General features: G+C 36.1%; 1 protein-coding gene across 1 annotated transcript; it reads right to left on the bottom strand.

Annotated features, from left to right (window-relative positions):
* Window positions 1–16,852: 16,852 nt before the first annotated feature.
* Window positions 16,853–68,849, bottom strand: LOC149804425 (isthmin-like). The gene is made up of 7 exons (XM_089932642.1): window positions 68,351–68,849; window positions 67,246–67,665; window positions 27,751–28,306; window positions 26,612–26,743; window positions 21,615–21,725; window positions 20,376–20,778; window positions 16,853–19,920 (listed from the first exon to the last, which is right to left on the bottom strand). The coding sequence occupies exons 2-7, from the start codon at window positions 67,516–67,518 to the stop codon at window positions 19,821–19,823; spliced, it is 1,575 nt and encodes a 524-aa protein (XP_089788768.1). The 5' UTR covers window positions 67,519–67,665; window positions 68,351–68,849; the 3' UTR covers window positions 16,853–19,820.
* Between the last annotated feature and the right edge of the window lie 3,240 nt (window positions 68,850–72,089).

Below are 72,089 nucleotides of genomic sequence, written 5' to 3'. Positions count from 1 at the left end.
TTATATTTTACAGGTCTCGCGGTTCTCTTGGTGATTTCATGTCGCAGCTGTTGTTCCGTTTTAATTGTTTTCTCGCGTCCGTAACATTGATTATCTATCAAAGTTCTTCTACTTATAATGTAATCGTGTAGTATAGTTCCTCTAAATCTTGCCTGGTTCAGATGCAACAAACACACGCACTTCTAACCAATTATTAATACAATTATAAAAGGAATATTTATATATCCTGTGATTGCTCGTTCTAGGGACCAGACATTACGTTCTTATAGAGCCGTACGGACAGTACCATTTAATAACATATGAAGCGATCGTTCTCGTCATCGCTAATAGTCAAGACCATTCTTATCTTAACTGAGTCAATGTTTTTAACATAGTCAACGAGGAATGCAACCGGGGTGGATTTGTCTGTGAATTCCACTTCATCTATGTAGAAACATTCCTTGAGTGCTTTCATGCCTAGTTGTGCAGACAGCGACCATGCTTACTGCTCTCCGGTCCAAGCACAATCGAATACATTTTAGAACGCAATCCCACATATTCTTCCAATGGATTGCTGACATAATCGTCTTTGAATTTGTTGGTGTTACTAAACAATGAATAATGATCTTTTGGATACTCGCCTTGCTGGTGTCAAATTTATTTACTAAAATTGTTCAGCCATGAGTATACGTGCCCACTTGCGATACACAAAAAAGCATTGTATGTGTCTGTGTATAGCATCTTCATTGTGCCATCGTACTGAGTTTTGACAATGTAAAAACCATACATAAGCAGTTTGAATAAGTAAAACACAGTCGCGCCAACATAGATGTGCTTTTTTTTAACTTCAGTTCGGCTTTCTTGCTGTCAAAAATTCTAAGTCCGCCGTCATATACATTGCATGACTAAAATGCCGGGTCCACAATTGATCGGTTGGGTTTCTCATGTTCGCTATCATGATCAAGATCAAAACATTAGTTTCCAGAGGTATTCATTATATATATGGCGCCTGCTAGTCACGCTTGCGAAATCCAAGTACCCGGTGGAATTTGCTTACACGCATTCGTTATCGTAAATACGACTGCAGGCTCCATAGTTGCTTTTGTCGTCATTTTTGAGGTTTATGAATGATTACGGCGGAACATACTTTATAAAATATTCATTCAAATTATAGACTGAAATTCATACTCTGTTCCTACATGCATTTTGACGTAACTTTATAAAAGTTTTTTACTCATTTTTATATTTTTTTGGTGTATATCAAAATTTCATACCTTTCTTTTCGTTTGGTTGGACTAAGTACTCCTTAAGATTTTTTTCAAATGTATATAAGGCACTTCTGAGCTGTAAGCTCTAGCTTTGGCCATCACTCTCTCTAGAAGTCTCTTTTAAAATAATTCCTCCTCTGCTTTATATTTCAAAAGCACATTTGTAGCCGTATGCACTACATATATACATTAGAGTTGATAATGATAGTTCGGGAATCTAACAACTTATACTTTCTCTGGCATGTATATTATGTTTCCCACGTTGAAACACGCCTTTCTGTGTTGTAGAGTTATAGAGCTGATACAGTCTTTGTAATTGGGGTTCGGCCCGTGAAACGAGCAAAGTATACGTCTATATTATTTCCACCTCAGAAAGTGTTCAATTTGCCTTTCTGAGTTCAAGCGGTTATAATTCTGATTTTAATGTCTGATCCTGAACTCTTTCTTATATAACCTTTGCCGTTTTTCTCTCTTGATTTTGTAATTCTTTTACTGTTAATATTCAGCATCTATTAGCATTCATTTTCCTCGTCGCCTTTGTTTTTCTCTGATTTCTTCCCTCCCTTGTAACCTTTTTTTTACCACTATTAGTAAAAACGTTCATACATTTCTTTTTATTTTCTTTTTTCTTTTTCACTCCAGTTGCGAACAAAGAAAGTTGGTTAGTTATCATGGAATAAGATGTATAATTTTTTATCTGCATTTTCTATCTTGAACTAATATGTTTACATGGCAAACATTGCTTTAATATTCGCAAGAAAGAAAACATTGCCTTTTTTACCCATATTTTCAACCGTTGATGTTTGCTCATTTTCCATCGAATTATATTGTTCATTAATGTACTCGAGACTGCGTTAATATTCGCATGGAAGAAAGCACTTACCGTTTTTTATGTATCTTCCATCGCTAATTTGACCGTATCTTCGATTGCTAATTTTACCCGTATCTTCCATCGCTAATTGTTTTTAATACCTTCAATTTTGATAGTGCGATTTGAATTTGTTCTATCAGATATTTTGTGGTCTATTGTTTATGGTGGAGCCTCGTCTGTCTAACTATTGTGCATTTTATTCTCTCCAGATTTGAAATTCGTCTGTAAATTGCAGTTCTATGTATTTCCTACATTTAATTTATAATATCTTACATAAAGGAAACTGAAACATATGGAAGACAGAATACATTACCATCTGCCATATTAAGTGTCGCGTTTATTATCCAAAAATGGCTTCAATCTTTATTTGTGTGCAGTATAGAAAATAGATATTTTATTTTAAGGAAATAATGTTCCTTCACTCTTTTACAATTTTTGGTTTCTGTTACTCGATATATTTCTGAGTTGTGTTTGGTACCCTTTACCTACTGTTAGTGCAATAAGTCCTTCATCCCCTCACCCCATCCCCGATATAAAAAACATGAACCAATCAATCCTGCGCTCGTCTTTTATGTGCTAGTTACATATAATGGTTGCCCGAGCTGGTCGTTCTAGCTATGGTGAATCACTAACTAGTCTTGAAAAATCGAATGTTTGTGCATTCTTACAGATAATTCTCTTTTCATCATACATATAGAACAGAATGAAATACATTCAGAACGATAACGAAAGCTGCCCAAAGATCACAGTGAAATAACACGCGCAGGCAAGTCGCTAGCAAAAGTAGCTCAGGGGAACCATTTCAGATATAGAATCATCAAAGCGCGATTTAATCAAGCACGGGTCTGAAGGTTAGAAAGAAGTATGAGGCGCCGTAGCGGACAAAGGATGGTCCAATCAGAAAGTTGCCGTTGAAATTTTAATGTCATATATCCAGAATTCCAGTTTCATGTGTTGTATCAAAAATGCTTGTCCTTAAAGTTCCATTTTTAGGTCGAGATTTTAGATTGTATCTGTTGAATTAAACGGTAGTGGTTGAAAGTTATATTTTCTATGTCGAGGTTTTAGATTGTTTCGTTTCAATTACACGGCGGTGGTTGAAATTTCAATATCATACGTCGAAAATTCCTAATTTTCGTATTGGTCAAAGAGTTTATGTTGAAAGTTCCATTTCATATGTTGCGTATTTAGATTTCATATGTTGAATTACACAGCACTGGTTGAAAATTCGATGTCTAATGTCGAGTTTTTTAAATTTTATATTTTGAATTAACGGCGGTTGTTGAAATTTTAATGTAATATGTTGAGAGTTTCAATTTAACATGTTGAATTACATTAATTGTGCTGAAAGTTCCATTTCGTATGCTGAGTTTTCATATTGTATCTGTTGAATTGACAGCGGTGGTTGGACATTTTATTGTGCTTGTCAGAATTGCTATTATTGTATGGTGAAATGATGTGTTGGTGTTAAAAGTAACTTTACACAATGTCCACTATAACAATTCAAAATAATATCGAGTATTAAGATACATCATTCGTGTATTCAATTATGAGACGCCATTACATTTCATGCATTTACAGTTTGAAAGTTACCATTCACAGGTCGAGAATTACTATGAATGTCTTTGCTAAAGTTCGCTCTCGTGAACGGACCGCGTTATTTTTAAATAAGGAGGCTGCTTCTCGTTGCTGTGAAATTCAACAGATGAAATCTAAATTCTCGCCATATGAAAAGGAACTTTCATCACAAACAGTTACATTCAAAGTGTGAATTAGGGATTCTCGACATATGATATTGAAATTTCAACCGCCGTTGTGTAATTCAAAATATACACTGTAAAACGTCTACATACTAAATAGAACTTTAAACCACAACTGTATAATTCAACATATAAAATCTAAAATCTCGATCTAGGAAATGGAACTTTAAGGACATGCAATTTGATCCAACACGTGGTACTGGATTTCTCGACATACGACATCGAAATTTAAACTGCAACTTTCTCATTGGACCAGCTTTTGTCCGCTACGGCGCCGCATAAAGAACCTGTCGTATTTGTGTTTTTTGAGGTAGACGACTTTAGGGCATACATTAAATCTACGAGAACAAAGGTCAGCTGAAATAACACACGTTCGCCGATTGTGTTTAATGAGAGAACGCTTCTTAGCGACGGAGGCAGCTGATGCTGATGAATTCATTGATTAACGCTGAAAAGAAGGCTGAACAGAAGGCAATCCTGCTGTCTTGACAAAAGTACTAATTAGTCGTACTCTAATTGGTCATGCTAATTAGATTTACACTAGCATAGAGTGAGTATATTGCTTTTTGTGTTAAAAAAGGAATAATCCTAACAACAAATGTTAAAGAAGTTTTTAAAAACTGAATCTAAAGTATTTGTGTGTATATCATGCAAATGGGTATATTAGCATTCCCTTTAGCTTAACACACTATAGAGCACTATACATAGTGTATAATGCAACTGGGTATATGTTGTTGTTGTTGTTATAGGGTTTGACGCCATTTTTCAGCACAAGATAGGCTATACATGGCGGCCAGTATTAATGGTGGAGGAAGAACCCGGGAAAACCCCGGAAAGAACCACCGACCCACGAGAAGCTACCGGCAAGCTTTCTCACATATCCACATTGGCCGAGCCCTAGACTCGAACACACGCAGACAGAGGTGAGATGGCAGTGATCCTTGACGGAGAGCGCTTTAGACCACTCGGCCACTCGGGGCCCCAACTGGGTATATGAGCATTCCCTTTAGCTTAACTCACTATAGAGCTCTATATATAGTATATCATGCAAATGGGTATATGAGCATTCCCTTTAGCTTAACACTTTAGAGCATCATATATATATATATATATATATATATATATATATATATATATATATATATATATATATATATATATATATATATATATATAGTGACTGCAGATAACTCATCTACCACTTATAAATATTACATTGGTCCAAAATTGTGACCGTTTTTGTCAGTGAAAGTATTATTAACATTCGTCACAGTAGATGTAAAATATTTCAAAACGAAACTGGTTTCTAGTTTGTGAGTTTATGAAGATGTATTAGTATAGTTTCGTGTAACTTTATTGTTTTATGGCCATTTTTGTTGTACATAATAATCGTCTTATATCCATACAATAGTACATTTAATGCCGATCGATAGACAAAATAACGTTCTCCAAAATGAAATGTTCTACAGTGGCACTCATGACACCCGCCGATATATGTATGTGACATAACATATGTACTGTATATATTCGCTTATTAGATGAGTCACATATTGCGCCGACAGATCTGGTTCTGTGTAGTTTGTTAGGAGTAATCAGTATAACAAACAACATATACCCTGCTCTGCAGGTTCGTAATGCTACGGCAGACCAGGGTCTTTGTTGTTTGCAGTTTGAATAGACTTATAAGCGAGTACAGACGATAAATGGCAGTCACCTAGAACTGTGAAAAAGAAAATATGATACTTGTATGAGAGATCTACTATTTATTATGCTGAGGATGATAATGATAGAGAGAAAAAAAAACTAATAAAGGAGAAAAGCTGATACTTGATACCACTGATTAACCATTGATGATGATGATGATGATGATGTGTGTGTGTGTGTGTGTGAGAGAGAGAGAGAGACAGATGAGGCATGTAACACAATACTAAATTTATCAGGATTAATGTGTATACTATGCGAGGACAGTATGAACGCTTTTAGCAACTGTATGTATGTTTGTATGCATGCATGTATGTATGTATGTATGTATGTATGTATGTATGTGCAGAGTGAGAGCATTTTTTTACGACTTTTGAAAATAGTTGTAATACAATGCTGTCAGTAACATTTAATGATGCATTCATTATTCTGAGCAAATTCAACTAATCATTTCGATTCCATATTATTAAATTTCTCTAGTATTAAAAGATAACAGATTCTGCGCCGTGTTCGGTACGATTTTTCGACCCTAAGGCATATTTACTGCAGGGTAGAAACGGGTAGAATGGGCTACTTCCGTCTGATGGAATCTGCTAGAAAGGGCTTGTCAACGTAATCGTGAAAATAAAGGTTAATTCGCCGGATTGGATTCATGCGATGGCCATCCGAGAGTTATGCGTCGGTACGATACTTTCTTTTGAATGGATACGTGTAGTTTTTCAGTCTTATTGCGATTCTGAAGCGATAAAAGACGCGTGAGAAAAGTCAAATCGAGCGGAGGGTTGGGTTCACGCTTGTACTCCTTATGTTAATGTATAGCACTGATAAAGTGATTTCATGTTGTCAGAGATTTCGTCGTACTTTATTGATAATACGTCATACTCCTGTGCTGTTAAAAAAGGAAGGGTATACTGTAAAGTCAGTGAGCTGGCAAAGTACGAGCAACTGATATCAATACATGCTTTGACAAAGTTCTATGATGTAATTCTCAATCGTAACCGACAATTCTGAGGTGTGTTCATCGTTTAAAGATGCTGGCGAATCCACGGAAGACGAAACACGTTCTGGACGACGATTGTTTGCGATTGGTGAGCGGGAAGTGGCTGCTGTGAAGGAAGTGATGAAGATGCTACACACACACACACACACACACACACACACACACACACATATATATATATATATATATATATATATATATATATATATATATATATATATATATATATATATATATATATATATATATATATATATATATATATATATATATATATATATATATATTATTACGGAGACTGATTCCTCTGACAGCTGTTTTTAATAAAATGTAGAATCATTCAAAGCTCAGAAACGTTTGTCTGAGATGAGTCCAGCATTTGACGACGGCTTACCAAAACCAGATAGATTGAAAGAGTCAAGCAGCTACTCACCAAATAGGAAAAGAGTGATCAAAGACGTTTGACTGAGAGTGTCATAAGTGATGAGTGTTCGTGTATGTATGTATGTATGTATGTATGTATGTATATATGTATGTGAGTGCGTGCGTGCGTGCGTGTGTGTGATTTGGATTTGCTCGTTCTTCAAAATTTTCTTCAGTTTAAATAGTACGGCCCTTACAAAGTTAAGAAGAAAATGAATGAGTTAAATTATAATATTAGCGCTTCTGAGGTCTAAATAAATTATAGGAGTATCAGTATATTGAAAGAGATAGCCAGGTTAAACATGCAATCAATTTAGTTGTACCTGTCCCACTCAGTGAAGGTTAAAGTGAAGGAATATCATCTGATTATACTGATATTGGAGTGACGAATCTTCGAAATTCAGAAATTATGAAAGATCTGGACCAGAAACCTTCACATTTCCAAGAGCAAAAAAGAAATGAACTTAAACAGTTATTATTTGAATATGAGCACTTATTTCCAGATGTTCCTACAAGAATGAACAAAAATTACCATGACGTTGAAATTGTAAATTCCAAACCTGTGAAACAACACCCATACAGCATGAACCCTCTCAAACTGGAATACTTGAAAAAAGAAATTCAGTATTTGCTGGAGAATGATTTTATAGAGCCCAGTAAAAGTGACTGGAGTTCACCATGCATACTTGTTCCAAAACCAGATAAAACTTTCCGTATGTGCACTGATTATAGAAAGGTGAATAGTGTGGCAAAAACAGATTCATTTCCATTATCAAGAATTGATGACTGTATTGATAAGATCGGAAATGCCAAGTATGTCACCAAATATGACCTTCTGAAAGGATTTTGGCAAATTCCACTAACGGAAAGAGCAAAGGAAATTTCGGCATTCGTGACTCCAGATGGACTTTATGAATATAATGTAATGCCGTTTGGGATGAAAGGGTCGCCAAGTACTTTTCAACGACTCATGAACAGTGGCGTCACTCGGGTTGGTGTCACCCAGTGCGGTAGCTCATGGTGTCCCCCCCCCCCCATGGTCCTCCTTCCGTAACAGACCATACAGAATCCTTAGTAATGTTATTTTGGTGTCACCCCCTCTGATGGTGTCACCCGGTGCAGTCCGCACCCCCCGCATCCCTCTAGCGACGCCACTGCTCTGCCTGCTAGTCATGTATTTAACTATGATCGGTTATCCGCTTATGAAATCCGACTAGACCGAGCAGTGTGTGCTCTGTAAAATTTGCAATTTTTCATTTTGGTGTCACCCCTCTGAGATGGTGTCACCCGGTGCGGTCCGCACCCCCCGCACCCCCCTAGCGACGCCATTGCTCATGAATATGATTACCTCTGGTCTGGATAATCACGATGCTTACATTGATGATGTCATCATCTACAACGACACCTGGAAAGAACATTTAGCAACAATTCGGAAATTCTTTGACAGACTCACTGATGCAAGTTTGACAATTAATTTATCGAAAAGTGAGTTCTGCCGCGCTAGTGTAAGTTTTCTGTGACATAGCGTGGGACATGGACAAGTTAAACCTATAGATGCTAAGGTCAAGGCTATCTCTGAATTCCCTGTGCCTGTTAATAAATGAAACTAATGCGATTTTTAGGTGTGGCCGGATACTATCGAACATTTTGTTCCAAATTTTCTATAATTGCTGAACCCCTGACAAATTATTGAGTAAGAAAAACAAGTTCTTTTGGACCGAAAAATGTCAGGATGCTTTTGACAAGTTAAAAGCCATACTTAAAAGCGCGCCAGTTCTTACAGCTCCATATTTACGGGAATATGATGTTGACATCAGGCACATGAAGGGGTAAGCTAATTTAATATCAGATGTACTTTCCCGTGTATTACAATGTATTATTTCATGTACACTTGATATAATTTATTAGAGTTCTTTTTAACCTCATGTATATTTGATGTATGTTAAAAAGAAAGCTTTATCATATACATCTTTCTTTTTTATGGGGGATGTGTTATGTATATTTGATTTAATTTATATTTGATTTAATTTAATAGTCTGTTTGCAAGTTTTAATTTTTTTATAACTTGATTACATGTCAATGTAATGTAATTTTGTTTGCTGGGAATTTGATATTTTCCAGAAAATTTAGTTTGACATGAATCTTTTCATAACTTCCATGAGACTGGTGGTGCAGTTCTCTAGTGTATGAACAACACACCAAAAAGCGAACACAAAATGGCATTTAATAATTGGATTATCAGATTGAGAAAATGCGTAGAGGTACATGGGGAATACTTTCAGAGGATACACTGACATCCTGTTGACAGCTGGCATGCGCAGTAGACTAATGGCAGGCTGTTGACTACAATGCCGCCTAAGCAAGCAAGTGGGAGCTAAACAAGGTCTTATACTCCTGCTTGAGAAACACAGTCTGTTGTTCTATCGTCTGAAATGGCAAGGACAAAGCAAACAGATTAGAGGTGCTGCCCCCCTACTCGGGACTATCTTTTCTGTCCATTACAGATTGCCAGCAACGAAAAGAGGTAATATAAAAGCAAATAAATATCTAAAAAAAAGAAACGGTATTTACATATCATGGAAAATCAAGAAACTGAAGGTCAACTAAGTGAAACCAGAGCACGAGGAAACATTGCGACCAGGAGAAAAATGAATCAAATGAGTAAATTTTTCAAGCTAAGAAGAATTGAGACGCATGGCGGGAGCTACATGGAATGCGATTACAGAGAAGGGACACAAGAACTAGACACGAAAAACATTCCAAGAGAGAATATACCAACCATAACAAGTGTAATGATTGGAATGAAGATATCAAATCCCGAGTGCGAAAATAGAGTTTATTATATGCTCATTTTTTTCCCCGTTAACTTTACATTGTCAGAATCGTTTAATATTCCCCGATACTGAACGCGTGCGACAATACACATATAGCATGCACGTGAATAAAGGAACTACTTTCTATTGTAAACAAAGAATGACGCAGACACAAGCACTTTTGATTTGTAAACAAATCATATACACTCGCGTAAGAGGCTCTTTACGTTGTGGTTATTTAAATTTGTTTCTGAATGAACTAAAACATGTTTCGTGCACTGCAAAAAAACCTCAGCTGTTTTGGCACATTCCGCGTTGATACAATGTTACGGATTTAAGCTAGCTACATTATATAAAAGACGGACGATTATGTCCTTACAAATAACATGCAAGTGACAAGGCATATACTATCTTCTTTATCTGGTGATAAGAATGGCAAAATAAAATATACTTACAGTTTTACATCCTGAATTTCCTCAAAATGTTTTTTCTTAATTCTGCAAATCCGAATTACATGAGCCATGTCATAGGTTTTCAGTCTGGATTACACGTTTCGAAAGTGTGCTGTAATTTCGATGATAAGTGCAATTGCATCCTCCTTACTGCACTCAAAATGAAATTCACATTAAATTCCATAGCGTCTTTTTTGAAAATTCATATTTTTCCCACGTTATGATTTCAAACATTCATTGACAGAAACAGAAACACATTTGCAGACGTAAACACGCTTCTCCCACGCCACTTCAATCCGATGTATTTCATGTATAATTTGCACAGATGAATCCAGTCCAAAATCACAAACTTTCGTCGAATCGAAACAAAATACCAAAATACATTCACTCCAGATCAAATGGAAAAGTCGTTGCAATGCACATTCATTCACAATACGACTGCACATTTCAGTTTTAACTAGACACGCCATTTTCTTTCGAAAGTTATGTCGACCGCGCGACTAAGTTCAAATTTATCTGGGCGGAGCTATGTGCGCATTAATAATGATGTCATTTTGTAATGTTAAATCTGCGCTTGTGTATTTAGTTTGGAATACGGCATTCATTCATTTACGTTGTTTCTTGTAGTGTATTTTGTTTATATAATTAAACCTGAGGTAGAATAAAAAAAAATGAGCATATAATAAAAAGGTTACTGCATTTGTATGGGAAAATATGAACTCGTTTTGTCGGAAGGATATACTGCACTCACAAGTTCGTGCAGTATCCACCCGAAAACTCGTTCATATTTTCCCATATAAATGCAGTAACCTATAAATACTCCATTAACCCCAACGGATATAAAGGTTACGTCATACTACCGAAAGGAAAAAAACCGATTTCACCATACGGAGAAATGTACGTTGGAAAAGAGAAAGTCATAGTAAAGAAACCAACACCTATCCTACGGAAAATAAAAAAACAAACCAGACAGGAGACCTGCATGTGACGGATATCCCTTTAGAAATTCCAATAGAGGAACTAGTCAAAAAGTTTGAAAATAAATTTCAAATTCCAGTGATATCATCGCGAATGGGAATGATTGAGTCAACAACGATACTTAACGGGACAAGAATATTAGAGATTGAAAAAGGGAAATTAAAAGGCATCAAGAGAGCCTTCTACATATTTGTATTTGTTGCCAAAACTTGGTATAAAGGATGCATTTTTGATAGAAAATGCAATAGATGTGGAAAAACGGGACACACACCTTTTAAGTGTCCACAAAATCAAGCAACAGTAACTGAAGATAGAACAAACCGACGACAACAACAACAACAACAAGCATCAGCCACAGAACAACTACAGAAAACTCAGCCAAAACAACAGCAACATTCACAAGTCCTGACTGAAGTAAATAAGCAACAACAACAACAACAACAACCACAAGACAAAAGTCCGCAGATAAACTTAGGAAACATGGACACACAGACGGAAGCAGAGAATATACAACAAGAACATAAGCAACAACAACCACAGAACCAACAACAACAACAAAACCCACGAAGACAACAAGGACAAATACAACTACAACAGCAACAAGAAATTACAAATTCAAAGCAATTACAGAAAACTCAACAACAGCGACAAGTACTAAAGCAACAACATCCGCACCAGATGCAAGTACAGATCCCAGTAGAAATCAGACAACAAGTACAGACACAAATGATGGACCCAAAGCAACAACAAAAAGAACCACCAGGACAACAAAAACAACAACAACAGCAACAATCACAAGTCCAGACTGAATTAGAAAACAGTAAGCTACAACAACAACCACAAGACGCACAGAACAGACAACAACAAAATCCACAAAGACAAATACAACTACAACAGCAACAAGAAATCATAAATCCAAAAACAACTGCAGAAAACTCTACAACAACGACAAGATCACAAACAACAACAACCACAACAGATACAAGTACAGATTCCAGCAAGACAACAAGTACAGACACAAATAATGGACCAAAAGAAACAACAACAGCAACAACCACTAGGAATTAGTCAACAGCAACAACAAGAACCTTTACAACTACAACAACAAGGTACCAAGCCAATACAGCAAGAAAGTACAGATCCCAAATTAACACAGCAAAAATCAACAAGAATCGTCATGGAAACCAGACGAGACACACCCATTTTGGAGGAAAATACGACGAAAAGAAGAAAAAGCAAAAATGAGAATGCAACAGCAACAAAAACAACAACTAAATAAAAAGAGAACAAAGAAGCGCCATCAAATGCGGAGAAAAGTCAAATAAAAACAACAAGCCCAACACGTGAAGCACTCAAAGAAATAGACAAGGAAAGAAGGAAGGAAAAAAGAAGAAGACTAAAAGAGGATGAAGAACGAAGGATGGAAGTAGAAAGCTGGTTTAACAAAGATGAATACTTAGAATGAAGAAAAAAATTTTTTAAAAAAATGCTATTCAAAAAAACATTAACACGATAGCAAAACATACAAAATAGCAATCCAAAACATGCAGGGCAGGAGGGCCTCCCTAACTGGTCTGGAAAGATCAAAAAGGAGAGAGACCCCCCCCAAAAAAAAAAAAAAAAAAAAAAAATTAAAAAATTGACTACTGGTATGCTGTAGACTACTAAAGAAATGTGTTGTACAGTATGCAAAAGTTTTAAATTCCCCTCATATTTACATATCATGCTAGTTGAATTTTACAATCCAGTCAATCTGATTCTGTGTTTTCTCGAGTCCACCTGTGGTATGTAAAACAGTCTCGCTTGAGTGTAATAGAAATTTATCACGTGAAGCCATAAATATCACAATAGGGTTTTGCCTTTACTGATTCTAAGACCAATATAGATGGTTTGATGGGTGGGTTTCTGCCTAGGTGACGGGCGAATGGATGGATGGGTGGACAGAAATAGAAATTGCTGGTAGGTATGGTTCATTAAGGTGCTCAAATACTTACAAAGGTTTGTTTGTACTTTGAATAATAAAACCTATTATTGAACCACACAAATAACTGAGTATCAAGACTAGCGGAGTGACTTAAGTCTAGCAGATGCAGAGTTTTATTTTACTACTAATATTACACATCACATAAAACGTATTTCATTTCGACCTTGTCGTTCGAGGACACAAAGGTCGTCTTTGGTAAGACCTAGGTATCATTAATCTGCAATATGACTACAGTTATTAAGACACCCTGTCACATAAGATTTATTACACTGCAAATAACCTTCGGCTTGGACTGTATATTAAAGCCACTATGAACATTTTTAATGTTTAATCATTTATTGTAATGTAAAAATCATTTGAAAACGATGCTAGTAAACTTTATATCAGTTTTGTATTTGTGTGACAGTATCTATATGCTATCGGCGACAAGATGAGATCTTGCATTCGGAATTGGTTTTGGACCGTTTGTTGCTCCTTGGATCCAACATGTAAAGATTTTTTTCTGAATCGTCTGGAGAAACGAGTTCGATAAGACGAGTGCATATTTCGAGGCAGGCAGTATTCCCCTACGTATCAAATGAGTATTTTCGACTTGGTGTAAAACGCTAACGTGTTTTCTTTTATATTTTTATTACGACCGTCTAAGTAGTATTTCTATATATTTATAATCGACCATCAAATTGTTACTTCTGTATTTATTACCGACCATTAAAGTGTGATTCTGTATATATATTACTGACCATTAAAATATTATTTCTGTATGTTTTAAGTTATTCAACTTGCATATAATTCCATGCATATTTTGAATTTATTACAGTTCAATTGATGATAACTTGAAATTAAAAACATCCATCCGCTGACGTTAATGAAAAAACCATAATATTTGCAATTTACTATCCTGAAATATTCATTGTACATCGGCACTGACCAATCAAAGATATAAGCTAAAATGGATTTCAATAAAACGTGTTAAATTATCTGTTTGGTTAAATTTTCTGGCCGATATTATAGTGGACTTAACACTATTCATATATCCTTGCATGTCTTCATCCTATTTTCCATTTTGACACATTAAGTATGTAAGAGAGAGAGAATAGAGTATGGTAAAATTTATAATTGAAAACAGCGATTCGTAAATTTGTATACTAAATTCTAATTTTTTCTTTCCGGAATCACACCATAAGTGTATGTTCATATCTTGTACCATCGGAACGTTTATTCAAATGAATGACCAAGTTATTCTTAATTGTCAGCTGCTATAAATTTTAAATTATTCAAAAAAGGTCACGTTTGTAACTTTACGAAATACAGTAATAATGGGTGCAAATGGTCGCCCATGCCTCTGGGGATAATGGGAGAGTAAGTAATGACGAGGTTATATGCATTAGGCGGCATCCAGGCCGAGAAATCTGACTTAGTTGAGTTGGACAACGATATTTTGGACAGAATCATTGACAATGAGTTCTCAGATGAAGCTGTTGTGCACAGTGAAATCAAACATGAGAGACAGAGAGAGTATTTTGCCCCTGAAATCTTGTACTTAATTTTTTTTTTTTACAAATCCAGAAGTAGTAAGAAAGACTCAGGGAAGCATGCCAAGATTCAATGCATGTGTGTGTGTGTGTGTGTGTGTGTGTGTGTGTGTGTGTGATTTGGATTTTCAATGTAGCTTTAGCAATTTTTCAGTCATATCGCTACGATGTCCGCAGTGTGGAAGCTTATAGTGATGTCTAGCAATGGGTCATCATGATGCAGACATGTAGCATCATGTCCCACACAGTCACATTATCCTGACACCAGGCCGACCAGTCATAACACTGTCCTCCTGATGTCGATCGTCAAGCGAGGCAGCTGCTTGGACCACTTTAATAAGTCGTTGGTTTGACTCGGCGGACGCTCTAACCACTTGGCCACCGGATCGGTCATTACCCCCATCTTTTATTCCCAAATTCCATAAATTGTTAATCATCTAAAATACCAAACAGGGCTAAAATCCATTTCAGTTTCAGAGTTTCAAAAACATAGTATGCCGATTTATAGTTTTAAGGCGTAAGTTTAAGTGGAGGGACTTTCATGTTGTCTATTAAAATTAGCGTGGAGTCGAATTTGTTTCGTAAATCTTAGGTTAAAACTGACAGACATTGCAACATTAAGGTAGACGTATCAAAGAAGGCATCAGCTATGTTGATTTTGACGCAAATTTAGAAGAATTACATCTTGTTACAATGTCGTTGATACTTTTTCAGTACTTGGGCACATGAAACGAACTGTATGTTTACATTGTAAATTCTTGCGACTGTTCAGGTAGAAAATAAAGAGAAGAAAACAGAATAATGCAATATTGCGCAGAATTGTCTTTTTAAAACATATCCAAATGAATAATAAAAATCTAGTCCGCATGTTAGAAAGAGACCGAATCATTGATTTCTTAATAATACATGCTTAAATTATCACTTTAGGTGGGGTTTAACGCCATTTTTCAGCACACGATAGGCTATACATGGTTGCTAGTATTAATGGTGGAGGAAGAACCAGGGGAAACCCCCGGAAAGAACCACCGACCCACGAGAAGCTACTGGCAAGCTTTCTCACATACCCACATTGGCTGAATCTGAGACTCGAATCGGGGCCCCTCACTTTAGGTTCAACGCCTCAATAATTTCTTGTATTAAATGAAAACATAACATTAGAGAGCTTAAATGCAATGTAAATTAATGAGCTTTCTGTATAAAACTGAACGTATTTAGTTAATGTTAGTCTGTGAAATTTGCCCTGAAATTTGCTTGGAAGATGAGTGTTTATTCATTAAGTAGAGTGAAAGAAAGAGGGCCACTTGCTGGTCCAAAACGATTGTTCTGTTTGAGAAGTAAGGACAAAATCCACTTTCCTGTGACTGCTGATTAAATCCATTCATATAGTCCCATAAAGCATTTTAAAAATTAAAAGCTAAATAGTAAATGTCTGGAATGCGGATAGACAAATGACGCAGCTGTACAGCATATATCTACGCCTAGCCCCAATATGTATATAAGGATTGTACAATATGTTTCATAAAAACGCCAGATGCTAATTGATTTTTTTAAAGTATACAATACAAAAATTTAAACGCATGTATGAATAAAAAGGGGATATGTATTAAATACAAAACCACGTAAGTGCTTTGTTCAGAGTAGGGAGAAGAACTCTTTTGATACGCCATAGGAATGTACGTTTCGGACTAACGGCCTTGACATTCCAACTCGTGTATTACCCCCATTCGGAGCAAAGCACGTGTAGTGTTGTCTATATGCTGCATATTTTGAACTTGTTGCATTCGAATGAACTGACTGGAATTTGGTGTGCACTCGATCGTTCTGGAAACGGCTAAATCACACCTGTTTGGTATCTCTTCCTATGCCGTAGCAACAAAAAAAAAAAAAAAAAAAAAATCAAAGCACATTTTATTTTCGGTTTATGCTTTATAATGCTGCTTAATATCCACTGCAAGCAACGATATTCACTAATTAACAAATCTGCAGAAACATTCTGAGGAAAAAAAAACACAAAACAATAACGATTGTCTTAGAAAGTCCAAAAAGGATGCAATAACAGCTACTTGGTTCAAATAATGTAGTGATATCAGAAGTGAGTTTGTGCATCATATTAGTATGAGAAGATGAACGTTTCAATATCCAGTCAATTACGTCGAGGATCTGATCCAACCAGTCATAGTTACGTTCAGGATCTGATCCAACCAGTCATAGTTACGTTCAGGATCTGATCCAACCAATCATACTTACGTTCAGATCTGATCCAACCAATCATAGTTACGTTCAGATCTGATCCAACCAATCATACTTACGTTCATGATCTGATCCAACCAATCATAGTTACGTTCAGATCTGATCCAACCAATAACAGCTACGTTGAGGATCTGATATTATATCGAGCTAACAATTTATGTGTTCGTACATTTAGCAGAGCAACCTTACTTGCCTTATATCTTGGACGAAATTATTTCATAAGGCACGGCTTAGTAGTGAAAAAGACTTGCAATGGAGACGAAATTGCTAACAAACGACTTCTTACAGACAGCATACCACATAATTATTCTTACATGCATACAGTTTTCCCTTCAGATATTCGGTCCTTACTTCAGGAGGTGTACAAGAAAGAGTATATATAATATTCATGCTGAAAATATAACTTTTATTTGAAATTTCTAATATTATTTCAAAGTATACGAAGTAACAAAAAACCGTTTACTTATATTTACTCTTTCTGCATCTTGCTCAAGTTTGAACTTCTCTATTTTGCATGTTTATATGCGAATATTGTCATTGATGTGACTGAAAGGACACCAGCAAAAAATACATGTTTCATCACACTAGTATCGCTACAACTGTTGAAAGAGGCATTTTTATCCATGAAAATCTGTGACTTCAAGCTATAAATCTGCTCATTAAACCAAGATATCTTATTCCATAGGACTCGTTGATATGGAAAATACATTTACCATCCAATACACTCGTTTAGGTACAATTAATTTTAGCGACCAGCTTATTAGGTAAATATAGAACGTATTATACTCCATTGATTTTAAACCAATCATAGGTGTTAAATTCGACATAGCGTGCTATTTTCATGCAACAGAAGTAAAACCAGATGAACAATTGTCTGTACCCATCTGTAGTTATATTTTTATAATGGCAAATGCTTGATAATCCGCAAAGTTTCTGTTTGTGTATTTAAGAAAAGACAGTTTAACTGGAAGACAATTAAAAATGTGAGAAATGAATGACAATATAGAACCGCATAACTATTGCTAATTACAGCAAATGAAATAAATTAAGCGACAAAAGAATAACAGAAGTTAAGGCAGCATATGAAAAAATAGATCAGAGTTGAACTAACTGAACATTTAACAAAAACCTCAAACGAAATGCTATAAAATGGAGCCAGCAGATATGCCTGTGTGTAATTGTAATGCTTTTTATAGGCAACTCTACAGAAAACACAGAACAGCTGAACATAACGGAATTTTGAATACTGGAAAGAGGGGTATGTAACTGAAGAAGAAAAAAACACAACAACATTTGAATTAATACATGTAATATTTAAAGTTGTCTGCCAAATTATTACAAGAATCCACTGTAGTAAGCACATTTAAAACATAATATATTTCCAGCATGATAATATCCGACGTACGTCGACTTGAAGAGAAATGGAATGGGAACCAATCATTACACTGAATAAGGCGATGAAAATGGAAGGAGAAAAATGAATTTAACGTTATGGCATTAATTACATATGATTGTAGTTTCGAATAGAACAAATATATGACAACTACGAAACCAGAATAAATGTATCACAACATTGTAACCTGAATACATGCATCACTAAAAGCACTCAGAATAAAAGTTGCATTTATGTACATTCTTAAATATGAAACGCATTTGAATGACCAACTCACTCTTCATCAGCCGCTATCATGTATACATGAAACCAATAGAAACTCTTTGATCATTGGAAAACTATTCAGATTACAATTAGAGAGGAAATAAATAGTATTTACAACAATGAGAAATGAGCCGTTCCAGACATAAACAGTATTTGTAACAATAATAATGGAGCCTTTCCAAGTATAAATAGCATTTGTGACAATGAGAAATGAGTCGTCTAAAGCACAAATAAATAGTATTTACAACAATGAATCGAGTACGATTTCGATAATAAACTTGAACAGTTAAATCAAGGCCCGCCGCAATGACTTACATTAGCAGTTGGATACTATAAACATATTTGGTTTTGCAGCATCACGTGTACCAGCGGAACATCTTATTGTCGCACATTGTGAATATCCAATATTCTGCGCAACGAGGTGTCGTACACTTTAACTGGCAACATGTCTTCTTGATGTAGCTGAGGCTTTTGAAGTTATCTACTTTCAAGGAGCGTGAATTATTTCGCATGATACATTGCATACGATCAACTGAGTCTTCGAGAAAGATATCGTAAGTTGGCATTTACGTTACGAAAAGGAACTTTAAAATAGTACGCTTTGTTTAATTCCATTTCGAAAGCGCAACAAACATCGTCCCTTACAAATGCCATATCAAATACATTTGTGAAATTACTTAGCTATTCGAAGTTGGTGAGTGTTTATGGTATATAAATTATGGTCTGTGGATGGGTATATATTCAATCGTATTGCATCTTAGTGTCCGTCCCTTTAAAGGTAGTGAAATCTCGTACAGTCAGCCATTTGTTGGTTAAGCATATTTGAAACAGACTGGCATACTCAGTTTCAACAGAACACAACGTTAGTGATAAAGCATCGTACACTGTCAGTTATGTTATATATATATATATATATATATATATATATATATATATATATATATATATATATATATATATATATATATATATATATATATATATATATCAGAATAGAATTAATCTCGTTTATTTTCCCCACGATCAATGTGTGTTGTAATGACTGAAAAGAATGGGAAAGCTCATGGATCAGTAGATTATTATTCGAACCATTATGATGACCTCCCTGGTCTCCACTTGGAATATAAACTGTGAAACTAATAGACCACAGCCTTAGTACTGCATGGCCTCCTCCGCCTGACGATGTAGTTCTGCCTCTTCAGGATTTACTTCACATTTGAGGTTATTATTCGTTGGAAGGACTTGGTTGTATCTAAAGAAAAGTATACATAGAATCAGTTGCCGATTTAAAGTAAAAAGAAAGCATTTTGCAATTTCCTGGATAAAATATACACATATTAAAATATGTTGGAATGTATGTTTTTCAGCATACGTTTGCTATTTAATGTGTCAATGCCTAAAACAACTAGTATAAAAAGCCTGATGGGTATCACTCGCTTCACAATTTTCCATAGTAGGTACATAATGCTCGCATTATTTATCTATACTTCAATAAACGGTAGAAGCTTTTTTAAGGATCTTAAAATTAGCAGTTGAATTAACGTTTGTGCAAAACCCTTTCCATTTACTTTCTTATTTATCAGAAACGTTTCTGATTAGATTTAACTGCAATTTCAAACGAAAAATTCTAACTTATGGCTGAATACATAAATAGTCTGAAATGATACTCTATACAAGAGTCAACTTTCATTTAAAAATAGTTCTCACCTCGTCCAGTCTCCCTTACATATAACCCAAGGCAGAAGATCCACTTTCCAATGTAGCTCTTCAGAGATGTCCGGACTTATTAAGATAGGGGTACCTGCTGCCTTACCACCAGTTACAAGCTTTAGTGAGTCGTCATAGCAACACTGCTGTACTGCCAATGTCTTTGTGCCCTGTCCTAGTTTGGACACAATACAGTACTTTGCCCCTGGTTTGTAGATCAACATATTAGGGGCGCTGAAGTCAATCCAGTTAAACTCTTTCCGCTGACCGGAATCCCATAGATTCCTGTTCTTTACGTGCTGAAGAGGGTAAAAACACGGGCATGCCGGCAGTTCAGATTTCAACAAGTACTGTGCCACGTGCTTTTTGTTGCAGTCAATCCATTTACCACAATTATCCACTTCTGAAGCGAAAAAGATGAGTTTCTTTCTTCAGGAAAATTGTTTATACCAGAAAATCGTTTTGCAGTTATCGTAAATTGTTACTTATTAGTCCGATAAATCAACCCCTTAAATCTGTGTTGATACTGATGGACGATATATGGGTCTGATGTCACCTGTTAATTAAAACGTGCAATTTTGCTGCATGCGAATCTTTCCGGAACAAACATGCTTACACTTTAGACACATACCGGTAATTGGTAACAGCCATATCCAGCGCGAAATTCAAAATGGCCACAGGTCTGAGTGTTGTCTATTCCACGTGAATTTACAAGTCACCAAACATTTGATTTATTCCGGAAATATACTGTACATGTCACAAAAGGAACCCTTCAGCCTACTGTAGTCCACAGCCATGAAAAATACCGGTCAGTGTATGAAATGTACACGGTTCTGATTAGCCAAATTTGGCTGCAGAATTTTGCAGGTTTTAATGAGTAAGCTATATCAACCTCTAAACCGCCAATCAATATCATCACGGGTGAGGGGCTAATTTATCGGCCATGTTACTTGTATATCACGTGATCCGAATCAGCATTTAAATTATGTTCCACTACACAGATCTGACAACAATTCTTTTACAGATTCAAATATAGTTAGCAGAACTTTTAGGCTGTATACAATATAAAATAAATGTTTCATTCTTTGAAAAGAAACGCAAATTACAAAGAATGCGTGTTGACATCTGGAGGAATGAATGGGACCTATTCAGAATCTTTCTTTTTCTTTTAATCAACGCTAATATTTGTACAGCCTGGCTAAGTCTAAAGATTTTACATCTAAGTATCATTTGAATTACCCGGATCGAGATAATCCTCCTCTATATCTTGAATAGGTGGGACAAATCCGTCTCCTTCCCCCAAGTAGAACTCACTCAGGGAGCTGGTGTCTATAGGGCTTTGAGAACCATCTGTAAGGAATGACGAGTAAATGGTTATCAGAACGACTTTTTACAGAACTAACACCCTTAAGCTATGAAGTAATATTAGGGTCTTATAAGTAAGAAATTCCAACAAAGTATCCGTGTGTGTGTGTGTGTGTGTGTGTGTGTGTGTGTGTGTGTGTGTGTGTGATTTGGACATTTAACATAGCTTTAACAATTTTACAGTCATATCGCTACGATGTCTGCAATGTGGCAGTTTATAGTGATGTCTATCACTGGGGCATCATGCTGCAGACATGTAGCATCATGTCCCATCCAGTCACATTATCCTGACACCAGGCCGACCAGTCCTAACACTAACTTCTTAATGCTGAGCGCCTAGTGAGGCAGCTGCTTGGACCATTTTTATAAGTCTTTGATATGACATGGCCGGGATTTGAACGCACGACCTTCCGCATCCGAGGAGGACGATCTAACCACTAGACCACCGGAGCGGTCAAGAAAGTATATGATGTTATCCTTTAAGGAATGCAGCTAGATATGTAATCAATTAAAAAATGCAATTAGATATGTAATCAATTCACCTGAATATGTCAAGAAGCTAGAACAAACTGTAAATAGGTTAACTTCTTTGTTAGATTTTTCAAAGCATTTACAGTTTTAATGAATGTTTGTTGCACTTTTGTGTCCTCTTTGAAAAAAAATTTTTGTTGTTTGTTTTGCATTTTGTTTTCTTAAAGAAAACTCAATATCTGGACATATGAGCAAAGAATATTCGTAATGACTTGTGAGGGTCAATTTTTGCTATCAATAGTACAACCATTCTGCTGGTTATGCTATTCAAAGGTGATGTTTAACGAAACGTGCGTTTTGAACCCACATTTTGTTCATTGTTTATACTTAACAAGGGCTAAACAATCTAACTTATCAGAATAATTCTAATTATACAGTAGTAGTATTGCAGAAGAGCTTGTATTGAGAATATAGTCGTCACAATGCAGACTAATCGTGAATTGCTTTTCGTTTACCCGGAGGAGGATCCAATGATAAAAGTGTTGCAATAATAACCTGGTTGTAAAGACTGAATGCGGATCTTCATTTTCAATAATAACCGGGATGTAAAGAATGAATGCGGATCTTCATTTTCAATAATAGCTGCTTGTAAAGAATGAATGCGGATCTTCATTTTCAATCATAACCGGGATGTAAAGAAAGAATACGGATCTACATTTTCAATCATAACCTTGTTGTAAAGAATGAATGCAGATTGTCATTTTGAATCATAACCTCGTTGTAAAGAATGAATGGGGCTTCTTCATTTTCAACAATAACCTTGTTGTAAAGAAAGAATGCGGATCTTAATTTTCAATCGTAACCTTGTCGTAAAGAATTAATGAGGATCTTCAGTTTCAGTAATAACCTATTTGTAAAGAATGAATGCGGATCTTTAACTTTTTCCCCAGTGATTTAATTAAAGAGTATGACGTGTTTTACTTTCATATTACCGAAAAAGAAAGACGTGTAACGGGAATAATATCGGTCAAACGAGATGCATTTTTCATTATATCTGTCCTTTTTTTAAATATATAGCATACAAAAAATGTATAATACCTATTATGTGGGGTTTCAAAAATGTAGGTGTCTCTAGTCGGGTTGCTTAAATTAGTGTAACCTTCATTATGCGTGTAGTGACCACATCCTTGAAATACTGAGTTTTAACAATCGCTCACGTTAGAGAAACAGTGTCATACAAGGTAATCAGTCAGTTATTAACTATTTAACTGATAAGTTGGATTTGTTATCTCTTGTTCGGCATCAACCAAAGCAATTTATATTCGGGTGATTAAAATCATATCGAAGCACTGGCTGAAAGTTACATGACCAGCGTTCATTTTGGACGACCTCTCATCGAATCCTCATCGTTGAGCTTCATTGTACAGATTGATTTTAAAACAGCGTTGTGAATTGATAACGTTGTTTTAAGTGCTGTATTTCACGTAAATATCCTAAACTTACCCTGCCAATAGACTGTGAGACTTTCATGGACCAAAAATTGAATTCATATATATTCCCAAAAACCACAGATCATAATTAAGTTATTGACTACTTCGACATTCGTAAATTTTTTTGAGAACTTAAGAATTCCTAACGGTTCACGAAATTTCATCTCTTCATAGCTCCAAATTAAAAACCGTTCGCATTTTAAAGGTTTTAAAACGTCCACATAAATCCGACATTGTTGGTTTTCCAGGGATGCGCTGCCTGGCAGAAACTATTGCATCTATATGCGTATAATGCTTGTCTTGTTTACTCATCTATCATTGGTCATTTGATGATTAATATATAAATTTGGCGATAACTTTACTAGCTACAAGGCTTATCAATTACATATAAATAATATAAAAAATCTGTTCTGGTTCAGAACAGATACGATCACCAATTCTATCTTCTGTCCACACGTTTTAACTTGTTCTCCTAAAGCGTTTTGGTTAACCTAATGTACTGATCCATTAACTCCAAGTTTCTTTCTCGGCAGGAGAGTAGATAATGCGAAGTGCTCCAAGTGCGGTGAATGCCATGTGTTTTTCTTTTCTAATTCGGTCCCACTGGGATAAAATGCGACCCCCACCCTGTAAGTCAATAATGACAACCATACTATACATTTACTCTGCATTTTGCATGCCTAATTTCAAATCAGTCATATTCTCAGTTCTTCCACTGCATTGTGTTGCTTGTAAAGGGAAACCCATTTGCCATTTTAATGCAATCCCCAAAGTTTTAAGTTTCAGTTGGAGATTGAAATTTTCCTCCAACATTCTTCAACTTAAAATGTAAATTCTCAAACCTTCCATTTTGTTCTCTTACTATTTCTGTAATGCACATACGCAATGTACCTAGTTGGTCAATTTGTCAACAAAAATTCTGTTTATTATATCCATATATGCATTTTTGTTGCTGTTGTTGTTATTTTTATTATTAAATTTATCCACATAATTTTGCTCTTATTCAAGATATCTGTCTAAAAAGAAGTCCTATAAGACTTAAAATGTAAATAGAATATATATATATATATATATATATATATATATATATATATATATATATATATATATATATATATATATATATATACATACAACGTAGCTTTAACAAATTTTCAGTCATAGCGCTACAATGTCTGCAGTGTGACAGTTTAAAGTGATACCTAGCACTGGGGCATCATGCCACAGACAGGTAGCATGTCAATAGTACAAGTATGTAGCGATGTCAATAGTACAAGTGTATAGGATGCTATCTGTAGTATATTTTTTGGATCAGTGTTAACATTGTGTATAATAGTTTTTATCATTTATTGTAGAGCCTAATCTGTTGTTACTGTGTCCCACATGTGGAATTGAACAAAGAAGAGGGTTTTTCTTTTAAACATTTCATTCAATATGAAGTTTTCTTTGTTCTATATACTTACTGACTGACTCTCTGGACTATTTGATTAATTGATTTTAAATTTAAAACGTGTACGCCATTCGGCCATGTACGTTGGGTTGATGTCCGTATAGCGCACTATTTAGGGCACCCACTGGATATTTTAATGTGTTGTTGTTTTTGTTGTTGTTGTTGCTGTTGTAGGGTTTAAGGCCATTATTCGGCACAAGATAGGCTATGCATGGCGGCCAGTATAAATGGTGGAGGAAGAACCCGGAAAACCATTGAAAGAACCACCGAACCATTAGAAGCTACTGGCAAGCTTTCTCACATACACACATTAGCCGAACCTGAGACTCGAACCCACGCAGACAGAGGTGAGATGCGAATGATCCGTAACGGCGAGCGCTTTAGACCACTCGGCCACTCGGGGTCCCATTTAATGTGTGCACGGCACGCTTCTCAATTATTCATGTCTATGAGAGGCAAATGCGGGGTCGGAAAGGGCGTAGGAGTTTTCGCATTGACGTCTCTGTAGGGCTCTAAGTGATTCAGGGTTAAAATTTTGATTTTAATTGGCAAAGATACATTGTGTCGTCTCTGTGCACTATGGCTGACCCTGACGTATCATAATCCCCTCGGACCTCAAAGAAAGCATTTCCCATGAGACATTTCTAGACTAATGATGAGCGAACTTAGAGTCAGATTGTGTTAACTGCAAACATTTCTCTAACTCTTCCATGCAAACCAAAATACATAAAACCTAATGTCTGTAATCAAATTATAGCCCTATATCCGCTTTCCATTCACTCTCCTTGGTAAGATTTTCTGTGTGCTAGAATTTCCGAAAACGATATATTAAGTGGAAATTACATTGAAAATATTTCGTATAGAGCTGGTTAATTCCAAATTACAATGTAACTACTTAACTTTTAATTACTTTACACCTAATTAAAGAGCTACAAAGTTTCCAACAAATGGCCACATATCTAAAAGGTTTGCTTTAAAGGGAAACTTGCTACCAGTAGTTTATTGTGAGTCTAGAATTACACCATTCCTACCAATAATAGGTTTATTTGTTTCAGTTGCTTGCCAGACTGAACTGATGGATGTAACATCTCCCACTGAGCAAGTTAACACCATATTTAACAAGGGTTGCCGCTACAAAATTTATCAGCAAATAAAGAGTATACCCTCTCTATCATAACCAAGCAATAATAAAATGTATCAAAGATTTATATACAAATGTATCTAAGACTGAGATAACTACAATACCACCTAAAATATATCAATATAATATCTTTCCGTACTGCATTAATATCTGAGGGTTTAAGTTATATTAGGTTCAGAAAGTGATAAACCAGTTTTTTTTTTAATGTAGCTTTCTTTTCAATTTTAGAAAGGCATTTTTACTTGGTGTAGAAAGAAACAACACACTTATTGTCAATTTTTTTTTATATGTCTGTCCATTTAAAGATGATGCCCTTTACCTTTACATAGCTTCATGCAGATCATGGACTCGACTTCTTTACAAGAGGGTCCACACATGCGCACTCGCTCTTGTTGGCCTGACCCGCAAGTAACGCTGCATGGGCTCCACTCAGACCAGGGACCAACTTCATCTGTCGGAGGAAAGTTACAAATGAGATTTTTTGCCTTGATTTTCATTTTAACGGAATGTTTTATTCGCAATTCTCATTCGAATGAGCGTGTGTTTTAAGCGAGGAAATTATAACAAATTGACCACACTAAAGGACGCAAGGGAATGTAAAATTTAAAGTGAATACAAAACCTTTTCAAATCCCGTACTTTCATGATGTTCTTTTTAAAAAAAAATTTCAATTACTTTTTCTTTCTTTGAAGTTGACTACGTGGTTTGTGGAAGAGTAATCTATAAATCTTGAAATTTTTGCGTAGTTGTCCATATAGATCTCATTTTAGTTGTCAATATAGATGACAATATAGATCTCACTATAGTTGTCAACATAGATGACAATATAGATCTCACTATAGTTGTCAATATAGATGACAATATAGATCTCACTATAGTTGTCAACATAGATGACAATATAGATCTCACTATAGTTGTCAACATAGATGACAATATAGATCTCACTATAGTTGTCAACATAGATGACAATATAGATCTCACTATAGTTGTCAACATAGATGACAATATAGATCTCACTATAGTTGTCAATATAGATGACAATACAGATTTCACTAGTGTTGTCAATGTAGATGACAATATAGATTTCACTATAATTGTCAGTTTAGATGACAATATAGATTTCATTATAGTTGTCATTGTAGATGTCGGTAAACTATATTCTTAACTGAGACTCAGTAAAACCTTGAGAGACAAATGTTACAAATTTACGACACGAAAATAAAATCCTTTTGAAAGCAAAAATCACAAATAATAACGTGTTCCACTGAATCAATGTTATATATATTCAACTTTGAATGTTAAAATAGAGAACCTGCTACTTTGAAGATGTGAATTGTTTGATCATGTATCCTAAGGAAAATGTCCTAAGGAAAATGTTATACAGATATGACACAATTATTTCTATGCCTGCTTGTATGAATGGGAGAGACAGAGTCACAGACAGAAATATAGCTTTACCATTTGAGTATATATTTTTTTCCGATTCTTCATTCACCCATGGTCTTCTCTTTTGAACATCAGTGTTACCAGGACCTCCCGATAATTTGTTCTTCCCATCTTTTCCGGGGAGATCGTTCGTTTTATGGTGACCATGATGACGCTTGGAATTCTGGGAGCCTTCGCTGTAGAGGCTGTTCCACGTACCTCCCCCAGAAAGTGCATTGTCGGCTACAGTTTCAAATATCTTTCTTAGTGTTGAAAGACTGATGTTATTTACACCTGGCTCAAATATATACTGATTCCTTCCCTTTCTCTTCCGAATTTTACAGTCCTTGCACTGAGAATATATGTCAATATCTTCATCACTATTTACCTTAAAGACACCATGCCCTGATGCATGGTCTTCTTTGGAATTTTGACGGTTCTTTTTTCTTGTTCTTTGCTTTTTCCGCCTTTTTTTGTTCTTTTGTCTGTGTGAGGGAAGAATGACATTTGTCTCCTTAGTTGGCTCTGGGAATGTTGGTTCTATGTCGTACTGTGGAGTCCACGTGTATGTTGTATTCATGGATTCAATCTGAGTTTGAAGAAAGAAGTTGCTATCAATACTTTGAAGCACATGAAAAGGAGATGATGATGATGATGATGATGATGAAAGGAAGATATAACAGCGAATACTTGACACAAGAAAAAGATCTGAAAGTGCATGTTCTCTCTCTCTCTCTCTCTCTCTCTCAACCACTCCGGTGGCCTAGTGGTTAGAGCGTCCGCCTCGGATGCGGGAGGTCGTGGGTTCGACCCCCGGCCGAATCATACCAACGACTTACAAAAATGGTACTAACAGCTGCCTCGCTTGGCGCACAGCATTAAGAGGTTAGTGTTATGACTGGTCGGCCTGGTGTCAGGAAGATGTGACTGGGTGGGGCATCATGCTACATGTCTGCGGCATGATGCTCCATTGCTAGACGCCACTATAAACTGCCACACTGCAGACATCGTAGCGATATGACTGAAAAATTGTTAAAGCTACGTTAAATATCCAGATCACCACACACACACTCTCTCTTTATATATAACGACTGTTGGGAATTTGGTGGTATTTAAAACAAGGACAGCGGTACATTTGATAGTACAAAAGACAAGGTCAGTGGGGCATTTGACGGTAAGAAGACAAGGACAGTGAGGCATTTTATGGTACATAAGGCAAGGACAATAGGGCATTTTATGGTGCATAAGACTAGGGTAGTGGGGCATTTGATGGTACATAAGACAAAGACTGTAGGGCATTTGTTGGTACAAAAGACAAGGAAACTGTGGCATTTTACAGTACATAAAACAAGTACAGTGGGACATTTTATGGTACAAAAGACAAGGACAGTGGGGGCATTTTATGGTACAAAAGACAAGGACAGTGGGGCCTTTTATGGTACAAAAGACAAGGAAACTGTGGCATTTTAGAGTACAGAAGACAAGTACAGTGGGACATTTTATGGTACAAAAGACAAACACATTGAGGCATTTTATGGTACAAAAGACAAGGACAGTGGGGGCATTTTATGATACATAAGACAAGGACAGTGGGGCATTTTTAGGAACATAAAACAAGGACAGTGGGGGCATTTTACGGTACATAAGACAAGGACAGTGGGGCATTTTATGGTACTTAAGACAAGGACAGTGGGGCATTTTATGGTACTTAAGACAAGGACAGTGGGGCATTTTATGATACAAAAAACAAGGACAGTGGGGGCATTTTACGGTACATAAGACAAGGACAGTGGGGCATTTTATGGTACTTAAGTCAAGGACAGTGGGGCATTTTATGGTACAAAAGACAAGGACAGTGGAGGCATTTTATGGTAATTAAGTCAAGGACAGTGGGGCATTTTATGGTACTTAAGTCAAGGACAGTGGGGCATTTTATGGTACTTAAGTCAAGGACAGTGGGGCATTTTATGGTACTTAAGAAAAGGAAAGTGGGGCATTTTATGGTAAAAAAAAGACAAGGACAGTGGAGCATTTTATGGTACTTAAGACAAGGAAAGAGGGGCATTTTATGGTAAAAAAAGACAAGGACAGTGGGGCATTTTATGGTATATAAGCTAAGGAAAGTGGGGCATGTTATGGTACATAAGACAAGGACAGTGGGGCATTTTATGATACTTAAGACAAGGACAGTGGGGTATTTTATGGTACAAAAGACAAGGACAGTGGGGGCATTTTATGATACATAGGACAAGGACAGTGGGGCATTTTTAGGAACATAAAACAAGGACAGTGGGGGCATTTTACGGTACATAAGACAAGGACAGTGGGGCATTTTATGGTACTTAAGACAAGGACAGTGGGGCATTTTATGGTACTTAAGACAAGGACAGTGGGGCATTTTATGATACAAAAAACAAGGACAGTGGGGGCATTTTACGGTACATAAGACAAGGACAGTGGGGCATTTTATGGTACTTAAGACAAGGACAGTGGGGCATTTTATGGTACAAAAGACAAGGACAGTGGAGGCATTTTATGGTACTTAAGTCAAGGACAGTGGGCATTTTATGGTATTTAAGTCAAGGACAGTGGGACATTTTATGGTACTTAAGTCAAGGACAGTGGGGCATTTTATGGTACTTAAGAAAAGGAAAGTGGGGCATTTTATGGTAAAAAAAAGACAAGGACAGTGGAGCATTTTATGGTACTTAAGACAAGGAAAGAGGGGCATTTTATGGTAAAAAAAAGACAAGGACAGTGGGGCATTTTATGGTATATAAGCTAAGGAAAGTGGGGTATGTTATGGTACATAAGACAAGGACAGTGGGGCATTTTATGATACTTAAGACAAGGACAGTGGGGCATTTTATGGTACAAAAGACAAGGACAGTGGGGCATTTTATGGTACTTACGACAAAGACAGTGGGGCATTTTATGGTACATAAGACAAAGACAGTGGGGCATTTTATGGTACTTAAGTCAAGGACAGTGGGGCATTTTTAGGTACAAAAGACAAGGACAGTGGAGGCATTTTATGGTACAAAAGACAAAGACAGTGGGGCATTTTATGGTACTTAAGTCAAGGACAGTGGGGTATTTTATGGTACAAAAGACAAGGACAGTGGAGGCATTTTATGGTACATAAGACAAAGACAGTGGGGCATTTTATGGTACTTAAGTCAAGGACAGTGGGGCATTTCATGGTACTTAAGTCAAGGACAGTGGGGCATTTTATGGTACTTAAGTCAAGGACAGTGGGGTATTTTATGGTACAAAAGACAAGGACAGTGGAGGCATTTTATGGTACAAAAGACAAGGACAGTAGGGCATTTTATGGTACTTAAGTCAAGGACAGTGGAGGCATTTTATGGTACAAAAGACAAGGACAGTGGGGCATTTTATGGAACTTAAGACAAAGACAGTGGGGCATTTTATGGTACATAAGACAAAGACAGTGGGGCATTTCATGGTACATAAGACAAGGACAGTGGGGCATTTTTAGGTGCATAAGACAAGGACAGTGGGGCATTTTTAGGTACATAAGACAAGGACAATAGGGCATTTTATGGCACATAAGACAAAGACTGTATTGCATTTGATGGCACATAGACAAAGAGAGTGACGCAATTAACCATACATAAGATAAGGACAGTGGGGCATTTAATGGTACAAAGTCAAGGACATGAGGCATTTTAAGGCACATATGACAAGGACAATATGGCATTGTATATTACATAAGACAAGGACAATATGGCATTGTATATTACATAAGACAAGGACAATATGGCATTTGATGGTACATAAGACAAGGACAATATGGCATTTGATGGTACATAAGACAAGGACAATATGGCATTTGATGGTACATAAGACAAGGACAATATGGCATTGTATATTACATAAGACAAGGACAATATGGCATTGTATATTACATAAGACAAGGACAATATGGCATTTGATGGTACATAAGACAAGGACAATATGGCATTTGATGGTACATAAGACAAGGACAATATGGCATTGTATATTACATAAGACAAGGACAATATGGCATTGTATATTACATAAGACAAGGACAATATGGCATTGTATATTACATAAGACAAGGACAATATGGCATTTAATGGTACATAAGACATGGACAATATGGCATTGTATATTAATAAGACAAGGACAATATGGCATTTGATGGTACATAAGACAAGGACAATATGGCATTTGATGGTACATAAGACAAGGACAATATGGCATTGTATATTACATAAGACAAGGACAATATGGCATTTGATGGTACATATGACAAGGACAATATGGCATTGTATAGTACATAAGACAAGGACAATATGGCATTTGATGGTACATAAGACAAGGACAGAATGGCAGCTGCATATCTAAAACAATTTACCACGGATTGTTGAGGTTTTAATTCTTGGGACATCTCAAATCTTAGAATATGTAATAAGGCAAGGTAAAACAACAATTCAACATAAGCTCTAATGAGCTTTTATCCGACATTACATTAAATAAATTAGGCATTACAACAACAAACATGATTTGAAGGACATATCAGCAAATCGTAAAACATAAATGCAAATTGGAGATAATACAAAACGCATGGCTTGAGCAATGAGCAACGAAAACACTTTAAGTCGGTGAGTAAAAGTGAATTAATCTGGATAAATTAAAAAACACAATTTAGGTCTTAATGTGAACAAAATAACATTATTGGTGATAATTAAAATTTAAATTAAATACAGAGAACCAAAACATTAGGACTTCTAAAAAAAAAAGAGTTAACAGCAGGGTACTTGATTCGTGCATAAAATAAGGACAGATATAAGACAAACGCTAACAAAAAATTAGCTGTCATCATGACGGGCAGGGTAATTATTTACAGATAATAAATTTACAGTCTTTACCATTCCAGGATAGAATAAATAATCTAAATGAATTAAAGTTATATTGCTCTCTACTGTGTTTACAAAACATATAAAATGATCGAAACATTTGAGGCACACTTCTAATTTCAAAAGTCTCTGGAGGTATTTCCAAAGTCCAAAGCCTTCGGGGTTTGCATTTTTACCCTAAGTAAGACTTTATGTTAACTGCTTGTGAAATCACCATAAACAAATCTCTGAGTGTCATGCTACCCTAGACACGAGCTAATTACGAACATTTTAGTGATCATGGTGCTCTAGATCCAAACTAATTATAAAGCTAGTGTGGGCGTGATTTGAGATGATAATGCAGGGTGATTTAGACTGGGGGCAGTAGAGTTGAGGTATAAGAAAGTTTAAATCGGATTAGATGTAAAAGATAGAAGTTGTAATATGTTCATCGACTGGTCTATAGATGTGAAATAGCAAACAATGGAATAAAAAGAATAGCAGCGCTGAAATGACAGACTAAGGGATAGGAGTCGAACTTAAGAATTAATGTACGTAAAATTGTCAGCTGAGTCTAGTTAACTTTTGACCAATGCTTTTGAAGAATCGAATTGCAGTCCCTAGCAATTGAACAATTTCTTTTGTTAAGTTCTCACTGACTGTCTTTTTAGCCACAGCCAGGGCTTGAAACTGTTCAATGTTCGCTTTCATTTTGTTCGCACTGAACTAGTCATTCAGAGTGCTGAACTCTATTTTAAGTGTGTCCATTTGAGTGTCAAATTCCGATGAGAAAAATGATAAAGTTTTTATCAGCACATTTATAAAAAGAGCCATGTTTAATTAAGTAACAAATATCATTGATATAAACATTAAAGAGTCAGTGTAACAGTGAAGTTTTAAGAAACTATTAATGCACGATAACTGAAGTCACTCTTTCGCGGTCAGCGTGACACGTAACAATTAACACTGACGTATAGACTTGGCCCGCGAGCAAGACTGATTTTTTTTAAAATTAGAATCCGTTTGGATAATGGTCAGACAGATATATTAACCTGAGGTTAAGCAGTGGAAAACGAAAACGTGGAGACAATCCAGTGACGATTTGTGTCATTTGAAATAATTGTCATAAAACGAGTTTTTCCAGACCAGTTATTAGCATAGGCGGTATAGAGAGAATAATTCCCAACTTCGATGGGCGTGTTAGATTTTTGGCGGTTAGACAAAGTTAATCCTACTAGCTAAGCTAAATGAGGGAGTGTTTCGCAGACAAATTCAATGTTTTAATTAATTTCCCTCGCGAAATTAGTCAATCTAAGTTTCTACCGTAAGGCAAAAAGTTGGCTCCGGGAAAAAATACGTATTTCTCCTTATAAATTGTCCTAGGGACTGTTCTGTGGTAGTTGAGGGACAAGGAAAGAGAGATTCGACTTCGGTGGAAAGTAAGCGAGTCTCGGAAAAGAGAGATTCAACTTCTTTGAAAAGAAGAGTCCCTGAAAGAACAAGATTTGTCTCAATCGCATATAATATAAGTCTGTAATTAATTTTTTCATTCGTTTTAAATTCATACTTTAATTTCCTTGATTTCTGAAGTTAATTGTTTGCATTCATTTGTTTTCAATGTTATATGATTCGTTTATTCGAAGAATGACATACAATATTTCCATGTTCAAATTTACTCGTTTGTTTGTGAAAACAATTTCATGCTGAGAATGTGTAAATTTATCTATCTTAAACGATTTGAATCATGCAGGCTAGGGCTTTTTTGTTATTGTGTGGAAATCTTATGCCAATGAAGTGCCAGTTAGCAAGTAATGTAGCTAAGAAAAGACGCGAAATCCATTAATTCATTTGTGTAACTAGGACGTGAGGTCTATCAACCGAGAGTCAATGGTATTAGGTTTTTGAGCCCCTGCCGACCGACACATCGTCCAGTTAGTTATTTATTACACACAGTAGGGAGTACTACTATATACCCAGAAGTCTAGTTGTCATCGTTTCATTTAGGAATGCAGCTAGTGCTAGGGGAAGACATTACTTTATAGTAAATAGGGTCGTATTATAAGCTGCGCCTATATTAGCCTTAATTTCTGTTGAATTACGATAAGACGATATATGACGTAAGAAAAGTGGCGATTATTGTTCGATCCCAGAAGTAAAAACAAGTCTGACAAATATTTAGGTTGCGTACTTATGTATCTATTTTAAAGTCAGTAACATTAGAGGTGCGGGGTTGATTTATCGTCCTAATTTCCACCCCCCGCAAAGCTTTACTCTGAGCCCCCTCCGAATAAAAAATGTGTCTGATGTTAATTTTGCCCAGTTACACCGGGCCCTTGCGCTGGATGCATGGGCGCTTGCTATACCAGTGAACGAAGACGTAGAATAAATATTTTTTTTACAAAAAACAACCACAAACTATTTTTTCAATATACCAGAAGCATGGCAAGTACTAACAGTGGAGAGAGTGCACGTTCATGTAATATGTTAGAGACCTTGAAAAACAAACTGTAACAGTTGTAACGGCTTAAAATCATTAGCGGTATTTAAATATACATTAGCTGTACTCTCTATGATACCGCTGTATTTTAGCGCACATTATCTGTAATTAAAGATATATTAGTTGTATTTTCAATATAACAGCTGTACCTAAAAATATACATCAGCTGCTCTGTCAATGTTATGCAAATGATTCTTGTAAACATTTACTTATTCTCTTATTCTCGTACATTTTAAGCTATATATATATATATATATATATATATATATATATATATATATATATATATATATATATATATATATATATATATATATATATATATATATATATATATAAGTAATTTAATTAGAATTAAGAAAAGAAGATTATTTTTGTGCAATAGTTATTAGCATTAACGAAGAAAACGAAGATAGAGGCCGATCACACAATCTTGGAACAAATCTCTCTCTCTCTCTCGCTCTTCGTATCTTCTTTTCTTCTATCTTTTTTTCTTACAGTGACACAAGCTTATGGTCTACAACTTCCCACAATTTTGTCTTACTGAAAACTGGTTGAGATACCTTCCAATATTTGCATGTCCAAGGCATCCTACATGTGAATAACACCTTTTAAAAACGTTTGGACATGTGGAACGTTTAAACCACCCTTATCTCTTGAATATATTCGTTCTGTTCTCCTGATATCCTTTATTTCCCAATACTCCATAAGAAATGATGTAGCGATTTTTGTATATCTTAGAAACAGATATCACCAGTACATGTATTTGGAATAACCGTGATAAACTTGAATTCGTACTATCGATGACTTAATTACAGTAACTGTACTCATTAGTACAAACTTCGAAAGGAAAAAAACTTTGAAAATAAATACACGATAACAGATTTATTTGCGCCGTGGACAAAATCGATTCCATGACCTATAAACTACTCCAACAATATAACTACTGTTTTCTTACAGTTAAGTTTCGAGCCTGATCATAATGAAAACGTATCAGGTTGTATAGCAAAGACCATTCAATGCCGTGTAACGAAAGTGTTATGTCATTAGAATACTGACGAATAAGGTTGTATAGCAAAGACCATTCAATGCTGTGTAACGAAAGTGTTATGTCATTAGAATACTGACGAATAAGGTTGTATAGTAAAGACCACTCAATGCCGTGTAACGAAAGTGTTATGTCATTAGAATACTGACGTATCCGGTTGTATAGTAAAGACCATTCAATGCAATACAGCGACAAAGGCTGTTCTTTTAAGATTTTTAAGGAAGATCAATGTTCATCATTTGGAACACAGCTAAATATTATGGTTTCCAGAATATATATCCATTTAATAAATGAATCCCCAAAAATGGAAACTGGGAAACTTTTTTTTACAAAATTTCCATTTCAGATTATTAAATGCTTTTTAAACAAAATTTTTAATGAATTAACATGCTTGGAATATTTTCTTCATCCATATTTGTTATTAGATAATATGTTAATCCCGTGTGTTATCCTATATATCTGTGTAACAAATTTAAAATACAAATACAAATAAAAGACTACCTGAGTATCAGTTATGACATCTGTAAAATTGGTTTGATTTTGTTTACAAGAGCAGCAGAAACAATTTTATAGTATAAATTTACAACATCGTTTTAGTATCCTTATCGTTACGTCTTGTTTTTGAGGTACTGATCATTTTCTAGACTGTAGGCAAAAACAAAAAGTGTGTAAGAGATAAAAGTGCAGCTCTTTCAAACAGCTAATTGTAGAACTGTCGTGAATACAGTCTGGATCATCTGGAGGATTTTCTCTTCTTACATTTTAAATCAGTGACACATTCCTGATAGGAGAAGGCATCTCATTCTTCTCATTGGTCTATTTATGAACTGATTTTCGAGGTTGAAGAAAAGTTAGTGTTCTTCAATAAAAGTAAGATTATAGTTTCAATTAAAGTTATTTTAAATGATATTGCCATTGTCACCTATTAACCTTGCTATATATGTATGTATGTATGTATGCATGTATGTATGTATGTATGTATGTATGTATGTATGTATGTATGTATGTATGTATGTATGTATGTATGTATGTATGTGTGTGGGGGGTGGGGGGTACGTGCGTGCGTGTGTGCGTGTGCGTGCGTGCGTATGTATGTATGTATGTATGTATGTTTGATCTCTTAACTTTTGAACGTTTCATTCTTCCATCTATCCTTTTTTCAAAATTTACTCCAATCCTGATTTTGTAGCGTTGAGGGACTCAAGCGTGTTGTTATCTACATTTAAGTCTAGTTCTTCATCTTTTTATAACAAAAACCAATTCTTCCTCATGTACTGACTGTATATTTTGTAATTACCTCATTATGAATTTTAGTGTCTTCCTAAAAGCTGATCATTTATCGTAAATTTAATTGTATTAGGATCCAAAGGCTCACTGATATGTCCTGTGTTGTATTTCATGATTGTTTCGTTGATACGTGTCTTTATATTCATAATAAAGTATTTGATGTTCTAGCAAAGAATTCTGTTTCCATGCGATTTACTCGAATTTCAATGTTCTTCAGTCCTGATAAAGCAAGGAAAAGGAATTCGCTATCATTTGGGCTATATGATTGTATGCCATATGATTGTGTGTTTCTAAAATAATAAACTGTGGTACTCTAAAGTCATCGACTATAATAATGATAGAGAGTTTTGATATCTGAATAACTGTTGCTGTAGTTTCAACCTTTTTGTCTTGCTTCTATTTCACTCTTCGTTGTTTCAAATTGTGCTTATTTTCAGGTATATCCATCACTCGTAGTTATTTGGGACAACGACAGATGTTTGTATTGTGCGGACGCAGAATGTGTCCCCGTAAAATGGAGAGGGGCAAACAAGTAACATGTAAGACGCACATATAATTTTGAAAGAATTTTCGTCCTCTGATTTCTTATAAAACGTTGCCTTTATTTTTTCTAATAATTATAAAGGTTAATAGCTTTTTATCACTAGCTGAATGATACAATTATAAACAAATTGCAGCTAATGCCCCTAGAATCATAAAACATTTATTAAAGCAAAAGAACTCTTTCCAATAATCACTTGGTCACTTCATGGAAAGAAGCAGACTTCTTGGAAGGGCCTGAGACTTTACTGTGCGAAAACAAGTTCCCTGGAATTAAAGATAAGTTAATTTCTTCCTTTTAATGATGAGTGTTATTGTACATCGATAATAAGAATTTTAAATTAGCTGCCGTGGTGGACATTTTGGATGTCAGATTGGCATTATTCTTATATAGGAGAAAGTATACATCATTAGAAGGCTGTTGGTCATAACCCCATATCATAATGCTCGTTCATTCAGGCGACACAATTTTCACGACAGTCGTCATGGCAACCATATTAGATGTACTGGTACCATTTTCATCAAGAAAACCCCATGTTAGTTTGCTTTTCTTTGGGTGGAATTGATATAACAATATTTTCAAAATAGCCACCATAGTTTCATATTGATTTCTAGTCTTTTACACTTTGGACCAAGCAGACACCATATAATCTCTTTCAGATTAAAACTCCATGTGAAAATGACTTTCCATTTAAGATGAGCAGTAAACACAAGATTTTCAAGTTAGCCACATATTGGAAATCAGATTGGCACCATTGTAGTTTAGGATCAATAGCACATTATTAGAAGACTTTTAATGAAAAGGTTATGCTGATATGACTATTCATTCAGGAGAAGCAGTAAAAACAAGATTTTCAAGCTAACCACTATGACAGCCATATTGGAAGTCAGATCGACTCCATTTTAATAATAATAATAATAATAACAATTTGGACTTAGTACAACACCTAATCTTGAGAAGGTCTACGTGCGATACAATAGTAGATAACATATAAAAACATATATAACAACAAGATTACATAAACAAACACCATGAAATTACGAAGAAAAACATTCTGACAATAGTTAAGGAAGTAAACATTATTAAGTCTTTAAGTCTGTTCTTGTAGTGGAAATATACGAGTTTTAAGAGCATTCTTAAATGAGACTGCAGTGTCCTTGTATCTAAGATACATGTGCAATTCGTTCCACGTAGCTATGGCCCCTTTACGCAAAATAACGTTGTCTGTATGACTTTGTTTTAACAGTAGGAACAATGAAAATGAACAATGAAAAGAGGAGCGTAAGTTTCTAGATCGAAAGTACACCTGGGTACCAACTAGACATCATAAGACGTCTTTGTGTTGATATGTCAATATTTTAAGCAGGAATAACGATAACGAGATAACAATATTTTTTAGATGGCTGCCATTTCGGCCATATTGGATGTCAGATCAGCCACAAAAAAGATTGCGACCAACTAGACGTCATACGAAGTCTTTTAGCGAAAACTCCATGTTGACATGATCATCCATTCAGGAGGAGTATCAATAACAAGATTTTCAAGATGGTTGTTGTAGCGGCCATATTAGATGTTAGATTGGAACCAGTCAGATTTAGATCCAACTATACATTATAGGAAATAATTTAGTTAGAACCCGATGTTGATATAACCGTTCATTTCAGGAGAAGAAGTCATCACAAAGATTTTCAAAATGGCGATTCTCGAAGCATTTTATGACCATTAGCTTGTGCAAAGGACAGACGACCAGTAGAGCTATAAAAAGAAAACAAATCTTATCGTATTGTGCAAATAATAATAATAATAATAATAATAATAATAATAATAATAATAATAATATATCACGACCCACTTGAATTAAAACAATCACAAGTCCAAAATCGTGAAACGTATTTCCTATAAGAATGATGCCTGCAATCAGACTGAATATAACAATATTGTTAAAAAAAATTCAAGTTCTATTAAAATGTCACAAAATGAGATATATAGATTCCAAAAGTTAATTGGCATCAAAGTAGAACACGCCTATTTAGGGATAAATTTGACGCATCGTTTGCGGTCTTCAAAGCAACTTGTTTCTATCTGAAACAAAGTATTAAAGATCAAGATTCCAGAGCTGAAGGGACGGATTAATGGAAACTGTGGAACTGTTTTTCGAACAAAGAGCAGATAAAGATGTTTCTATGAAGACACATTTTGGCCATTCGCGATTGAGAAACATTCTCTTGGTAAAAGAGTAATCAGCAAAGATTATCAAACTTGATGTGCGGCAATATACAAAACAAATACACCATTTATCCGAAACCATGTCATATCATACTGCACCTGCAGATCAGGGTCTATGTTGCTTTGTTCTACTGATTACTCCTAACAAACTGCACTGACCCAGATCTGCCGGCGCATTATGCGCCGGCAGATAAAGGTATGTGCAGTTTGCAGTTGGACTCGTCTTATAGGGGTTTATATACGGTAAGCAATTAATACAAAAGAGCAGCATTGCCTTTGTAGACAACAACAGATGTATGCAAGAAAAACCAAGCATTCTGGGTAGCAACCTGTTCATACTTCAGGCACTAAGCTGCATCATTGTAAAGCGGTGTTCGCGTGTGTGGTCGCGAATTTGAGAGAAACGGCTTACTGTATGTAATTCAGCCTTATCGGCTGGTGTCTGAATTTTCTACAGGGAAGCATGCTGGTATAAAAATGAGTCGGCAGTTTAAGCTACAGGTCAATGTCACAAACTATTCTTGCTACTGGTATACGGTCATTTAAAAAATAATACGGAACATCAAACAGAACGATGTACCATTGTTATTATCTCCAGCTTTTCTTCATGGTAAACACAAATCTGTTTCATCTTCAAGAACCAAGAATAGAATATCTCTTTAAGTTGAAACTATCAATTCGTTGCGAATGCATCATTCCTAAACTGAATATTGAAATATTTGTACAAAAAAGAGAATTATAAGAAACCCATGCAGAGCCAGAGAACACGATATTCTCAACACTCTTATCGTAACTCTCATCGTTTGGGCGTAATGAAAAAATAATAGCAAAAAAATAATAATAATCTGGATTGACTGCAAAATGACTGCCAGTACAAAATATTACTTCGAATAAAAACATGCATGGACTACATTTGTTCTTCATCTTTACCCCCGAGGGACGTTTGTAAATAAATATAGGAAGAAGACATGAAGAAATAACAGAATGAGACGGACTAGACTGCGTAAACCTGTCAACATCTGCACGTAGAAAATTGCCGTTTTATCGAGTTCGCAACTACCAGTAAAGTAGTTTGCGTGGCTCAATCAATTAAATTAAAGAGAAAAAAAACGTTTGTTTATGAATTGTTTACAGCAAGATTTTTATAACAAAAATAAAATCTAAAACCGTATAATTGTACTTTCAAAACAATAGACTGCCGGTGAAAAAATAGCCCAGAACAACTCATAAACCAACTATATAAAGTTATAACCGGCCCAGATAGAATATATCATGGGTAGGTGTCTGGGGTAGGCTAATTTATATCTCCGTGTATATTATAGGGTATCCAAGACTCTTTTCCCCTGGCCAGATTATACCCCGCCTTTTTTGCCGCTTGTAAATGGTATAACGTATTTTTTTTATAACACTAAGCCTATTGGTTTCTTATTTGTATCTGGATGAGTATAGCTTCTTCCATTATTAATTGCTGTTCCTCTCCAAGAAATATGGCTTTTTAAATTGTGTTTTATATCAAGAATTGGCTTTAGTCATAGTAATGACTTAATTCAGCAAGGTGTTCTGGAAAGCCACCTGAAGAGAATGGAATCCACGAAGCAAATGAGTCTCTACATTTAACTGCATTTAACAGAGGGGCAATGTGTACATATATTAGCATTGTATATGGATGATCCGTTCTATAATCGTATACTAAACTTTTGCATGTCTACAGAGAGAAAGTATCCACAATACACAAAAGTGACGTGGTTCTGTATTTGTGGCATGTGTCCAACCACATTAGCATAGTTAGCATCACTGTGCCTGTCTTGTAGGGAAAGTCAGGTTTTAGTGCTAGGGCGTGGCTGTCTTGTAGGCAAAGACAGGCTTTAGTGCTAGGATGCACATTTTCTTGGAAAGAACAGCATTAAGGGAAACAGCTATCTGGAACAGTCTGGGAGAGTCTGAAAGACGTTAAGTCCGGCTAAGAGATCAAGCGGTTAGAATAGAAGGATCAATAAAAATCAAACGTATACACATGAAGGTGGGAAGACGTGAGATACATAGCGACGAAGACGGGAAGCGATGTTAGGTGATGCAAATCAGGCGTGGACATTGTGCTCGTTTCACCACTCTCGTTATCACGATGAAATGAATCAATAATAGAACACTGCTATTGAAATTCTGTAAACGTAAATTTATTTGAATTGAAGCTGACGCTATTAGTTTATGTTTTAATTAAATTGTTGTTTTTCTTCTTTTTCTTTTTTCTTTCTTGTCTAAAGGGGTCTCGTATTGTATTATTTCTTCTCAATGGTTATGCTCAGTTCTCTGTTGATGTTCAATCTATCCACTCACACTAGGCAATAAAATCGAGGAAGGTCATCTTCTAGATAACAACAGCCAAATCTAATTAACCACCCTTCTTTTGCGTACAGGGAATATCGTTACAAAGTAGGGGAATAGTCCGGGATCTTTTGAACAGGTTGAGTGGCAAAGGCTGAACAGATATTGAATAGGAAGTAGAGTACCATAGCAGTGATAAATTTGTTTATTATTTAAGCAAGGAATTACGAGAGTGAATTGAGTCAATATGCCATTGTGTTTGATATTTTCTTTAATGTATGTTATGACATTGTAAAAAATTAAAATTCCGTATCTGAACTGCTTGATAGGGTGGTCGTTGTCTGAATTCAGGAAATTCAGAAAGAAATCTTGCTTTTAGTTACTTTTGCGAGAAGAGATAATTAAGGAAGTCTAAAGGGGGTAATTGCATATTGTTGGTACGATTAAGCTGAATTTGGAGAGGAATTCAGATTTTTGTATTGCCAAACGCTGTTAGGTTGCTTTAGAGTGATTTCAATAGGTTCATAGTGTAAGACTTTAATGGAACAGAATACGGGTAAGTATTCTAAAGGAAGCTGTTCCCCGTAAGGCAGTAAGAAGTTAGTAAATACTTACACTAAGTAAATTGGTTGGTGACACCGTCGAGTCGACTAGAATGGCAACTGATAGGCAGTTAGTCAATGAGTTTAAATCTATTGGTAAAAACGAATTATGTTATGAAGGGACTCACTTAGCGGAATTTGTAGAGCGGTGTGTCAGTGAATACAGAGAACAGCAGGCGGCAGAGAAGGAAAGAATCAGACAAGCCGATGAAAAGGAAAGAATCAGACAAGCCGTGGAAAAGCAATCAGATAAGAACGGGAAAAGGAAAGGGAAATCGAGTTAGCCAGATTGCAAGCCAAAGAGCCAGGGAGAGAGAACATGCGTTAGGCATGGAGAGACTAAGAACCGAAACGGAATCTAAGGGGTGGGGTGGGTGGGCGAAGAACTTCATGAATATTCAGGGCCCACAAGCAAAAGATCAGAGGATAGACGTATCTTTCAGATAGCAATGCCGATGTTTAACGACAGGGACGAAATCATCGATAACTTTTTAACTCAGTTTGAAAAGTTAGCTTTAAATCCATCATATAACCAAAGACCAGTGGGCCATCAATATCTCTGCATTTTTGCAAGGAGCTGCCAAGGATATCTATCTCACGTTTGCTCATCCCAGTTCGTAAGTCGTGTATAAACCAAGGTATTAGTACAAGCCATGGTTGCTGTCTAAATATTGCTCCAGGCTAGAGTTAATCTCTTACGCAAGGTTACCGTGACCAGAGAGAAGATCCAGCATCCTGAATCGGCACAGGTGTTAGATAGCGTAACGTCCCGCCTAGGTGTTACAACTTTGTCCTAAGATCAGAGGAACCGCGAGGAAGGGGGCGTGTTCTAAATCCGTCACCACGTGGACAGACAGCGAGAAGGCCATTTTCCGCTAAAGTTGATTGGATCAGGTTACCGCGACATCCACTCGGAATTGAAATAGAGGGTTTGATAACAATTTCGATCCGAATTATAACTTCTAACTAGCAAGTGAAAATTTAGTTATCCTGGGAAGTTTGCTGAGCAAATAGGACTACTTCGAGAAAGTCACTCGTAATTTGGCGGTAAAACGTAGGAGATTCTAAGGAAAGACAAAGCGTCGTAAAGGTAAGTAGGTTATTTGCTTGATTTTTGCAGAATATTACGGCATTGTAATTGTAATTTTTTGTAGTATGTATGCATATTTACTAGGATCGTTTAGTACATGGAATTACCTTTGTAGTGTTCATTTACAGGCGTATTTGAGTATTATATACAGAATTGTGTAGATTGTTAGCTTGTGGGCAGAATACATTGTGTAATTCACTATTAGATTACTTCGTAGTAAACTAGTGCATTTAGTCATGTGATATATTAGATTTTACACATGCTTAAATTGTGAATTTGGAAAATGGTTGAATTGTGTAAGATTAGTTAATATGGATATATGGATATATCAGATTATGGGTATTTGAATATTTGTGTACTTTGTATGAGTTGTAATGTAAAGAAATGCTTTTGATTATTGTGATATTGTATAGTATAATGGGATTAAGAATATATTCTGATGTGACGCAATTTATTGATGTATGTATGAGGAGTAATTGATACCGTGATTTTATTACGACGTTGTTTTACCATAAAAGGACGTATGAGTATGTCGCTGTGAATGAATGTGTGACCGAAAAAATTTAATGGCCGTTGTCTGATGATAGACTGGGTATAGTGTGAGATGAGAGGGCTTAGGAAAATATTGTACCGTCCTTGTGTTTTCACAGGAAGTTTTTGGGGACAGAACTTCCGGTTCAGTTAAGTCCCGAGTCGCTAAGAGGGGAGACGAAAGTGAGACTAGCATAACAGTCGGAGTCGACAAGTCTAGACGGTGAAGAGAGTCGAGGAGGAGGAGGAAAAGGAGTCGAGGAGGAGAAATTGGAGAAGGAGGAAGAATATAGAGAAGTCGAGGAGGAGAAGGAATTTGGAGGAAGTCGAGAGAAAAAGGAGAGGAATTGTAGGAATAGGAGAGAAGAATACACCAATGAGTTAAATACAAGGACAGGTGGAATGCTATCTCACACTACAAATCAAATAATGCAATAGGCTATCACAAGGTCGAGCGGAAATAGAGTACTTTGGAAATTTTAATCAGTTGATTATTGAATTGTCATTAAATTGTTGTTCGTTGCAATTCATTTTTTTTTTTTTGTATATTCAATCATTTAACCGTCGCCATTGCTGACTGGGGGCTCGGGGATTTACATATTTCACTAATTTACCTTCCAACCAAAAACGAGCCTGGTGGGACGTCTATAATAATTTAAATAGTATATTAGGAACACCCAACCCCAACCATAACCCACCTACCACAGAGTCGGCATAACAACTCGACACGCCACAGTCTACCATAATATGGCATCCGCTGAAGTAGATGACTACGTCGACGCTCTCAAGAAAGCTATGTTAAGGCATTACGAGTTGTCGGGTGAAAGTTTTCGTAAACTTTTCAGACAATTGTCTAAGCGAACAACGGAGACACAAGCGCAATTTCATACTCGCGTTCGCGTGCTTTTCGATAAATGGATTAAAATGACAGGCACCGCGCTCACTTATGAAGGAATACGGGAAGACATCTTAAAAGAACATGTCCTTAGCACATATCGGAAAGACCTGGTCGTATTATTAGCGGATCGTGATTTCGCGACTTTGGAAGATATCAGTGTGATGGCTGAACGATATGAGAGTGCACACACTGGTCCAACCACCTGAGGTGTCAGGAATCGACCCAGCGTCACTGACGTTAGAAGGTCTAAAGCTGTGGCACCCCATAGACGGAATGGGCAAAATGGTGGAAAGCTAGGGGCTGATAATCCCAGCCATGATCAGTTTCGTGGCTCAGGGAAGTCCCAAGGGGTAGATGATGGTACCCATAGTAAGAAAGCTGAAGTTGTATGCTACGGCTGCAACAAACCTGGCCATATTCTCAAAGACTGCAGGAAATATTGTCCCACGAGAAATGCAGTGACATCAGGCCTGGTAGAAAGTGTAAACCAGTAGAATGGTCGAATACAGCAACAGCTATGATAAATGGAGAGAAGGCTACCGTGCTGTATGACACCGACTGTAGTTATCCAGCCTTTGTGGATAGAAAATTTGTCAAATCTGCTGATTATGCAGGTGAGAAAGTGGAAGTCCAATTTACTAATAGGACTAAAGGGTCTCTCCAAGTTATCTACATCGACCTTGATTCGCTGTATTTTGAAGGACGAATTCAAGCAGCGTGTTAGTCAGGGTTGTCGCACGACGTAATTTTATGATGTAGGTATGTGTTGTCACAGCCTAATTATATGACGTGTACAACTGTATACGTGGAGTACGTAGAGACGAGGTATATAAAGCGAAGGTCAGGGTCGAATCCGCTAAACCCTCGACTTCGCCCATAGACAATTTGCTACCTGGTGAGTTGAGGAGACTTCAAAAGTAAGATTCTACCCTTAACAGGATACGCGGGTATGCAAAGGAGGGGTCCGTGTGGAACTTGCCAGACGGTGCGGTAGAGTTCGCGCTGAAACGGGGTATCTTGTGTCGATACGTCCGGAAAGGATCCGAGAGGTATAAGCAAGTGATTGTACCTCGATCTGTGAGAAAAGTGCTTAGGCTAGCACATAAGAGTCTAATTGGTAGCCACATGGGCATGGCAAAGACGGGAGATAGGTTAGTGAGGGAATTCTACTGGCCAGGTGTGTATGGGGATGTAAGGAGGTTTTGTATGTTGTGTGACACGTGTTAGCGGGTGGCACCTAAGACCTCACATCGCCCAGTGCCATTAGGAACCACCTCTCTGACTGATGAACCTTTCTCGAGGGTGGCGATGGACTTGATAGGTCTGATAAAGCTTGTGTCAGAAAGTGGTAATCGTCATGTGTTAACGATTGTTGATTAAGCTACCCGATACCCGGAGGCCGTTGCGTTAAAAACATTGATTCAGTTACAGTGGTTGAGGCTTTGTTAGGGGTTTGGTCCAGAGTTGGAGTTACTGAAGAGATATTGACTGACCAAGGGACGCAGTTTGTTAGCCAGGTGATGGAAGAAGTGAACCGGTTACTCTCCATTAGGCAACTGACTACTACCCCGTATCACCAGCAGTGCAATGGTCTAGCAGAGCGTTTCAATGGGACTTTGAAGGAAGCCCTTAAGAAGTTGTGCGAGGGTAGGCCCAAGTACTGGAATCGATACCTTCCCGCGATACTTTTCGCGTACCGCGAAGTACCCTAAGTTAGTCTAGGATTTTCACCTTTCAAACTAGTTTATGGGAGGACAGTGAGAGGACCCATGGCTGTATTGAAACAGTTGTGGACGGATGAAAAGGCATCAGATGAAGTACGAACGACGTATCAGTATGTTGTTGATCTTCGTAACAAGCTGGAGGAAGTTTGCAACTTGGCCCAGAAGAATCTATGTGATGCACGGGGACGTCAAGCCAAGAACTACGACAAGAGGGCGAAGGAACGAAAGTTTGAAGTGGGTGACAAGGTGCTGTTGTTGTTACCGTTAAAGCACAACAAGCTCCATGTGTCCTGGAGGGGACCGTTCGTTGTAACGGAAAAGATGGGTGACAGAAATACCGTATCAAGGTGGGAGATAAAGAGAAGTTGTACGACGTTAACCTTCTTAAACGTTATCGTGAAAGGGAAAGACCCACTGAGTTCGTGGTTGCTACAGTTGTGACTGAAGAACCCGACGACAACTGAGGAGTGGCGGAAGTGCTTCCTAATTGTCCTTTGACAAGGGTTGAAACATACGTCAACGTTGTCCTTGACGTAACGTTAACGTCACAACAATTTGATGAGGGGGAGGGGATACTCCAAGACTACTCAAGTGTCTTGACAGAAAGGTCAGGCATGACGGACTTGGAGGAGTTCAGTTTGAAGTTGCTGCATGAAACGCCTGTGAAACTAAAACCCTATCCACTGTCTCATGCGAAGTCAGAAACTGTACGCGACGAAATTAGAACTATACTTGACTTAGAGGTAATTGAACCAGCCGAATCCGCATATAGTTCACCGGTTGTTTTGGTCCAGAAGAAAGATTGTGATCACCGCTTTTGTGTTGACTATCGGAAATTAAACAGGATCACAGAATTTCAGGTCGAAATGTTACCGGATTCCGAGTCCATATTTGCTGGAGTAACCAACGCCAAATATTTTTCAAAACTTTTCCTATAAATGTCACATAGGATTTCGGAGACTGGCGTATCTAGGACACACACTCAGTGAAGATACATTAACCCCAGATAGTGCTTAAGTCGACCAACTTCGGAACGCCGCACGTACAGCTACAAAGACAGAAGTGCAATCTTTTTTTAGGACTTGCAGGGTGTTAGCGCAAGTATGCTGCAAACTGGAGCGCTATTGCTAGTCCTTGACTGGCTTGACAAGGAAGAAGGATCCGACAAAGTTTATTTCAACAGACACTTGTGAGCAAGCATTTCAGACGTTAAAGGATAGGTTGACGTCAAACGCCGTAGTGAGACTTCAGGACGTGACAAAGGGCTTTGTCTTACGTACTGACGCTTTTGACCGGGGTCTTGGTGCAGTATTACTACATGAAAATGATGGGAAATTATTCCCGGTTGCTTATGGTAGAAGAAATTTGTCTTCAGCAGAGCGTAATTATTCTGTTACTGAAAGAGAATGCAAAGCGATTATCATTGGGATGTCTAAATTTCAGCGCTATTTGTGTGGACGAAAGTATATTCTGGAAACTGATCACCAACCATTTGCTTATTTGGCCAAAGCTAAATTTTAAAAAATGGACGTGTAGTGAGGTGGTCGTTATTTCTCCAGCAATATCAAGTTTAAATACGATACATTAAGGGAAGTGTCAATGTAGGAGCAGATTGTCTGAGTAGATTAATTGACTCTGAAGTGAAGGGGTCACTTCAGGACATGTAAACAATAATTTGAAATGCAACTTCAAAATTCGAAGAGCAAAATCCCCAATTTTACTCTTAAGGGGGTGGGGCTATGAAATGTGTCGAGTTTTGAGTAAGCATTGAACATTAAAACTGCATACACTCTACATTAAAATTTTATTACAGTTAAGCCAGCAAGATTTTATAAGAAGAGTCACTTGGACCTTTTTCACATGTCAGTTGGTACATTTCTGGGGGAGGGGGAGGCCAGCATCTACTGCTAATTTAGATATGACCCGGGCATCGCAAAGCTGTCCTGGGAAAGTAAACATTAAAATGCCGACCATATCCGCTTAATGGGAACGCCATATCGAATAGTCATCTAACAAACGGAAGCTGGTATGTGTCATAGTTCACAGATTCTAGGCTGTCAAAATCTGACAGAAGAAAGAATTATCTTGGGGGAAAAAGAAGGAACGGCTGAGCACGATTGGTCAGTTTAACTTAAGGCGTACACCCTGGAAGAAATGTTGAATTTAAAGTAACGACTTTGGGCGAATTTCCTCAGTCCGAGATGTTTCCTGCAAGAGGAGCGTGACTCGTTTGACTCCGGGGAAAACTAAAAGGTAGTTTTTCCTTGTTAAGACAAGTAAGGGGACCAGGTGGCTGTCTTGTAGGCAAAGATATGCTTTAGTACTAGGACGCACATTTTCTTGGGGAAAAAAAAACAGCTCTCTGGAACAGTCTGGGACAGTCCGAAAGACGAAGTCCGTCTAAAACATCAAGAGGTTAGAATCGAAGGATCAAGAGAGATCAAACGTATACACGTGAAAGTGGGAAGATGTGGGGTACAAGGAGACAAAGACAGAAAGTGACGCTAGGTGATGCAAATCAGGCATGGACATTGTGCTCGTTTCACCACTCTCGTTATCAAGATGAAATGAATCAATAATATAAGACTGCTATTGAAATTCTGTAAACGTAGATTTGTTTGAATTGAAGCTGACACTCTTAGTTTATGTTTTCATTAAATTGTTGTTGTTTTTTTCTTGTCTAAAGGGTGCTAGTATTGTATTATTTCTTCTCAACAGTTATGTTCAGTTCTCTGTTGACGTTCAATCTATCTATCTACTCACACCAGGCAATAAAATCGAGGGAGGTCATCCTCTAGATAACGACATCCAAATCTAATTAACCACCCCACTTTTGCGTACAGGGAATATCGTTACAATCACATTAGCATAGTTAGCAGTGTTCAGTAGTTTTAAATATTCATGAACGTGAAGTGTGTTGATCTCGGTCAAATCATATCCTATTTTTCAAGTGTACTTGTATGCCGGAAATAATTTTCTATGTTGATATCTGTATGGATTATGTTGGGATGTGTTAAAGATAAACAGGTAGAATATTACTTTCTTGCTACTTTTAGCCGCTTTATATGTATTCACATGTAACTAGGGTGGGAGATGTTGGGAGTATAACAGAGTCTAGGCTAGATAAACCCCATGGAGAAAAGTTAGCCTAGCTCAGATTATGCCCCGGGATAAAATTGTTGGGGCAGGGAGTTTGGCTTGTTGCACCGGATTGTCCGTTATTTATTTTTTTTTATATTTGTGTGTGTGTGTGTGTGTGTGTGTGTGTGTGGAGATATGCATAATACAAAGAACAGCAACAAGTCAGGAATTTCTTATTTAAGGAAAATGATGGCAAATCGGAGCGTGTGGTAACTTTCAGAGTCAAAGTGGCTAAGTGTGGCATGTAGATAGGGCTCATCTCAATCACCCGGGTGGTTTATTGATTAGAATGCAGGGGCATCAACGTTCTTAATTACAGGACCCTATATCATTTGAACGCGTATAAGAGATTAAAAGTTCCCTCCTTCGTTCTTCAACAGTATCATTAGGTGTGTAGAAACAGATTTTGCATCATCCAAGGCTAGGATTAACCTTTTGACACGAAATGTTATCGGCTCAATGGATAAGCCGTATGGCAAGTGTGGTAATGCGGAATCCGCCTTTACATATTTATGTTGTTCATTTCACCAGCTTGCCTAGATTTAACTATACACGAAAATGTGTTCGATTACAACGATGTAATATTTAAAATACGTCAAAACTATAGAAGAGGAAGAAGTAAAGGAACAGTTTCCTGTCCACCGAAATATGTGTAAATGAAGCAGCACATGGGTGGTATGTGTGTGACTGTTCTGTCAAGGTCATGGGCGCCCGCAGGATTTTTTGCGGGGGGGGGGAGGGGGAGTCAGTCACAGCCAGGAGAGCTGCGTAGTTCCGTGCGTAAGCAGTCTGAAACTAAAGCTAATATTTACTAAGCGTTTTGAAAAGAATATTGTGACATTTTCAGCTTCATTTGCTTGATTATATATATGCAGTATGATTTCCCGAGGGGGAGGGGGTCACGACCCCCTTGACCTATGCTGCGGGCGCCCATGGTCACAGTTATATACGTGCAAATGGTTTCAAACTATGAAAACCCAGTTTTATTTTTCATTATTTTCTTATGCGTCATCATCTTCATAGAAGTAAAGAAATGTCATTTTTCAATTTCATATTTTTGAGACTTTACAGTTTGGAGACAAGAAATGTTTATTACATTTGTAAAGACAAACTGCTTGTTACCTTTCGATGCACTTAACGTTTATGTTTATTGTTGAAATAAATATTTTGTTGCCAGAAAATAGCAATAACGCAGCAAAATTCTCAAGTAATTGCTTTTATTTTTATAATATTTTTATTTATGAACTACGTGTAAACAATATCATTGTTGAAATTATCTCAATGTTTGAATCGATCTAAAAATATGTTTCCTTAATAAAGCAGTTCAGTTGCATGTCATGTTTCCGGTAGGAGGGAAACAACGTTTTACTTGCAACATGTAATGTGTCCAGTAAGAGGGACTGTGCAATGTTTTACTTTGTCATTTCACATGTCCGGTAGGAGGGAATGTACAATGTTTTACTTGCATCATGTCACGTGTCCATAATTAGGGAATGTACAATGTTGTACATCCATCATGTCACGTGTCCAGTAGAAAGGAAGGTACAGTGTTGTGCTTGCATCATGTCGAGATGAACATATTTTTTGAATGGTGAACTACCCCCTGAAAATTGTTACCTGGATTTAGCGTCCTTCATCTTCCTCAAATATTTGCGAGATATTTAAAGTTTCAACAAGTGAATTTGATAATTGTGTAATGGCCTCTCTTTTTTTTGTTGTTTTTTTCTTCTTCTTTTTTTCTTTCCTTTTTTTCTTTCTCTTTTTTGGACCGTACTCAACATTCTAAGTGTCACTCAATGTGTACCCATGCATCTAAAGTAGAAATTTGCCCAGTTATGTGTAAAAATCGTTGAAACCTATCAGGCACCGTAGCGGACAAAAGCTGGTCCAATGAGAAAGATGCAGTTGAAATTTCGATGTCGTATGTCGAGAAATCAAATTTTACGTGTTGGATCAAATTGCATGTCTTTAAAATTTCATTTTCATGATCGAGATTTTAGATTGTATATATTGAATTATACGGTTTGGTTAAAAGTTCCATTTCCTATGACGACGTTTTACAGTGTATATTTTGATTTACAAAGCGGTGGTTGAAATTTCAATATCATATGTCGAGAATCCCTAATTCACACTTTGAATGTAATTGTTTGTGATGAAGGTTCCACTTCATATGGCGAGTATTTAGATTCATCTTTTGAATTTCACAGCAACGAGAAGCAACCTCTTTGTTTCAAAATAACGCTGTCCGTTTACGAGAGCGACCGCGTGCGAAGAAATTCATAGTAGTTATCGACCTGTGAATGGTGACTTTCAAACTGTAAATGCATGAAATGTAATGGCGCCTCATAATTTAATACACGAATGATGCATCTTAATACTCGATATTATTTTGATTTGTTAAAGTGGACATTGTGTAATGTTGCTTTTAACACCAACACATCATTTCATGATAAAAAAAATAGCAATTCTAACAAGTACAATAAAATGTCCAACCACCGCTGTGCAATTCAACAGATACAATCTAAAAACTGAACATACAAAATGGAATGTTCAACACAATCAATGTGATTCAACATGTTAAATTAAAACTATCGACATATGACATTATAAATTCAACAACCGCCGTGAAATTAAAAAAATACAACCTAAAAACTCTACACTGGACATCGAATTTTCAACCAGCGCTGTGTAATTCAGCAGTTGAAGTCTAAATACTCAACATATGAAATGGAACTTTCGCCATAAACTCTTGGAACCAATTCGTAAATTAGGAATTCTCGACGTACGACATTGAAATTTCAACCACCAAAACGACACAATCTAAAATCCCGACATAGAAAAAAAAAAACTTTCAACCACTACTGTTTATTTTAACAGATACAATCTAAAATCTCGACCAAGAAAATGAAACTTTAAGGACAAGCATTTTTTATACAACACGTGAAATTAGAAATCTGGACATATGACATTAAAATTTCAAAAGCAACATTCTGATTGGACCAAGGACCACTCCGGTGACCTAGTGGTTAGAGCGTCTGCCTCGAATGCGGGAGGTTGTGGGTTCGATCCCCAGCCGAGTCATACCAAAGACTTACAAAAATTGTACATACAGCTGCCTCGCTTGGCGCTCAGCATTAAGAGGTTTGTGTCAGGACTGGTCGGCCTGTGTCAGAATAATGTGACTGGGTCGGACATTATGCTACATGTCTGCGACATGATGCCCCAGTGCTAGGCATCACTATAAACTGCCACACTGCAGACATTGTAGCAATATGACTGAAGAATTGTTAAGGCTGAGTGTGAAGCCTGGAGCTCACCTCGTGTGACCTGTAATTGTCACATCATTTGTAGCAACAGGATGTTAGAGCCGTATAATCACCATACCCAAGAAAGAGGTGGAAAATAAACACGTGATTTTAAAATGATTCTCACCAGAAACTATTATTTTATGCACACCTTTGTCATACAATGAAGTAACAATTTCCATTCGCTCAATTTTGTTATGCCTGACGTTGTTCCAGTATACTGTCAGCATTCGATTGAAAATGGCATCCAAGGCAAAAATAATTAAAATAGATCCAAAACAAATGAAATCATCTTTTGGTCTGCGTTTATGACCGACCAATGATAGTACTGAAGAGGTCTCGCTAGGATTTTAAAACTGAGAGTCTATTGAGTTTAATTTTCTAATTTCTTTACACCACTGACATATAACTCTTGTTTGTCCAATAAATGAGAGTGAATTATGTCAGGCCAAGGAAACGTCTTACTCCATGCTCTAAGCTAAGCATCACACATAGTGTTCCGTGTGAAATATCAGTTCAAGCAACTTCTAGCACTCTGTTGAATCTCCTTACAATCTTCGCCAATTTTGCCCCAAAATACTTATCCAAATCTGCAAACAGCATTTTGTCTAACTCTCAACATGTCTTGATTTCGAGGTCACATTCAATGCGTATCGGCTACACTTGGAAATGAACACAATAATGAAAGGTAAAGTTGTTCATTTAATGTACTCTTACGCAAAACTACATTACTAGGTCTTTCAGCCTCTGAATTTAGTCATTGTAAATGTCAGTACAATTTTACTACCAGTCTGCACCTAGTCAGGTCTTTGAACTTGCCGCCAAGCTATTGGATCATGTTCTTCAGATGTACTCTTACACTGACAGCATGCACATCTGGGGGTCTTTCAGCCACCGAATTTCTCATTGTAAATATCGGCACAGCTAGAATGAAGATTTGATCAACACATTTTCCCACTGAGCAGATGGTTGAAGCAGGACTGTCAAGTCCTTGAATTTGCCTTCCGGCAAATGTTTGCATACGGAGGACTTCTGCATAAGTGATTTTCTGCATCCCAGGTTTAAAAAAATGCGTCCAAATAGGCATGATCAAGCTTGCAGTATTGTTATCGAACCTGTGGAGCATTCATCATCCAAAGATGAGGTAACGGTTACTCGTAAGATAAAACGTAGTTTGTGCAGCAACGGTTGAAAACACAGCTGGCAACGTTTTCAAAAAGAAGTTAAGTCGAGTGAACAATGTGATAGTTAAGACGCCTTTATATATATTTAACATATATGTGCAGAGGCTAAAAAACCCACCATGACCAAATGTGCATAAAACAATAACTTTCAAAACAGTACACTGGCAAGGCATGCTGGGTTGCCAGAACAAAAACTGCTGAATGAAGGTCCACAACACCAGGCAGATTTGAATGCAGGGTTACAAAAACATTCTTCCAAACAAGACATAGCAGTGAAAGTGCAACTTAAGTGTGTACATTGGCTGAGTGTAGAAGACATCCCTTGTTTTAAAATACAGATATCTTGTTAATTTAATACACGACTTAGCGGCTGAAAAATTGAGGCCATTGGCATTTTGAAGAAATCTGCCAATCAGTATGACTCGGCTACTACCTGTTCAGAGTTACTGGAGCACCTATCAAACGTTGTTGAGGATAGTCTTATACATGACATGCAAAATTCGTCATTTGTTACACCAATGGAAGATGAAAGCACTGACATAGCCAACAATAAACGCCTTGTCATATATGGTCAGACTATGTCTGACCACACAAAACCTTCAAGAAGATTTTTAACAAATATATAATGTTCAGATGCTTCTGGCAAGGGAATTGCCTTATTGGCTTTAGCTACATTATATAACTAATATTTTTGTTGTGTATTTAAACAATGTAATTATACTTAAAAAGCTACAGAAAACTGATCATCGGCTAGAATAAGACTCATAGGATTGGATTTTGACGCACTGTTTGTTGCCTTGATGAGTCAAATGACTTACATAAAACAATTTGTACATAAAACACTGCCTGCATATCCTTTCTGTGTAATTGATGAAAGCAGTCTTCAACCTGTGCAGATTTGATGAATATTTAAATACTCGTTCAGCTCAAGAATGGTATAAGGGCAAGACGGTTGCATTGGTCACGGCGCTCCAATTAGCACAACAACACAAAAACAAATGTCATACTTCAGTAACTCAACCGGTCGGGCTTGCTGCCAGCGTGGCTCCTTGGATGGGCCTGGTTCAGCTATTGTTTTCTGGATAATTTGTGACTGAGTATGTTTTGTCATACTTTTCTAATGAACCTTACTTGCGGATGTTTAAATAACAGTAGCGCAAGAAAATGAACACCAACCTTTCGTTGAAGAAAATGAATACAAACCTTTCATTTGCCGTTCCGAATTTTGGATTTATCAGAAACAAGCGTGTAACGATATACATTTGTAAAAGAAAGCGAAAGAATCCCACATTTTACAAGTGACTTTACTTAATATTGAATAATCTTGTATTACTACAGATCAATCAGTATTATTCTGTATTTGATCAAGACCATTCAGAATTATATACCAGTTGCTCAAGACATCAAGTATTATATACCACTTGCTCAAGACCACTCAGTGTTATATACCACTTGCTGGAGACCATTCACTATTATATACCATCAGTTCAAGACCATTCAGTATTATATTCCACTTGCTCAATACTATTAAGTATTATATACCACTTGCTTGGGACCATTCATTATTATATACCACTTGCTTAGGACCATTCAGTAGTGTGTACCACTTACTAAAGACCATTCAGTATCGTGTACCACATACTTAGGACCATTCAGAATTGTGTACCACTTATCTAGGACCATTCATTATTGTGTACCACTTACTTACGACCGTTTAGTATTGTGTATCACTTTCTTACGACCATTCAGTATTGTGTATCATTTATTCAAGACTACGCAGTATTATATTCCACTTACTTAGGACCATTCAGTGTTGTATACCACTTACTTAGGACCATTCAGTGTTGTATACCACTTACTTAGGACCATTCAGTGTTGTATACCACTTACTTAGGACCATTCAGTATTGTGTACCACTTATTCAAGACCCCGCGGTATTATATAACACCCGCTCAAGACCATTCAGTAATATAAAACATGCTCAAAATGATATTGCGATGTTTTAATATATATATATATATATATATATATATATATATATATATATATATATATATATATATATATATATATATATATATATACTTTAATGTTTTGTCTATGTTATCAGTGACAACACGAACTTGAATCTTTGTGTGTAACTGTTTACAGCATGGAAAGTAAATTACAGTGTTTTACGTCTTCAAATTAAATCATCGCTGTGATTTTTAGAGCAGGAAATATTCATATCGTTGTGGCACAGTTGTGGTAATTTTAGAATTTATATCAAACGCTGTTACTCGAACATGCAAAGGTCATATGCTTAGCTTCCTGGTTATCATATGTATGTGCTAGTAAGGGGAACCTGCAATGTTGTCTGATAATTCGCATTCAGTCGATACTACAATCTCTTGGCAATCTTGGAACATGTAAACAAAGGATCCATTTCGATTAAAAGTTATTGATATCCACGCGCAAGATGAAAGACTGACGATCCCTGGAAATATCCTTTAATACTTTAATTCTAGGATGTCTTTCTTAAGCACGCAATTCACAAAACGCTAATCTCTTAACGAGGAGTACTCTGATATTTATCGATTTTCATCGTGGTGTTCCGAACAATCATCTACAAGATATCTAAGCAAAGCTTCGTTTTATCATGCACTTCTTACACGCTTGATATTATTATCAACTTTCTACTTTTCATATTGATCCATCGAATAAACCCTGGCAGGATACTTGGATATAGTCCATTTAAACACAATGAATTTAACATAAAATGTAACACAGTCCTAATAAGAAAGACATTAAAACAAAGATACGGTTACAGCTCAAGCATTTTCGTACCACGTACGAGCCTTACATAAAACATTAAACTTTCCCACTGTGGCATATTTCAGTTTAATAATTTAATAATTTGAATTAAAAGTTTGAAAGCACATTGAAACGCAGTATTTCAATTTACGTGCAGAAAAACGAACATACAGTTAGATACATATGTTCCCCATTCTATACTGCAACGGGTTACAATGGAAAGAGGCTGCTAAAACTACACTCCATGCCTTTGAAAAACCCTTGTAGGAATGGTATTCCCAGACTTAACTGAATCTACTAATTTTCCAGAACACACACACACACACACACACACAGAGCTGATAAATATTAAGGAAATGTTTTTTTTTTGGACAACGCTGCATGATATATCTCAAAAGACCGTGAAATAAGCCATACCATGACATATGACATATGTGAAACTCAATCATATATGCTCAACAGAGCGTTCAGTTAGTCATACCATGGAAAATGTGAAACTCATTCAATCATTTTATCACTGTGTCGATAAATTAAATACTTTGTGTGCAAATCGAAACTCTGCTTCTTTTTCTTTTACCGAAAAAAACCCCCAAATAATTTATTAGAGACGACAACATGTCCACCCAATAATTAAGCGTTGTTTTGTTTTGCTTTGTTTTGTTTTGATACGGCATCAAAGAATTGCAACTTTAAATTAATTTCATGTTGTCAAGGCATAATGGAGAATTTCATATAAGTTTAATCTAACTTATCATGTATACTTTTGTCCTGCCCCGAATAAACTCTAATGATGCTGCAAAATCAAGTAGTGCAATTTATTACCATAACATCTGCATGGGGGAGTAATCCAACTACAGGTCCGTGGGTCATGTGTGTCTATGAATGTATGTATGTATGTATGGATGGGTGTGTGTGTGTGTGTGTGTGTGTGTGTATGACCCGCGAACTTTACATTTTTGGTCCATGTGACCCGCGGTGTTGAAGATGTTGGACCACCCTAACACAGAGTATTCAAGATGTATGTAACGATGAACACAAACACCCAATCCATTACATAGATGTAGCACGTGACAGTTTAGAAACAGAAAGTCGAACCTATAGATGTATTGCTTTGTAGATATTGGACTAGAATTACACACGTATATATGTATCACATCGAACATCTGGGACTAGGCTTACAGAGGGACATATCGCATCGTAAATTTGGAACTAGACTTACAGTGGGATGTATGTACTGCATCATAGATCTGGGATTAAAATTGCACAGGGATATATGTGTCGCATCGTAGATTAGAAACTTGACTTACACAAGTTTATATGTATCGCATTGTAAATTTGGGACTTGATCTTACAGTCGGGTATATGTATCGCATCGTAGATCTGGGACTAGACTTATGCACGGATATGTGTATCGCATCGTAGATATAGATCTAGATATGTGTATCGCATAGTAGATATGAGACTAGACTTACACAGGGCTATGTGTATCGCATCGTAGATATGGGTCTAGATATGTGTATCGCATAGTAGATCTGAGACTAGACATACATAGGGATATATGTATTGCATAGTAGGTTTGAGACTAGACTTATACAGGGATATGTGTATCGCATCGTAGATATGGGTTTAGATTTCCACAGGGACATGTATATCGCATCGTAGATATGGGTCTAGACTTACACAGGGATATATGTATTGCATTATAGATTTGAGACTTGACTTACATAGGGATATATGTATTGTATAATAGATTTGAGACTAGACTTACACAGGGACATGTATATCGCATAGTAGATCTGAGACTAGACTTACACAGGGATATATGTATTGCATTATAGATTTGAGACTAGACTTACACAGGGATATATGTATTGTATACTAGATTTGACACTAGACTTACACAGGATTATATGTATTGCATCGTAGATTTGGGACTAGAATTACACAGGATTATATGTATTGCATCATAGATTTGAGACTAGAATTACACAGGGATATATGTATCGCATCGTTGATTTGAGACTAGACTTACACAGGGATATATGTATTGCATATTAGATTTGAGACTAGACTTACACAGGGATATATGTATTGCATATTAGATTTGGGACTAGACTTACACAGGGATATATGTATTGCATCATAGATTTGGGACTAGAATTACACAGGGATATATGTATCGCATCGTTGATTTGAGACTAGACTTACACAGGGATATATGTATTGCATATTAGATTTGAGACTAGACTTACACAGGGATATATGTATTGCATATTAGATTTGGGACTAGACTTACACAGGGATATATGTATTGCATCATAGATTTGGGACTAGAATTACACAGGGATATATATATCGCATCGTTGATTTGAGACTAGACTTACATAGGGATATATGTATCGCATCGTTGATTTGAGACTAGACTTAACACAGGGATATATGTATTGCATATTAGATTTGGGACTAGACTTACACAGGGATATATGTATTGCATCATAGATTTGGGACTAGAATTACACAGGGATATATGTATCGCATCGTTGATTTGAGACTAGACTTACACAGGGATATATGTATTGCATATTAGATTTGAGACTAGACTTACATAGGGATATATGTATTGCATATTAGGTTTGAGACTAGACTTACACAGGATTATATGTATTGCATCATAGATTTGGGACTAGAGTTACACAGGGATATATATATCGCATCGTTGATTTGAGACTAGACTTACATAGGGATATATGTATCGCATCGTTGATTTGAGACTAGACTTATACTGGGATATATGTATTGCATATTAGATTTGGGACTAGAGTTACACAGGGATATATATATCGCATCGTTGATTTGAGACTAGACTTACATAGGGATATATGTATCGCATCGTTGACTTGAGACTAGACTTATACTGGGATATATGTATTGCATCATAGATTTGGGACTAGAGTTACACAGGGATATATATATCGCATCGTTGATTTGAGACTAGACTTACATAGGGATATATGTATCGCATCGTTGATTTGAGACTAGACTTATACTGGGATATATGTATTGCATCATAGATTTGGGACTAGAATTACACAGGGATATATGTATCGCATCGTTGATTTGAGACTAGACTTACATAGGGATATATGTATCGCATCGTTGATTTGAGACTAGACTTATACTGGGATATATACCTCTCCTTTTGCCGCAGTAAATGTATCAGAAGTACCACCGGGCTTTCCAGGCACTTGACCTATTTCCTTACATTACCTGATTTGTACTGCGTCTTTACGCATTTATTTACATAGATTAAATAAATATCTTTACTTGAAAATGTAATCATGTAATCTATTTTGGCTTGTTTGCTAATTATAACGAATAATTTACTCGAAAGTGAAACCTTTGGGTTTATATAAAATTTTGATCATCAATAAGAGGAGTACCATTTATGTAATCCATCTTGCTTATTGTGTATTTGAGGAACAAAACGAAACCTATACTGATATTACAGGCATTATAAAATGTAATGTTGCTTTTAGCTGAAATTGTATTCACTTATTCATTGTTTCCCTTTAAAAATGAACCACTAACTAACAACTAAGATTCTGGAATAATTCTAATACCATTTGTTGTAATGTTAACGATTTATTTTCAAACACAAATTATTAAAGTAAAGAAACGATGTGGTACAGAAAGCATCAAGTTTCTACTGATGCGTTTTAAAAGTGAACGTTAACCTTATATTTCAGGATTAGAACGAGAAAGGGAAACAATTCTCATCTATCAGAGCATCAGATTTCACATTAGTAAACGTCCTCCGTAGGTAGGTAATAAAGAGACGAGTGTATTGCCCAAAGGAATAGGTACATTGTTGTCCCTTTGATCTTAAATATGAAAGCAGTGATTGGGAGCCTCGTTTACATAATAATAGGAAGTCAGACAAAGGTTCAGAGAGGACTTATATATCAGTCCCTGCGTAACTCTAGTCCCAGTACTGATACACAATGACGGTCAACCTGAATCTTCAAAGCGCAGTCAGGTTTAACAAATATATCCACCTACTTGTAAACAATAAAAGTCATTGTATCAGATTAGTACTTCTGAGTTTCCAATCAAGTCTTTCTAGAAGTGAATATGGAGAACGAGTTTCGTTTGTCTTCAAAATATTATTATATTATTTTGTTATTTCTGTTATTTGTGTCTGATCGCGCGTCATGGCTAATACGGGTCACTATATTCAATACTAAACTTTATTTAAGATGTACCAGTGGCAAGCACTGTATTATTTGAAATGTAATGAGCCGCGACGCGGGACCACAAACAAGAACCTTTTGTAATAAATGCTTGAGACAATGTCATGAAAAAGACGCAGTCCTCTGTGGAGGGGAGGCGATTAATGAGGCAATTTGGAGAAAAATGTACATTTTCAGTTTGCAAATAAACGTGTCTCAAGACGAAGTTCGATTGACATCCCAATCAGCATAATGTTAAGCCGTAGAAACATATTCCATCAAACCTGTAGCTATTTCTGGAAATAATGTCTTCATAGTATTTGTTCGATTCGTACAACCCTTTTGCAACTACTTTTTTTTTTTTATCTCCCGTCATAAGACGATATGACGTCAGTCTTTCTGTAACCCCAATTTCATTTCCACAAAATAACTCGAGTTTTCCGCCACCTACACTTACTGATATTGGCAGATGGCTTGCACTTGGAGCAAGAAAGGGCCCATTTATTTGTGAACTTCAAAAGTCAAAGGTCAAGGTCACTGTGAATGGTAGAAGAAACACGGTTTCAGCACAATAACATGAGTTTTACATCACACATCTGAACCAAACGTTGTGATGGCCTGTATCTGGGGTAAGAAAGAAGCTTACAGATTTTGTTATCATAAGATAACAGGTCAAGGTCACTGGTTTTTGCGTAATAACATTAGTTGTAGTTCACGTTTGACCAAAGTTTGTAGATAGATTGCACTTACGGTATGGAAGAGGCCTGTAGTAATTTCGTTGTACAATTATATCGCTGAATAAAGGCAAACGTCATGGTCATTGCCGCATAAAGATAAATTTGTTTGCAAAATAACGTTTGTACTGGAATAATTTCCTGGACAAACATTGTGGATGGACTGTATTTAGGATTATAAAGAAAATAAAAGATTATGGAGTCTACAGGTCACAGTCATGTGACGTCAAATAATAAAATAACGATTTTTTTTTAAATATTCAATTTTTGTTCAAGACGGCATACTTTAGCAAAAGTCGATCTCCAGTGTCAATCGACTCCACTTGTGCTCATACAGAGAACTTTGTAAACAAACTGCGTAAAAGATAGATTTTCAGGACTCATGGTACTAATTATATGAAAAAATACGAACCAGACTATAAATAGGTTTAACGTACTCAGTGCTGATATTAAAAGTTTAATTTAAAATAAATTATCTTTGGAGAGCATATTCTAATTGTAACTGACACATGTAGAGCCCATGTTTTATTGAAATAATTTCAGTCCTTTACAGACAAGAGTTTAAAACACTCGTTATTACAATTAACAGGGGCCCCGAGTGGCCAAGTGGTCTAAAGCGCTCACCGTTACGGATCACTGCCATCTCACCTCTGTCTGCGTGGTTTCGAGTCGCGGGTTCGGCCTATGTTGGTATGTGAGAAAGCTTGCCAGTAGCTTCTCGTGGGTCGGTGGTTCTTTCCGGGGTTTTCCCGGGTTCTTCCTCCACCATTAATACTGGCCGCCATGTATAGCCTATCTTGTGTTGACAAATGGCGTTAAACCCTACAACAACAACAACAACTACAGTTAACACCCGATTCTTCCGGTGAGGATTTCAAAACACATGTTAAAAATGCTGCGGCTTATACGGGTTTCTTCGTTGCATCAAGGATGGGTCTATACTGACAAATATAGGTTTGATCATAAGTATTTAGAAATTTAAAGTCATTGAAGTTTTAATGTGATGGTGTTTACAGTTGGAGTTGAATTAATACCGCGAGTCCTCAGCAATACTCGTATTGGAATCAAGTAAGTGTTTAAAAAAAGTGTTAATAGCGCTGTGGTTGGTCTTACTCGTGTAGATACCTACATAATGACATATTCAACATTTCCATAAATAAAAAGTAATTTTATTTATTCATTGTCATATATACATAAACTGTTACTTTCTAACATAAAAAAGTTTGACTTTATACTGGTAAATGCGTACGCACGTAGCACTGTTTACTTCTCTACTATTGGAACTGATGTGTCGTCCAATTAAAGAACTGGTCTTAACAGGACAGATTGTAACTGGGCTGTATCATAGTTAAATGGACGTTGTACAAAAATTACATTTTGAAACAATAATTTCTTCTCGCTCATGATCAGTACTATAAAAGAATATCACGTGAACATGGCTTTGTACTTGTATGTTTAAATGATCTTTATTTTAAATACAGTAATGCACGTGAAGCATGTACTCATCTACCCTACTATGACAAAAAACAATGTGGCCGTTTATGATAGGTCTGAATTGCTTCTTCAGTGAAGCAGATATTATCATCGAAGACAAAGGGTGCAATTTAATATATAAATACAAAGAATAAAACATTTTTGAAATAACTATGAAACTTTTGATCTTTTACTTAAATAAGTGGACCTTGATACAACTTAAACAACAAACATGTGTTTTCATAAGAATCAAATATGCTATACCATCTTCTGTCTTAAAAATGTGTACAGAGAAAGTCAAATGGACTATACCATATTTTGTCTTATCAATCTGAACAGGGAGAGTCAAATGGACTATACCACATTTTGTCTTATGAATCTGTACAGCTAAAGTCCAATGGACTATTTCACATTCTGTCTTAAAAATGTGTACAGAGATAGTCAAATGGACTGTACCACATTTTGTCTTATGAATCTGTACAGCTATAGTCCAATGGACTATTTCACATTCTGTCTTAATAATGTGTACAGAGATAGTCAAATGGACTATACCACATTTTGTCTTATGAATCTGTACAGCTATAGTCCAATGGAGTATACCACATTTTGTCTTATGAATCTGAACAGGGATAGTAAAATGGACTATACCCCATTCTGTCTTATACTGTTTACAGGGACAATCAAATACCACATTCTTTCCAACAAATCTGTATTCATTGACGAGTCCGTTGTATAATTTGTCATACTACTTTAAAGCAGCAAACGGTTATTTCTTTCATCTTTTTTGTTCTTCCAACCAATGTTTATCAACCGTTGCATTTGTACAATGTTTATCAGCTTATATATATATATATATATATATATATATATATATATATATATATATATATATATATATATATGTACAATGTTTAGAAACCGTTCTATGTGTACATTATTTAGCAATTGTATTTTTGTATTTTTACAATGTTTAACAGTTTGTTGTATTTGTACAATGTTTAGCAATCTTTGTATTTGTACATATATCCTTTCAATAATGCTAGCTGTAAAACTGTACAAATACATCAGTTTAAAAAAGAATTGACACAAGTATATCCATCGAAGGGAAAAAGACTTAACACCAGCATATCCATCGAAGGGAACGTATATTACTTTGCTATGTAACGGTTATGACTTCGCGAAATCATACCTTTCGCTTTGCCCGGTTCAATTGACGAGGGATGTTGTTAAATCCGTGTTAGATTTCACACCTCAAGATATAAACTTTCTAATTCAAATGGTTAAGACTACTAACGAAAACTCGACAAAAGTTTCGAAGTACAAAGCTAACCTCTAAGTATTATTAGAAATATCCACGGTTAAATACACAACTATGTATATAATACTGAGAAATATGTACTTTAAACATACATCTATATATGACACTAATAAATATCCGAATTCAATATACACCTATATTTAACACTCAGAAATCTCCCATACTAGTCATAAATACAGACTTTAACCAGTCCAAGATTGTTGTTCTGGTTAGCTTATCTATGTCTGGCGCGTGACTTTACTGTGCGTTTTATTATTTATTTCCTGTGATATCACTAACAGATGTTCGTGGATATGAGATAGTCAGATATCTTAGAATATTTGTAAACAAATTACGTTTGAAATGCCGATAAAAGTAATGCAAGTATAAACCGGTTGAAATCACCATAAAAAAAAGCATAACACAAATTTTCATGGTTAGAGTGGACAACCGATTTGAGTTTACCAAAATTGGCTTTAATAATAAAGTAATTGAAATAGTATTTGAGATACAAGTTTCACAGAGCTTGGCTTGTGCGGAATCCATAAACCTAAATACTATTTTACCATCGAATGTAATCGGTGACTAAATACATACAGGTGTAGTAAAACAGTTATTGCATGCTCTAGGCAACTTAAACGTGGACAAGGAAAAAGGATCACGAATTGTAACTACTGTCATTTAGGCTGGAAATCCTGTTATATTTCATGACGGTCAATACAATTTCTTTTTAACAGGGTTCAACAAAGAAAAAGGAGAGAGAGAGAGAGAGAGAGAGAGAGAGAGAGAGAGAGAATGAGGGTAATACGGATGCTCCCACTGACACAAACACGTAATAGCGTTTGGAATTATATTCTTGAATTTAAGAAGCAAATAAATATGTTTCATATATATTTTGCCAAAATTCTGGAAAACGCACTAGTTGCCTTTCGAACAAGAGAGATAATAGCAGTACAAATCTCTCTCTCTCTCTCTCTCATTTAAAACAATCAAGCATCGCTGTGATAGAGATGGGACAGTTCGATCAGATCCTGATCAGCTATGACTACTGTCCGTCCAATCAAACAATTTGGCGTTTGGTGTGTTATAAGGAATTCGGGTGGCATTATGTATCTATTATTTTCAATTCATAAGAAACAGGGATAAAATTTCATCCAGAGCTTTCTTCGGCATAAATCGTTTTATAAAAAGGGACACCATTAAAATAAATTTAAATCTTCCCGAATTTCAGAACATTAGTAAACGAGATATTTATAACAAGATCGAGAAAAAAAAGACATCCGATTATGTGCCAGTAGAAAAAGCAATGTAACACCACGCAATAAGCGTATTAAAAAAAAACAATAAAGATTAAGTGGTGTTAATTAAAATAACAAAAAAAAAATGTTTTTAGTTTCCGTGCAAAATGGATACACGTTATAGGATAATATATAAGGATTATGTTAAAATCAATAAGAGATAAGGATTAAGTTAAAACCAATAAGTGATAAGGATTATGTTAAAATCATTCAGAGATAAGGATTATGTTAAAATCATTCATTGATAAGGATTATGTTAAAACCAATAAGAGATATGGATTATGTTAAAACCAATAAGAGATAAGGATTATGTTAAAGCCAATAAGAGATAAGGATTAAGTTAAAATCATTCGGAGATAAGGATTATGTTAAAACCAATAAGAGATATGGATTATGTTAAAACCAATGTTCAAGATACTCACTCCTAATTTTCCGTCGGAATTCGATGTTTCATTTCCACTATCATTCGCCGACGAAAATAATCCATAATGTGCGGGAATTGTCCATGATAAGTAACATACAAACAAAAGAACGAACACCATGCCCACTTTTTCCAACGCTCCAGTACATACTCTACATCTCCGATTCACGAGAACACTTCGCGCGAAGTTTTGATCTGTTTCATCCGTGATGACCACATGCTCCGACACACTTGCCGCTCCCTTCTCCTCTGATTTATCGTCCTGGCCATTCATTAGTCTGGCACACCTTTGACTCGACCAATAATAAATATATCTCGATGGTCACGAACTAGAGTCAATACGATTTGTATATCCAGATAAAAGAGAGGAATGTGATAAGCGGCTAACACATGGCGTAATTAGCATCCTTCTCTGTGGTATCTACAAGACAAGAATTAGAACGCTCTGCAATGGACTGAAAACAAACAAAAGCAACACCAGCGTGGAATTATAGAAATTCCTCGTTAAAATAAATTCTTTCTGGTCTGATTATCAGATATAAAGAACCTAAGTCGAATTTCTTTCCAAAAATTAGATAGTATCTTGCCAAACAAAAAGTATATAAAATGCTATCTTGTATCTATTTTGTATTCAGTTATTGATAAATGCCAAATTATCCGCCCGATATACACAAGATTCCAAATCGTTATCAGAGTATGTTTATCTGTTTCTGCAATTCACTAGACGAATATATATATATATATTTATCTGTTTCTGCAATTCACTAGACGAATATATATATATATATATATATATATATATATATATATATATATATATATATATATATATATATATATACACGCACACACACACACACACCTCGCTTGATTCATAACTTGAGATTAACAAAAAGAATCAATTCACTTTATTTTTACTTAAATATTTATTACAATATCTAGTATGAAAATGAATTGCTTTAAATCATACCAGGTACGCATGATCATCTAAAATATGCCTAAAATACATCAAGATAACCTAATACCTATTAAGAAAATTGTGTTAATATCTTACGGAGAAGCAAAAAATAACATCAGCGAGCTACATTCGACCTATCAGTACTTACTTGGCTTGTGATTAGGTGTAGCTCCAGCGTTCCGGTGTCCAAATAACGTAGTAAGCCCTCGTCTTCATTCATACATACACACTGCCGTCAGCCTCGCTACCTGTTGGCCGAACCGCATCAATAAAACTAGGTAGTCCTGTAATTCCAAACCTACACCTGTTGCGCTTCAAGTGATGCCATTCAGATTGGAATGTAAAACACGATATCTATTCTGTTTTGATCTTGATTTAATCTGCGATGTCCTCACTTGGTGTAACTGTTTAAAAAAACACAATTCTGTCTTAAAAATGACCATAGGCATTTAATCATTTAAGGTGGTTATCCTTAAGTTTGTATGGATCCAGTTTTGGCGTGATGCATTCTGCAAGCATCAAATTTTATTTGTACAAAATATCATAACTTTTTATAAAATATTTTAACGCTTCCTTTGTTTGAAGAACAGTTTTATTACTTCCTTTTTATTATTGATTACCTGTAATCAAATAATAATCGAGGAAAATGCAAAAAATAAACGCATGATAACAGGAGGTAATCTGAACTTTGTGACAGATTATTCAGTGAGTTTTAGCTTCTTTTTTTTATAAAAAAATTAATTTAAATTGGAATTATGCCATTGTTTTGAGTTCGTGACAATTGTCAAAATGAGTATTTAAATAATGTTAACGTTTCAAAATCTTTTCTTGATATGTGCAATGAATTTTACATTACAAACTCCCACGACTCTAAATTAACACTAGAATTTTTGTTCTCAATTTTGTATTCAGTAACAGATGATTTATACAAATATTTAATTAACTAGAAACAGACATGAATGCGATAAAATCAATTTCCATGTATTTAACGGGTCTTTCATCTCATGCTATGTTTCAGAGAAATATATTTATCTGCCTCTGGTAATACCCAAAATTCGCCTATTGTGTGATTCGATTCGTGTCCTTCTGAAATAGTAATGGTTTTTCACTCGATCTGTTTGAATCCTAATTATCACCGCTTGTGGGAACTACGATGACCTCGTAACAATTCAGCAACATCCTTCAAGATACTATAAAGTGTCAAGCTCAGATATAACAAGTCAGGTTTGTTAAGTTAATCATGCAAAATAAATATTCTTTTGAGTAACAGAATAATGTCTTGTTGCTAGAACCGCTATACTCACATAGGTGTTGTTATAAACAATCATACTTGCAGATGTGTTCTTAGAAACCGCTATACTCAGAGATTTGTTTTTAACCGCTATACTGACAGAGCTTTGTCAAGAACCGTTATACTCAAACAGGTGGTGTTGGAAACCGCTATACTCACAGCTATGTTGTTAGAAACCGCTACACTGACAGAATTATTGTTAGAAACATCTATACTCACCTAAGATTTGTTGGAAACCGCTGTACTCACAGATATTTTTTTATAGAAACATCAGTAGTAACAGAAGTGTTAGAAACCGCTATACTCACAGAAGTGTTGTTATAAACCGATGTAATCACAGAGGTGTTGTTATAAACCGCTGTACTCACAGAAGTGGGTACAACATTCAATATATATATATATATATATATATATATATATATATATATATATATATATATATATATATATATATATATATATATATATATTTCTGATAACCGCTTGAATGCATCTTTATCACCCTTTGTGCTGGAATCGTATCACGTACGAATATGCATCGTTTCACGTACGAATATGCATCGTATCACGTACGAATATGCATCGTATCACGTACGAATATGCATTCAGTTGCAATGAGAAAATACACTTAAGCTAGTGATACAAATTCAAAATTATATAAATTTCATTGTATTATATAATTATTACGATTCAACTCCTTCTGTTTTCATTTTACGATGTGTGATCTACTTTGAATCTTGACCGCCCAGATGAGACGATTTGTTTCGTTAAATTGAAAATATCCTGGAATTCTAAGTCGTAGTTTGAATGATATCTTTTATAAAACTGAAGAGAAAAGAAAGAAAATTATGATCGATTTATGTTTCATCTCAATATAAGACAGAGCGGTTAAAAGATGAAATATTCTAAGTGGAAATAAAACCTACGTACATGACATATTGGATAGTCTTTTTTTGCACAGTAGGAATAAATCTCAAATTTTGAAAATTGCACATCAAATTTAAAATCTTCAAGCATTTGAATGAAGAAGGAAACGAGAGACTAGCTGGGATTAAAAGCCTCAAATCGTTGTTTTCAAGCATTTACAAGAATTTATATTTTGCGCTGACTTCAGTGACACTTTTTTGTCTTGAACGATTGTAACCTATGCCGAGAATTCTCTAGGGTGTCATGGTCCCTTAATCCGCCAATCTACGTCGTATATCGTGACAGGCATACCTGTTGAAATAACAAGTGCCATACGCTTAATCAAATACCTCAAGACAGGGGCTTTCCGGATCAACTTACCACCCAATACCAGGTGGCCCTCCTCTTTCGTCGTCATACGATACGTGTACTTTCTTACATTCCTCCCGGTTTTGTCGCATTGACTGAACAAGATCAAATTGCATCAGTCTGTTTTCATTCAGAAAATATCTTTTTTATATAAAAATTGACGTTTCGTGTTGAATTAATTGAAAAAAGTCTGGCATTTTCAGATACAAGAGCCATTGTTCCCGTCTCTACTGCAGAACAATAAATCGTGGAAGGCGATATTTGATACAAACTGCTCTGATAGTTGCTCGCACTATAGAATGCCGAATAAATTTGTTTTCTATATTTAATGAGATCTGACTGGCTAATCCGGTCTAGTGTGAATCTTAACACGAAAAATAAACCATTGATTCGAATTAAATAGAAGATTTAACCAACAAATTGCCTGCCTACATTTAATTTTCGTACTGAATCGTAGTTTCTGAACATGAAACCACATTACACGCAAAATTGTTTCGCCATTTTTTTAAGTGTCGCCTAGTCTAGTTTAAACGTGATTAAAACAAAGGGAGACAAACGAAACATGCATGGATTCACTCATTGTTTCATTTCCAAAGAAAGATAGGTTCTATAAAATACGAGAGATATGTTTTCCTTCGACACATTTAAAAATGATAAACAAGCAATACATTTAAATACTTATTGACAAAATAAAATAAGGCTTCCTCCTTTGGCAACTCTTTCGCCAGTAATTCTTACAAATTCACATCTTGACAATATTTGACTTGAAGCCATAGTTGTTCGATCGGTTCCGTTCTAATCCTATGAATTCCATTGTCGTATCCGCTGGGTCGCTTCCACTTAAATGACATAAAGACACACTACACGGTCTTCTGATGAAAATATTAACTATTTCTATATTTTATATGATCTGTCACAGCCGCTGAATTTGTGACAGATCGCCAATCATTTCAATCCAGTGATGCGTTAACAGCAGTACTGCCACAAAGTGAAACGTACACAGCTCGCGCACAGGGATGCAGATGTTAACATAATAACATTACAACCGTATAATAAAGAGTACACATATTTCCACCACGATACAAGAAGTGGACTTGTAACTGTTCCTTCAGAATTAAGCACAACAATTACAAAAGGGACGGCTTAAATGAATCATCTAATCTTGAGACGCATGTGTTCATCTGACAAGGAGATATTCTCATTTGGTGTGCAAGATAACAAGCCGATAAACATCGGGATATCTCCAATATATGGAAACTATGAGACTGCGGAAGCCCCATGTAGAGATCACTTTGTAACAAAAAATACAAACTACACTGGC

The sequence above is a fragment of the Sinohyriopsis cumingii genome, chromosome 2, assembly GCF_028554795.1.
Source record: "Sinohyriopsis cumingii isolate HCF-2022 chromosome 2, ASM2855479v2, whole genome shotgun sequence".
Lineage (NCBI taxonomy): Eukaryota > Metazoa > Mollusca > Bivalvia > Unionida > Unionidae > Sinohyriopsis > Sinohyriopsis cumingii.
This window is presented reverse-complemented; position numbering and strand designations above follow the sequence as displayed.

What these genes read in the sequence shown, in the direction of transcription:
- LOC149804425 (XM_089932642.1), bottom strand. Translation starts at nt 67,518, where the DNA reads ATGAATGGCCAGGACGATAAATCAGAGGAGAAGGGAGCGGCAAGTGTG. An exon ending in ATTCCGACGGAAAATTAGGA is followed by an intron (nt 28,307 to 67,245) that starts GTGAGTATCTTG and finishes CTTCAAACTCAG; the next exon opens with ATTGAATCCATGAATACAAC. An exon ending in AAAAAATATATACTCAAATG is followed by an intron (nt 26,744 to 27,750) that starts GTAAAGCTATAT and finishes TTCCTCCGACAG; the next exon opens with ATGAAGTTGGTCCCTGGTCT.